Consider the following 72,089-nt stretch of genomic DNA (forward strand, 5'->3'; position numbering starts at 1 on the left):
GTTAGAGGGGACTGTCCTGCAGAGCCACTGGGCTGTGGCTGATCCAGGCTACGTCAGGGGGAAGCTTGATTCAGCTCCTGGTCACAAGGCTATGTCTCATCCTTCTCCTCTTCCAGCCTGAAACTGGAAACGAGCCACTGCTCCTTCAGTATTTGGCTGCAGGTTTATTTCTAGCTTCCTCCCATGAGGGTGGAGGATGAGAAATGAATACCACCCTAGCCCTGGGCATTAGTCAGTGAGCCTGCCTCTGCTTCCCCTTCTCACAGGGAATGCTCTTGACTCATTTACCACCCCTAACTGCCTCTGCATTCAAAACCCGCAAGTCCACCCACCCCTTCAGTCCTGATCACAGTTTGTGCTTCTGTGACAGCTTGGATCTTCAAAAATGCTTGTCTGCTATTTAAGGCCTTCTTCAGTTTTCCTTTTTTGTTTGTTTGTTTTATCCAGCACTTGCTATGTTTGTGGAGCAGAGGGGATTCTTAAAGCCTGAACTCCATCTTGATCTAGCTGTCAGTAGATATTCTTAAAGTAAGATATTTGGGGCTTCCCTGGTGGCGCAGTGGTTGGGAACCCGCCTGCCAGTGCAGGGGACAAGGGTTCGAGCCCTGGTCGGGGAAGATCCCACATGCCACGGAGCAACTAAGCCTGTGCGCCACAGCTGCTGAGCCTGCGCTCTACAGTCTGCGAGCCACGGCTGCTGGGCCCGTGCACCATGGCTACGGAGGCCCACGCACCTAGAGCCAATGCTCCACAATGGGAGAGGCCACTGCAGTGAGAAGCCCGCGCAACGCAGCGAAAAGTAGCCCCCACTCGCCGCAACTAGAGAAAGCCCACGCACAGCAACGAAGACCCAATGCAACCAAAAGTGAATAATACATAAATTAATTAACTTAAAAGAAAAAAAGGAGAGAAGCCATTAAAAAAAAAAAGTTAGATATTTGGATTGTATAAATCTTCAGTGTGGTCAAACTTCTGATGTCCAAGATGGCCAGACCAGGTCAGTTGTGGTACCGAATGTCACCTTAGCCAGGCTTAATTTTGTCTCCATCTGTGGCATATTACTAAGGCACCAGACATGTAAGAGGCTGTCAAGACTAAATATGAACTGAATCTATTCTGAGTCTTCAGAATTCAAACAGTAATAAAGTTAAATGAAATTGAAGTAAAGATTTGAAGTCACTCATTTTTTTAAAATCTATTCCTACGATACACAACTATAGAGCCCCACAGGGTTGTAGGGAGGATGAAATGAGTGGTCTGTGTAGGGCACTTAGTACACTGTCTAGCATGTCTTAAGTCTACTAGGATACACCTGGTGTTAGAATGCACTGCAAAGGCGCCAGAGGATCCAGTGTGTATCGAGGTCTTTAGAGGATCAGCAGGAAGAGAGAAACAAAAGGGAACAGGAAATAACACTCCAGCCAACAGGGGAAAGGATTAAAAACAGAAAAAGATGATTATCACCAATGAAATGAAGTTTTCCTCCCTTCTAGTAACCCTTACCCTGTACACAATAAATAAGAAATTATTAACATAAATACACAGGTTTTATCAATCCAGAGGAACCACAGGAAGACAACGTAGCTCCTAGGACCTCTGGAATGTATTAGTACATTCTGTGAGGGCTGGGATTTATCTGTGTTGTTCATAGCTTTCCACCTAGGACATAGTGAGCACTTAATAACTGTGGAATGAATGAACAGATGAAAGGTGCTCAGAAATGGTTTGCTATAGCAGGTCCCAATGCAAGTATGTGTGAGAATGAATTTATATTACGGAGACAGAGAGGGAGCAGATCAGTCAAGGGTATAATTCTCTCAGCCTCCAAGATTCAGTGCAACTTGAGTGCAAATGGAGAATCAAACCAGATAAATGTGTGTCCAACATTGGCCATGGGGAGGATAAGAGTAGGAGCATTCAAAGACATCCCTTCCCAGCAGGAAAATGGTGAAGTCTCAGTCACAAAGTAGCCCACCCCACAGGAATTCACACGTCAGTAACGTATCACTGATTAAATATTTGGGGTGTTCGTGTGTGTGTGTGTGTGTGTGTGTGTGTGTGTGTGTGTGTGTATTCCTAGAAGTCCTAGGAAAGGAGAATATGACCCAGACACCCTTTAATAACAATTATGAAGGGATTCAAAAATAAACTGCATTGATTACAGGGTTATTTGCATAATCCCCATGTACTCAGGATATAGCTGGTGTCCCAGTTCCAAGGTTCTTTAGAGGTGAGTGGCTGAGAGGATGAATGCCACTTACCACACATGTGTCATTGGTGACATCACTTCCCCTTCTCTGGTCCTCAGGTTCTTTATCTATAAAATGAGACCATGTCTATCCGGAATATGTTGGTTGCAAATAACAGAAAAACCAACTCAAGCTCTCTTAATCAAGAATTCCAATTTATAAATCAGACAGAGAAAGACAAATACTGTATGATATCACTTATATATGGAATCTAAAAAATACAACAAACTAGTGAATATACCCAAAAAAAAGAAGCAGATTCACAGATATAGAAAACAAACCAGTGGGGAGAGGGAAGCGGGGAGAGGCAATATGGGAGTGGGGGATTAAGAGGTACAAACTATTGTGTATAAAATAAGCTACAAGGATACATTGTACAACACAGGGAATACCGTCAATATTTTACAATAACTATAAATGGAGTATAACATTTAAAAACTGTGAATCACTATGTTGTACACCTGTAACTTATATAACATTGTACATTAACTACACTTCAATTTAAAAAAAGAATAACAATTTATGGGCTTGTATAACTGAAGAGTGGCCAGGGTCAACTTTCTCCGTCTCCCTGTTCTATCCACTTCTGCGCTGGCTTCACTCTCAACAAGCCCTCTCCACTTGGTGGCAGAGGGATTGCCAGCAGCTCCCGATTTATCACCTCACGTACAAGTCCAGTGGAAAAGAGAGCTCACCTCTCCCACAATCTAAGTGGAAGTCATGAAATAGCACCTCACTGACTCCAAAGGGGTCAGGTCACCACCGTGGGCCAGAGAGATGTGATATTCTTATTGCCCTCATCTGAACATGCCTGCTCACCCCAGCTCTCCCCACCAAGATGCTACCAAACTGTCCCACCCATAATCCCACATGGCATTATGTGTTAGAGCAAAGCCTTGGGGTTCAAAAGCTTCTAACAGAAATTTGTGACAGATCAGAGGGGAAGCGGAGAGAATTCCCAGGCTGCGTCTTAGAAAAGTTGTTGTAATTGAATAGCAATGCCTGCTAAAGAGCTCAAGCCCAGGCAGTGATTCACAAGTAACATACATTTGCCATCCCTAGAAGAGGCCATCCAGACCTTCATTCCCAGGACCGGAAGACAGGACGCCAACTGAGCTTTTATAACCCGAGAGACTTGCAGGACTTTAATGCTCATTAACAGTATGTAGAATAAATGTTAGTAAGTGGATGATCCTGAGCATATTACTACATCTTTTCCGCGCTTCAGTTTTCTTATGTGTAAGAGACTTAATAGCATTTCCTCACAGAGTTGTTATGTGGAGTCCATGGGATTATGTATGTACAGTGGTCAGCATATAGTGGAAACTCATGAAGGTACACTAACACCTCCATCAGAGCTGCTGCTCTAAGACATTAATCAAGAAGAATATTTCCGGGCTTCCCTAGTGGCGCAGTGGTTGAGAGTCCACCTGCCGACGCAGGGGACGAGGGTTCGTGCCCCGGTCCCGGAAGATCCCACGTGCCGCAGAGCGGCTGGGCCCGTGAGCCATGGCCGCTAAGCCTGCACGTCCGGAGCCTGTGCTCCGCAACAGGAGAGGCCACAACAGTGAGAAGCCCGCGTACCACCAAAAAAAAAAAAAGAAGAATATTTCCTAGTGCCTACTACATACTCAGCGTCTGGAAATCAGGGGGGATGGGGGTGTGAAATATGAAGAAGAGGGGATACAGGTTGTAACCTTAGAGACTGCCAGATCATGGGCCCTCTCCGCAGCAGCAACTTCTCACTTCAACATGACTGTGGAAGTCAGGAGAGGGCAGCAAAGAGCTATAGAACTAGAAGGAACCCACACATCATGGGAAGATGACCCTTCATCTCTGATAGGGTCTACCCGCCAGGAACACAGGATGAGGTCCGAAACAAAGCCAGGAATCAGGCATCCTGGTTCAGCCACTTACTTGCTGTGTGACCTTAGACAAGGCACATACCTCTCCAGTCTTCACTTCCCAGTCTCTAAAATAAGGATAATTAAGGGTTCAGGCTGTTGTAAAGATTAAAAGAATTGGAAGAGTTGCTGAATTTTACAGTAGAGTTGTCTCAGGGCCAAAGTGGAGACCACACACACCCTAAATCAGAAGCAGGAGACAAGAAGAGACCTCACTTTGGGAACTACATTTTAAAACTTTTTAATAATAAAGTGTATGTCATAACCACTTATAAATACAATTCCATGATGGTACATATACTCCCTTTGACCCTCACACACATGCATCCTGAAAAGTGACTGAGTCAGGGTCATGCTTTTTGTTCACCAAATCCCATCTGTTTTCCTCCTTCCTTGGGCACATGGAAGATTAGTTCTGGCCAATAATATGTGAGAAAAAGAGATGTCTGTCACTCCCAGGCTGAAGCAGTGCAAAGCCCTTAAGTGACCCTCCAGTTTTTCTCCTCTTCTGTCATGGAACCAGAAACATCAATTAGCCTCAGCCCTCCTTCTGAGTGAAAAAGTGCCTCAGGGAATCCAATACTGTCAACTGTGTCAAACACTGCCAACAGTAAGATGAAAACTGAATTCACCATTGGATTTAGTAACACAGGGGCCATTAAAGAGCTTGAAATGAGCTGTTTTAAGTGAATGCCGACTGGAATGGGTTCAAGGGAGAATGGGAGAAAAATTAAAGACAATGAGTAAGGATAACTATCTAGAGAAATGTGACTGTAAACTGATATAAAAAAACAGGGAAATAGCTGGAGGGGGAAGTGAGGTCAAAAGAGAGTTGGGCGTATCCTAATGCATATATATGGAATCTAGAAAAATGATACTGATGAACCTAGTGGCAAGGCAGGAATAAAGACACAGACCTAGAGAATGGACTTGAGGACACAGTGGGGGAAGGGGAGGCTGGGACGAAGTGAGAGAGTGGCACTGACATATATACACTACCAAATGTAAAATAGACAGCTAGTGGGAAGCAGCTGCATAGCACAGGGAGATCAGCTCAGTGCTTTGTGACCACCTAGAGGGGTGGGATAGGGAGGGTGGGAGGGAGGCTCAAGAGGTAGGGGATATGGGGATATATATATACATATAGCTGATTCACTTTGTTATACAGCAGAAATTAACAAAACACTATAAAGTAATTATACTCCAATAAAGATGTAAAAATTAATTAATTAATTAATTAATTAAAAATAGGACACTAAGCAGAGAACATGTTCAAAAGAAAAACAAAGGCAGTGAACACGATTCCTTCCACCCCTTAAATGAGTTGGTTTAGGGCTTCCCTGGTGGCGCAGTCGTTGAGAGTCCGCCTGCCGATGAAGGGGACACGGGTTCGTGCCCCGGTCCGGGAAGATCCCACATGCCGCGGAGCGGCTGGGCCCGTGAGCCATGGCCGCTGAGCCTGCGCGTCCGGAGCCTGTGCTCCGCAACGGGAGAGGCCACAGCAGCGAGAGGCCCGCGTACCGCAAAAAAAAAAAAAAAAAAAAAAAAAAAAGACTCAGTTTACAAGTAACTCATAAGTTCCCATCAAAATGGGATTTAAAATTTTCCAACGCTACTAATAAAGTGAGCAACATAATGCAGAACTCTTGAAAAAAAGAGGGTTGGGGTTTTTTTTCAGTTACAAGGAATAACCAAATATTTGTATGCTATTTGCGTGTTTGTTTATCCTTAAATCTATAGTGAAAAACTCGATGTCCATTTCCAACCCTTGGTTCCCAGACCTTCTATTCCCTCAGAGAGGAAAAGAACATGATAAGCTCGTGATGGCTTCAAAGAAGATACCACTCCACATGACTGAGCAGCAAGGATGCAGCTGTCTCCCAGCCCTCACTGTGAACCACACCAAGAGACCAATAGATTACAGATGAGGTGGTATGCAGTGCATCACCCCGTTAGCATACTGCTTTCAATTATTTTTTATTATCAGAGGACTTCATTGTGCAGTTTAAAGAGTCAATCGGTACCATGACGCTTATAACAGAAAAGGCTTCCCTGCTCTAAATCCTCCCTATGACCAGTCTCCACACCCCAAAGCAATCGCTTTCAACTCCATTTGTTTCTTATCCTGTTTACTGTCATATTTCTAGATCACATGCCTATGGGGTTTTTTTAATATTTTCATTTCAAGACTTAACTTTTGACTTCATAAGATGGAATACAAGGATTTCATTCTTTTAACCCACACACCCCACCCATATCCCTATATCCCTTCTACATTATTCTCTCAATAAAGTAATGTCAAGATTTTTTGTTAAATTAATATTTAAGGCTTACATTGTTGATTATAAAAATGTAACTCTTAGCTGGGTCATTTGACATGTTATGATCACGTACCCTTTCTTATATGACTTTTTGTTTTTCCTGAGTTAATATTGCCTTAGTTTTTCATTTGTTTAGTTTTTTATATACCTGCAATTGACACAAACTATCCCCAAACTATTTCCAAACCGAACTAAAACTCTATCTCCATACAAATACATAAGGTAAACCATGAGTTCAGTGTATTTCTCAGAGACACATCTGTTGGGGCCCTGCACACTCCCGCTCCTCTCTGGACTGGTTGTCCTTTCGATCTGATGAATAGCTGTCATCCTAAGATTACCTTCAGAATGGGTGTTTCTCCCCCTCCTCTCTGGATTCTCTGTTTGCTATATCTGGGATCTTCATCTCTCTTGGTTTATTTCTTAATTTTGCCACTTTCTCTGTAGCTTCCTGAGACAGGTTGCATGAGAGGTATATTTTTATGACCTGGCATATCTGAGCAATTCTTTATTTTACCACCACTTTAGTTTAATACTTGTCTAAGTGTAGAAGTGGAGGTTGGAGATCACCTTCTCTTAGTCTTTGAACGTGTTACCCCACTGTCTTCTGGTTTCCAGTTTTGCTGTTGAGAAGTCCAATGCCATTCTGATACTCATTTTTTATTTGTGGCTTCTTTTACTCTCTGGAAACTTTCTAAGATCTTATTATTATCCCTGCAATATGAAATTTCAAGATTGTGTGCCTTGAGACTACCCTGCTGCATTTACTTTCCTGGACTCAGTGAACTTGAATTCTAAAAACATCTTCTGGTTCTGGCAAATTTTTCTATATCATTTTTGTGCCACCCTTCCAATCTTTCTGTTCTTTCTTTTTGGAATTTCTATCAGTCAGATGTTAAAACTCTTTGCCTCATCTTCCAGTTTTACTCTGGTTTTTTAATTATTTTTCATTGGTTTATTCTATATTGGAGAATATGTTCTCCATCTTATTTTTCAAATCTCCTATTGAACTTTTAAATTTTCTTATCATGCTATTAATATTCCAGTATCTTTTTTGCTCTTCGCTGCTCCTTTTCTTACAGTATCCTGTTCTTGTTTATGAATACAGTTTTTATCCATTCAATCAATGGTATTGGTTGAGCACCAACCTTGTGCGGGTCATGAGCACTGATGATAGACAAATGAACAAGACAGAGTTCCTGCTCTCATAGAGCTTACTATTCAACTAGGAGTAACAGAGAGTAAATGACTAATAGATATATGATATCAGGAGGTACTGGAGCTATTTTTTTAAAAGATTTAAACGAGAAATGGAAATAGAAAGTGGTGGGGAGTAGCATCTTCTTGCATCTCTCATATGATATTAATTATAATGTTTTGAAACTGACGTCTAACCTCTGTATTCTGTTTCCCCCAGGTTCCTTTTCTGTTTGTTGACTTTTGTCTTTTATTCTAGCGTCTTTTTCCCAAAATCTTTGGCTGTCCACTCATATTTAACAGTGAGGCACAGCTCGGCATCCTTGGGCTTCTTGGTTTATAGGCGTTAGCAAAGGGCAGTTTAGAGGGGTGCTGGCCTTTGGGGTTGGGGGATCGAGGTAGCCCTCTTCCCCTAGTTGGTGGTCTCCCCAGAGAGGACTCTCCTGTGTCCCTGCTGAGCCTGGCCTCCAGCATTCTGGGAGCCAAATGGGTGTGGGCAAGCTAGGAAACCCTCTTGTAGATTTTCATTAATCCGCATTTGCAATCTGGTCCTCGACTACTGCCCTCAATTCTACATAGTATCCCCAGATCCAAAAGCTCTGTGGTTCAACATCTACAGAGAAAATACTTGCTCCCCATCTTTTGGGGGCAAGGTAAGGAATCTGGGGTGCAATCCCTCTTCTTTCAGACTTTCCATTGTCTTCCGGTTTTTAGTCCCAGCCTACCCCTGCCTCTAGAAATACCTAGGCCCCCAGCTCCTGGGTCTTTAAGGACTTCTGCAGTGAGACTCAACTAATGTCTTGTTAGCTTCTCCCTGACCCTTTGTAGGGGCTTAAGAATTAGCTTTCTTGGGCTCCCCTGGTGGTGCAGTGGTTGAGAGTCCGCCTGCCGATGCAGGGGACGCGGGTTTGTGCCCCGGTCCGGGAGTATCCCACATGCCGCGGAGCGGCTGGGCACGTGAGCCATGGTCGCTGAGCCTGCGCGTCCGGAGCCTGTGCTCCGCAACGGGAGAGGCCACAGCAGTGAGAGGCCCGAGTACAGCAAAAAAAAAAAAAAGAATTAGCTTTCTTTATCTCTCAACTGCTCTGCTCACCTCCCGTGCCCTCTTTATCCTTATGGATTCATACTTTTTATTTTTCTTTTGCTGACATTTTAGGGGAGTCATGGAAGGAAACATACATAAAATTGTATTCTCAATCCCCCATTTTTAATTAGAATAATTCCTTTGTGGCAACCACTCCAAAACTACTGCTGATAAAATAAAAAATAACAATTTCTGATTTATTGTGAGTGTGTGTGAGTCTGAGCTCACTGCCAGGCAAAGCAGGGAAAATCTGATCCAACCCGGAGGGATTCGACCCTGTGGGATGGGGTCTTCTGATTAACTGTCAAAAATAACTCAGAGGGAGTTCCCTGGTGGCACAGTGGTTGAGAGTCCGCCTGCCGATGCAGGGGACGCGGGTTCGTGCCCTGGTCCGGGAAGATCCCACATGCTGCGGAGCGGCTGGGCACGTGAGCCATGGCCACTGAGCCTGCGCGTCCGGAGCCTGTGCTCCGCAACGGGAGAGGCCACAACAGTGAGAGGCCCGCGTACCGCAAAAAATAATAATAACTCAGAGACGACTGGCCTAAGCCTTGAGTGTTTCATCATATGTAAATATCCAGCAAAGCAGCTTCATTAGCATGTGCTACCACATTCTGAACTGATAAGCCAGGACCCCGTGCTCAGAGCACGCCATGCTTGGTTTAAAATTCCACGGTCATCATCTTGAAACCCAAAAACAAGAGGCCCCGCATTTTCATCTTGCCTGGGCCCCACAAATCATGTAGCCAGTCCTGGATATGCTTGGGATATAGGAACCTCGTGAAGACAGTCTTACCGACCAAAGGCAGCAGCAAGATGTATGAAGGCAAAAGTCACAAAGTTCACAGGAAAGAAGAGTGTCTGATTTAAGCAATTCACAGTCTTGTCCGTTCAGGACTGAGCAGCAGTGGAGCTCAGCTCAGGCCAACTATCAAACCTGTAAGTCCATTTTTAGCGTTTTAGGAACTGGGTTAACTCACGAGTTCATTAGGTTGGACATAAATAAGACATCTGGGTCCCACACAGACAGAAAACAGTCACAAATTCACCGTCAAGGCTGTTTCTCTGCTGATTCCGATCAGTTTTCTGAGAAGCAGTTGCTCTGGTTTCTTTTTCTGTGGCCTGACCCCTTGTTATCTATCTGTCTAATGATTTCTCACACTCTCTAGACTCCAGGTCTCACAAGGACACGTCCATATGCACACGCCCAAGGCCCAGCAAAAATTTTCTCTATCGCTGCTCAATATTGCTTCCCCTCTTCCTTACTTACAGAAAACTAATAGGTGTGTGTGTGTGTGTGTGTGTGTGTGTGTGTGTGTGTGTGTGTGGCAGCAATATGCCCAACTCGAAACTTTGTGTCCCAGCCTCTCTATGGGTAGCCCTGAGCTCCAGCCAATGCATCTCAAGTAGATATATCTATGGATTTCAATCCCTTGGCTATGGATTTCCCAGGAACGCTTTATTTTCTTAGCATAAGGGTTATCCTTTCTTTTGCATCTTGTCCTCTTTTCTTCTGCCTGTAGCTCTTAACTGATAGTTGGAGCCACAATAAACCACTCCACACAGTATTTCTTTTTCTCTTTCTGACTTACTTCACTCTCTATGACAGTCTCTAGGTCCATCCACCTCACTACAAATAACTCAGTTTCGTTCCTTTTTACGGCTGAGTAATATTCCATTGTATATATGTGCCACATCTTCTTTATCCATTCATCTGTTGATGGACAGAAATACTGTATGCTAACACATATATATGGAATCTAAGAAAAAAAAAAGGTCATGAAGAACCTAGGGGCAAGACAGGAATAAAGATGCAGACCTGCTAGAGAATGGACTTGAGGATATGGGGAGGGGGAAGGGTAAGCTGTGACAAAGTGAGAGAGTGGCATGGACATATATACACTACCAAACGTGAACTAGATAGCTAGTGGGAAGCTGCTACATAGCACAGGGAGATCAGCTCGGTGCTTTGTGACCACCTAGAGGGGTGGTATAGGGAAGGTGGGAGGGAGGGAGACGCAAGAGGGAAGAGATATGGGAACATAAGTATATGTATAACTGATTCACTTTGTTATACAGCAGAAACTAACACACCGTTGTAAAGCAATTATACTCCAATAAAGATGTTAAAAAGAAAAAAAAACCACTCCACAAACATTTAGTTACTGAGTACTTGCTATGTGCCAGGCGCTCTTCCGAGCTGCAGAGAACCAGCAATAACAAAACAAATATCCCTGCCCTTGTGATGTATACACTCTAGTGGACCGTCCTGCAACTCAAAGGAAAGCAAAGAGACTCATGTGAGCCTCAGCTCTGACAGTCTAAGCAGCTGAACTAAAGACAGGAACTTACTGGAGAAAAATGAATTTTATTCAACCCCTTAGAGCAAGCTAGTTGGTAAAGGAATATTAGAGATAGCTTTGACCGGAAAAATTAGAGTTGTGATGTGTTTTGGAACCACAATTAAAAATTAACTTAAAATTTAAAATATATACATGCATATATGTTTATAATTTATACATGTATGTGTGCATATATGTGTGTATATATATGTGTGTGTGTGTGTCTGTGTGTGTTTTAGAAAGAGAGAAAGAAAAACAGACAAAGCAAATGTGGAAAAATGTTATCATAAATTGGAGTGAAAGGGAATTCCCTGGCGGTCCAGTGGTTAAGACTCCACGCTTTCATTGCCAAGGGCACAGGTTGGATTCCTGGTCAGGGAACTAAGATCCCACATGCTGCGCAGTGCGGCCAAAAAAAAAAAAATTTGAGTGAAGGATATGAGGGTGTTTGTTTTATTATTCTCTCAATTTTTCTACCTAAGAAGGGGAAGGGAGGTCTTCCCTGGTGGCGCGTTGTTTGGAGTCCGCCTGCCGATGCAGGGGACGCGGGTTCGTGCCCCGGTCCGGGAAGATCCCACATGCCGCGGAGCGGCTGGGCCCGTGAGCCATGGCCGCTGGGCCTGTGCGTCCGGAGCCTGTGCTCCGCAAAGGGAGGGGTCACAACAGTGAGAGGCCCGCGTACCACAAAAAAAAATAATAAAATTTTTAAAATGAGTAAATAAAAAAAAGAAGGGGAAGGGAATCTGTGATTTCCTTGGATCATGTAGGAAGGTTCCTGGCATTCCTATGAATAATGTTTGTTTGTTTTTTTAATGAAGGCAAGCCCGTCAGTCCACGTGGGAAGGGGCTGCTTGAACTCCCAGGCCCCTTGGGTCCATTTCTGTCCATTTTGTAGAGGAGTTTGCCAATCCTGTTGTGAGAAGTACCTGCTTCGGAGCAAGCCTTTCAAGCCAGTGTTGGCCAGTCTGCCTGACCAACAAGACAGAGCCCCCTTCCGAGCTCCAGACCAGCTGTCTGCGCCTGCTCACAGGGAAAGGGCTGTACAGCTGCTGGCATTTGGTCTGAGATGCTCGCAGCTCCATCCACCCAAAATAATTTGACGCTCACGTCACGTTTGCTGGCAACAACAAGCCACCGACTGTGGAATGTGTGCCTCTCAAATCCAAAGAGGCGTACCATGATGTAATGTAGGGTGAAAGAAGCAAGTTGTGGGACAGTATTTCAGGACGATCCCACATGTGCTAGAAAGAAAAGAGGGACGGACAGGGAGAGGGAAGGGGCGGAAAGAGAGGAGAGGAAAAGACAGGAAAGGAAAGGGAAGGGAAGGAAAGAGAAAAGAAAAAAAGCTAAAAGAAAAGCTTTTATCTGGATGTATATACTCATTATGTATATACACATACGTAGAAAAACCTGAAAATAAATACATTAACAGTGGTAATCCATAGAGTGTATTTGAGGGTAAAGGTTAAAACTAACTTTTTTTCCTAGTTTTTCTTGTCTATTGTATAAATTTTCTGAATTAATCTATCTTAATTTGTATTTTTTTTCTAATGAGAAAAAATTAAGGAAAGGACTATTTAATGGGGAGGGGCTCTCCCCTCGAAGAAAAAGGGCTGCTGCTGCCCTTTTTATTTGCTTTGAAGTAAATAAAAACAAAGTGCAGTTGAGAGCAAAGGTCAGCAAACTATTGGCCAAGGGGTGCCGCGGGGGAGGGCAGGCAGCTAAGGCCTGACTCCTGTTTTTGTAAGTAAAGTATCAGAACACAGCCTCCTCCATACATTTACATATTGTCAGGGCCGCCTTTGTGCTACAAACGCAAGAGCTGCATCCACAGAGATTCTACGGCCCACAAGGTCCAAAATATTTACTATCCGGACCTTTACAGAAGTTTGCCAATCCCTGGTCTAGATTCATATTTCCTCTGAAATGGCAGAATACATTAGAACACTGACCCAAAAATTCAGACTCTGAAAGGGAAGGGTAAATTGAAAATTATTTTGTGAACTTGAAGGTTTAAATCAGCAAGTGTCACCTCGTCGTAAAGGCCTTCCTCATTCACTCAATGTTGGTATCCCCTAACACAGCCCTGTCTGGCATTCATGTCCATTTTCTTCAAAGAATTTGTCACTGTCCGATATTTTTTTGTTTGTGTTTTCCTTTCTCATCATAATATAAGAGCCATGAGAACAGCAATCTTCTCAGCTTTGTTTGTCGCTATATCCCCAGTGCCTAGAACCTAGAACACTGCCTGGCACATAGTAAGTGCTCAATAAACATGGAGTGAGTGAATGAGTGAGTGAATCACAATTCAGTGGCAAAATTTTCATATCAGAATGAAGAGAGATAAAGCCACAGTCAGTGGCAACAAAAACTAGAGCCCAACAAATAAAAAGAAAGAGCAGTCAATCTTTGAACCATCCATGAACATATGTTAAAGATATGAACACTAATGCTTAGCAATGATGTATGTGTGACTCTTCTCTTTTTCAGTTGAATTCAAGACTAATATTGAGAAGAATGTCTGCCTGAGAGGAAAAACTGCAATGAAAGGCAACAGCGTCAGGGTGGAGCAGGGTTGCATTATTATGGTTTCTGTTTCTGAGACAAGGCCAAGGTGAAAAGGTAAGAAGATACGGGATAAACACCCAAGGATGCTCCCTTTGGGGTTTGGGAGCAGTCAGCGACTCGGAAGACAAAGGAAGTAGCAGAGGGTCCAAAATGGAATTTCCACACTTTCTATTATTTGTTTTGAACCATAAAGCTATCAGGTGGGACCCAGAAAATCCCCAAGCACAATCCTTTCCCCTAAATACACACAGTGCACAGAGGCGGGAGAACAAGAAAACAGTGTCCAAGAGGGGCCATGGAACCCCCAGTCCTGGGGAGGTAGGTGGCTCTCTTTTGCTTTATTCCATTTATCCCTCTGAGCCAAGTACATACTCAGATGCCCGGAGGTAGGTTACCAGTTAAACCCTTCCCCACACCTTATCTCCCTTCTAAGAGGAATGGACCCTAAAGAGGTTCCTCCGTTTGCCAGGCAGAGGAATAGATGGGAGGATGAGAGACTGGGGAGTTTGAAAGGGACTAGATTGTCTTGCTTAAGAACACGAAGAAAAGAGATGAAAGAAATGTGAAAACCTTTCCGCTTTGGAAGGAAAACATATATGACTAACGGGGATTGTTATTGAGTTTTGTCATAGATCAAAACTACTTCCCCAGAATTCACAGAGCTTTTCAGTCTCCTCAAGGCATTTTCAGTAGAATTGACATTATTCATTAATCCTTTGTCACATTGGATCTGCTTTCTGGGAAACAATAGCAAAGTTCCCGAGTCAAGGTGGATGTAGGGTCAAGAGCAGAGGCTACTGACTGGTGCCCAGCATAGTTACAAGAATAGCCTATTGTATTCTGCAGCCCTGGGGTTCTTATCTCTGCCTAGACAAAATGCAGGAAAATGTGCAACCTTGAAAGACAGAGGCTCATTCACTCTCCCAGGTGAAACCAAAAAACTTTGTACTGTTTTAGAAACAAATTAATTCCCAGTTGGCTTGCAGACATGGAAGGAAGACAATAATCCATTCAAAGGTAAATTACTCCTTTGTACAAATAACACAACTTGAATACCAAGACTAGTGTGGACCCACATACCCATTTAAAATTTCTCCAAACTTTGTACAACATGCCCCTATTCTCTCAGTTACAGTCTAATTATTTGTCTAAAACAACCTGCACCTCTAATCCCAGGATCCTGTATTTTTCATTAACCATTTCGGGACAGCTTCTTCCCCAGGCAGATACGCTTCACCTAATGAATTTCACCTTTAATCAGAAAACAGAAAAGTTATACACCCAAACTTACAGTTTACAATTTTAAAGGAATCTGATTCAGAAATTCTTATTTTTATCGTCTCTACATCTTTGGTTTTTCCTGCAGAACCGACATCTCTCATCTATAGCTTTTCCCGGTGGGTAATGTGATATTGTAGAACATCTCAGTTACTGATTTGAACCTCCTGGAAATTCACAAAATAAATGTACAGATTAACCTTTTCCCTCAGAACTTCCACCCCCTAATCTTTCTATTCCGATTCGGCAGCCTCCATTTCAGAGATTCATCTTGATCCTGACCAGACTTTGCCAATATTTGCAGCAAGTGTTCAGCAGTCACCTCCTTCTCCCTCACTGAAGTCAGCTGGTCTTTCGCCTTCCTTCCTATTTGTTGTTGGAATTGAGAGGAGTGGAGTAGATGGGGGCCAGTGTACATATATGAGAGCTGAAAAAAATTCAGACATACACAAGAGTATGAAGCGAAAGCCCCACCCCTGCCCTGGGATAACCATTTTAACATTTGGGCATATATCTTTTCAGACCTTTAGGTATGTATAGTTTATACATACACACACACACACACACACACACACACACACACACACACACACACACAGGAACATATTGGACATCTGGTTATGCGAGTTGTTTTTTTCTTTTTTTACTTGCTCTATATATTCATTCATTCCTCACACATTTAATGAGCATCTATTCCGTGCCATCTAGGCTGTGGGAACACATCAGTGAACAAAACAGACAACAGTTCCTGTCCTTGTGGAGAATGCAGACCAGAAAAAAAAGTAAGCATGTGCTATTGCAGATGGTAATAAATGCTATAAAAAGAGAAAGAGAGAGAGAGAGAGAGAGAGAGGGAAGGAGGATAGGGAATTGGGTATTGCTATTTAAACAAGATCAGAAAGGGTCTCTCTAATAAGATGACATTTGAGCAATAACCTGGGATTCGAGTCAAACAAGGAAACTGGGGTGGCTGGAGAAGAATGGGCAAGAGGAAGATACAAGAAACCACATGGGGTGGGTGTCAGGAAGTTATCAAACAAGGCCTGTAGACCACAGCAGGGGCCTTGACCTTCATTCTGAATGAGATGGGGGCCCAAGTGTAGGTTCTAAGCAAAGGAACACTCCTTTTTTGTCAGTGGCCCTTCCTACCCATTTCCTTCCCCTACCACCCACATCCCACCTTAAAAATTAAGAAAAATACTCACATGTTACCACTACACCATCCACCAGCCCTCCCGTGACTGTCAGCCGCAGCCCCAGGCCTCTCCCCTCATTCTGCAAAGACCGTTAGCTCTTGGCTCAAGATAACTGTTTTGGTGACGCAGAGGGTCTCAGTCCTGGCTGCACATTTGAACCACCTAAGTAGCTTTAAAATAATAAAAGTTAAAAATACCTGTAATAGGGCTTCCCCAGTGGCTCAGTGGTTAAGAATCCGCCAGCCAATGCACGGCACACGGGTTCGAGCCCTGGTCCAGGAAGATCCCACATGCCGCGGAGCAACTAAACCCACGGGCCACAACTACTGAGCCTGCGCTCTAGAGCCCGCGAGCCGCAACTACTGAGCCCACGTGCCACAACTACTGAAGCCCGCGCGCCTAGAGCCCGTGCTCTGCAACAAGAGAAACCATCGCAATGAGAAGCCCGTGCACCGCAACGAAGAGTAGCCCCCACTCACCTCAGTTAGAGACAGCCCACGCGCAGCAACAAAGACCCAACACAGCCAAAAAATAAATTAATTAAATTAATTAATTTTTTAAAAAAATACCTGTAATAGGATCTAACCCACAGAGATACTGCTTAAGTTGGTCCAGGGAGGCCAAGGCTTCAATTTTTTTTAATTCCCTAGATGATTATAATATGCAGCAAATGTTGAGAACAGCATCATAACTGATCCTTCTAGTACCCTGACCATCCAGCTCCTGACCTCCTTCTTCTATCGCGTTATTCTTAGCTGTTCGTTGCCATGATCATGCCATAGACTTTGACACTACCAGTAAAAACCCCTCCGTAATCTCAGTTTTAAGCCTTCCAACACTTCCCATCTTTTTAGCCTATACTTCCAGTACTCCAATTCTAATAACCCCTAAGACCTAGAGTTCACTGTCCTATCACATTTACAAGGTCTCTCGACCTCCATATGGCCTCACTTCCCTCCTCACCCAGTTTAGATTCTATGGCCAGTTATTACCATTACCCTTTGCATATACCCTTAACTATCTGCCCCATTGTCACTCCTTCTGTCCCTCCATAGAAATTATTAAAACTGATTAATAAGCCAGTCTCCCCTGATTATCCACCAATTTCCAAGGGGTGGGAATTCTTCATCCTTACCTTCATGGCTTCTTCAATCAGTTGTAGGAAATTCAAAAAATTATAAGATGAATTCCTTTGCTCTATATTCATAATATTTTTACTCAGACCTCCAGGTCACAGACTTTCTCTATTCAATGGCATATGGCCATTCAGCTAAATCTCCAGTGGGGCTTTACTTGCTGATTCAAGAAATTATCCTAATAGAGACCTGGACTTAGTGACTTTCAAAAGAATCTCTAATTTTCTATATGGTCTAATTGATATGGGCTTATGCCATCACTGAAAACCAAGGGAATTTTTAAAGCATTGTTTAAAACATCAGGTTGTTTGTGTCCATCTCCCAGTCCCATTGTGGCTCCAAACATGTAGAATAAAGCTGAATCCTTAGGGTTATTGTTTCCTAACCTTATCAGAGACACGGAGCAATTTCAGATGCATAATTTAATCCTAATACACAGTTGTATACCCTTGCCCCTCTCCCACCCATTATAATTACCTGCAAACCGCCAACAAAACACTGCTCTGAGACCTTTAGTCACAACTGGGATTCCTCACCCACATCTAGGGTTCCTTCCACCTATAGATATAGGAACGAAGCCCATGTGAACTTTATATCGGCATCTCTGATGTCTACCAAACTTACGAAAACTGAACAGGAAGAGTAAGAACATATAAAGTCCTATAACTTATCAAGAAACTGAAAAACCTTCCCACAAAGAAGACTCCATACCCAGGATGGCTTCACAAGTGAAAATTTCCAAACATTTAAGGAAACAATGAGAGAGACCCTCTCCCAACTCTTTTACAAGGCAGCAAAACCGGAATCCATCATGTCACAAAAACATAGAAGAAAGGAAAATTATAGATAATAGATACACAAATCAAATTAAATCCAGTGATGTATAAAAGGGTTATACATCTCAATTTTGTGTTCCTGGATTAATTCCTGTATTTATTCTGGGAATATAAAAAGATTCCTTTAATATTAGAATATCAATCAAAGTAATTGACCCCTTTTTCAGAATATATAAAGGAAAATTATATGATCAACTCAGTAAATGTAGAACAATGTACTTGATAAAATGTAATGCTTATTTGTGAGTTTTTTCTTAAACTGTAACAAGCTAGTAATAAAAAGGCATTTCCTTAATCTGATAAAGCATATCTACCAGAACAAAAAACAAACCACAGCAAACATCATACTTAATGATAAAATATTGAAGGCATTCCTCCTGAGACGGGGAACGAGATAAGGATGCCCACCCACAGCATTATATTCCACATTGTATTGGAGATCCAAGACACTGTAATAATATTAAAATACACAGTCATTATTTGTGGATGTGGTGGCGTACATTGAAATCCCAAAGGAATCTACAGGTAAACTACTGTGACTTGAGCAAGGTCACTGTATACAAGAACAGCATTCAAAGCTTAACTGAATTTCTATATATTAGCAGTAGAAACAATAAGAAGATGAAATTGTTAACCGTTGCAAATTAAAGACTTAAAATACCTAGAAATAAATCTAACCAAAAAATGTGTATGGGGCTTCCCTGGTGGCGCAGCGGTTGGGAGTCCGCCTGCTGATGCAGGGGACGCGGGTTCGTGCCCCGGTCCGGGAAGATCCCACATGCCGCGGAGCGGCTGGGCCCGTGAGCCATGGCCGCTGTGCCTGCATGTCCAGAGCCTGTGCTCCGCAACAGGACAGGCCACAACAGTGAGAGGCCCGCGTACCGCAAAAAAAAAAAAATGTGTATGACCCCTAAGAGAAAACTACAACATATGACTTCGATATATTAAAGAAAACCTAAATACACTATGCTTATGGATACACTATGCTCACGTTCGATATATTCAGTATCGGAAGGATATCAGTTTTCCCCAAATTGATCTACTGAGTCAATATAATTCCAATCCAAATCCCAGCAGAATTTTGTGGAAAGAGACAAGCACATTTTAAATTTTATATAGACTTCATTAAAAATGAAGCACATCTGTTCTTCAAAAGACATCATTAAGAAAGCGAAAAAGTCAGAAGACCTAAATTGACATTTCTCCAAAGAAGACATACAGATGGTCAACAGGCACATGAGAAGACACTCAACATTGCTAATTATTATTAGAGAAATGCAAGTCAAAACTACATTAAGGTATCACCTCACACCAGTCAGAATGGCCATCATCAAAAAGTCTACAAATAAAAAATGCTGGAGAGGGTGTGGAGAAAAGGGAACCCTCCGGCACTGTTGGTGGGAATGTAAATTTGTGCAGCCACTATGGAGATCAGTATGGAGATTCCTTTAAAAAAACTAAAAATAGAGCTAGCTACCATATGATCCAGCAATCCCACTCCTGGACACATATCCAGACAAAACTATAATTTGAAAAAATACATGCACCCCAATGTTCCGAGTAGCACTATTTACAATAGCCAAGACATGGAAGCAACCTAAGTGTCCATCAACAGATGAATGGATAAAGAAGATGTGATATGTATAATGGAATATTACTCAGCCATAAAAAAGAATGAAATAATTCCATCTGTGGCAACACGGATGGACCTAGAGATTATCATACTAAATGAAGTTAGACAGAGAAAAACAAATATCATATGATATCACTTATATGTGGAATCTAAAAAAAAATGATACAAATGAACTTATTTACACAACAGAAATAGACTCACAGACATAGAAAACAAACTTGTAGTTACCAATGGGGAAAGGGTGCAGGGGGAGGGGGAGGGATAAATTAGGAATTTGGGATTAACAGACAACACACTACTATATATAAAATAGATAAACAGGGCTTCCCTGGTGGCACAGTGGTTGAGAGTCCGCCTGCCGATGCAGGGGTCGCGGGTTCGTGCCCCGGTCCGGGAGGACCCCACATGCCGCGGAGCGGCTGCTCTCCTGAGCCATGGCCGCTGAGCCTGCACGTCCGGAGCCTGTGCTCCGCAACAGGAGAGGCCACAACAGTGAGAGGCCCGCGTAACGCAAAAAAAAAAAAAAAAAAAAACAACAAGGACCTACGGGATAGCACAGGGAATTTTATTCAATATCTTGTAATAATCTGTAATGGAAAGAATAGATAGCTAGATAATAAATATGCAGGTAGATAGATAATAAATATGTATAACTGAATCACTTTGCTGGAACTAACATAATATTGTAAATCAACTATATTTTTTTTTTAAATCTCCAATAAAATTTCTGGGCATCAAAACCCACGTGAGCTTCTCTGTTTGGCAACACTTTTGTCACCCATCAATGTCCGGAGAGTAACGTGTCCTGAGGACTACAGATGCTTTGCATTTGGAGCCCTCTCAGACTCTGCCCTCTGTATCCCTTCCCTTGGCCAATTTTAATTTGCATCCTTTCACTGTAATACACCATAACCCTGAGTATAAGTTTTCAGTGTGTTCTGTGAGTTCTGTAAAGAATGATCTAATCTGAGGGTAGATTTGGGAACCCTTCGAATCTGCAGTTGGTACAGAAGTGAGGGTGCTTCGTACGGACCCTTCTCTCTAACTTTGTAGCTGGACCCTAAGCCCTTGAGGTTGGTGTCAGAACTCTTGGACAGTCTTGTGTGAAAACTGTGTCCCCTTCCTGTGTAGTTGACTAAACTCCTGCAGTTGTCCTAAATTCCTCAGAGAAAGGAGCATGGACACAGAAAGAGGTGAGGAATTGGGGAGAATAATTAATCTACTTTGAGCCTTTGCTTTTATGCTTGAAAGCGATTATACATGGCCAAGATATCATCTAGGGGTAGGAAGAAAATTCTATCAGAGTAGGTTGAAGGTCATGATTAGAAGAAAAATAAAACCATTCTGTTTTTCAGCCTGTTCAGGTTAGTCAGTAAAACTTCAGAGGGCCATTGTATGTCCCCATGCAGTATGATGCAACAATGAATGAGATGTTTGAGAAAGATGGGGATGATATCCGATAGTAGGCCAGGGAGTCAGGATCCACAGGACACACGAGACTCCAGCCCTGCAGATGGGATTTGTTGGATTTCTCCAGAGTGCATCCCATGCCTTCTCTCTCTTTTTTTTTTTTTTTCCTTTTTTTTTTTTGGAGGTGCCTTGCGGCTTGCGGGGTCTTAGTTCCCCAACCAGGGATCGAACCTGGGCCCGTAGCAGTGAAAACATGGAGTCCTAACCACTGGACCACCAGGGTATTCCCTCCCATGCCTTCTCCACACCCTCCACAAAGTTGTCTATTCCAGGGCTCCATCCCAGCTTCAGGAGTCCAGAGACTGGATTTCCGTCACACAAACAAGCTATCTGCCAAAAAACTCTGTTTTGCATAATAATTTCCCAGTGGAGCAGGAGACTAAGGGTCTCCAATTGCTTAGCAGGGGGGCCAACCCCTTATATCTTCACCTTGGAGCAGCATCCCCACATAACCCATTCTTATTGGCTCTTCCAAGTCCTCAGTCTCTTCCTCAGGAAACCCAAATGTAGAGAAAGAAGCAGGCTTCTCAGACTCAGAACAAAGAATTCAGTAGAATGAGAAGAAGCTAAGATTCTGAGCACCAGGCTAGAGTTGGATGGAAAAATTGAGAGTCAACAGAGAGACCTGCCGGCCACGGCAAAACTGTCCCCCAAACAACCTTGGGGCAGAGAGCCCAGGGTTCACTTCTGATCTCTCTCTCTCTCTCAACTCCGTGCCATTTTCTTCATGGGCCTCATGTGCAAAGCTGCCTCATCCCCCGCCTTACATAAAACTACTGGTGAGACACAACCTGCTATGGCTTATAGGATGGAATTAAAGTGGACCTGCTCTGTGGGAAGTTACCTGATGCAACGGCAGCCTCCTAGGGCACAACCAGGGAGGTTACAGAGCAGAAAGGCTCATGGACCAAATCAAGATACTCAAATCAAATGGTTTATTAAATCAGTAACAGAAATACAGGGAGAATCAAGAGGAAAGAGACAAATTTAGGAAATGATTCAAGCAGGGTGAAAGAGCTACACTCCCTGAATCCCGTGGTACACAGTGTGTGTGCGTGTGTCTCCATCTCTCGCCCTGTCTCTGTCTCTCTCTCTCTCTCTGCCACATCAGTTTTTCTGCTGACATATGGTCATGAGAACATTGAGTTGAGGGTAAACAAAGGGTGTCAGAGGACAGAAGGTGCCTGGAGCCAACAGGTGTCCCATCAGAAAAACACAGGGGCAAGTAAGCCTTGCCCATAGCTCTAGCTCCCCAGTGACTTGCTAAGCGACGGTGCCTTTATCTCCATGCCCTGGGCAGAAAACAAGTGGGACCAAAAATGGGCATCACCCAACAGTGCCAGTTTAAAAGCTCATGCATATTGAGTGTTTTGTGAAACGGCCTCATTGCTTCATAAATATGTACTGCTTCTTGGTCCCTTCACGCCTTCCTATAAATATTCATCACACACATTCTCTACTTCCTTTCTTGCAAGCTCCTTTGCTCCATCCTTACTTTCTCTTACTCCCTGTGGTAGAATTATTCTTAAATAATACAAACATGCATTGCAAGTCCCTCTGTCAGAAGGATGTTCAACCTGAGCCTCAAGATGGAGAAAGTCAAGAGCTGTCGCATCTCAGGGCCACTCGGGCATGACTCAGATACCTAGGGCTAAATAGAAAGAAACAGGAACTGAAGCCACAGAAATTCACAGGGAGAAACAGGTGGGATATCTCAAGTGACAGGAGACAGATTAAGGGGCAGCAGCTGCAAGAACAAAAGGCTGGCCACCCAGGAAAGCCCCAGGCCTGCGACAATGACACGGCTAAGTTGGAACAAGCAGTCAGTATCACTGGAGCGCCCCAGGAGGGGACAGTCACAAAGAAGTACATGTGACCAAGGTGTCCCGAAGCTGTGAGATGTGGTACTGAGCCAGAGGTGGAAGAAAAATGCAGGGAAGTGCAGGCAGAGAGAACCCAGGACTACGAGCGACACTGGGGGGTCCAGGGTGCAGACACCCGTTTGGGATTCAGCAACAGGCTGCAGGTTCTATGATGAAGAGAATCCCAGTCCTGCAGGACACAGTTCTGGAGGGAAAAGAGTAGGGATCCTGTTTTCAGAATCTGCTGTCAGGTCATTTACTAAGTTAACCTTAAAAATGCATTCCAATATACATTAGGTGCAGACAAATACTGTTTGATTCCACTTATACGAGGTACCTAGAATAGTCAAATTCATAGAGTCAGAGAGTACATTGGTAGATGCCAGGGGCCAGGGGGTGGGGAGGGGAGTGGGGAGGGGGAATGGGGAGTTAGTGTTTAATGGGGACAGAGTCTCAGTTTAGGAAGGTGAAAAATTCAGGAGATGGATGATGGTGAGACTGTATGTGACTGTACTTAGTGCCACTGAACTGTACAGTTAAACATGGTTAAAATAGTATGGTTTATATTATGTGACTTCTATTACCACAATAAAAAAATTTTAATAAAAATTAAAAAATAAAGCAGAGTCCTCTCCATACCTTGGCCTATGGTCCATTGAATGACAGGTGGGTGACAGGTGCATCCTCCAGGTACCAGGGCCACCTGAAGTTGCAGAATAACCTCGTGGGTTAGAGGCCTGGGGAAAGAGGGAAATAAGTATTCATTGAGTGTTGACTCTGGGCTAAGCTGTCGTGAGCCTTTTATCTAACAGAGCTCATTTATATGTCGCAGAAATTCTACCAGGGAAATGCTGCTGCTCTCCCCACTTGTGGCTGGGGAAACTGAGGCACTGAGAAGCTGAGTGATTCTTGAGCCAATAGGAAAGGATGATTCCAAACGCGAAAGGTCAGAGGCAGTGAGTAAAGGATGAGAGGATGGGTCTTGTCACTGATGATTCCATCCTGAAGGTCTTTCTAACCCTCCATGGATTGTATGCTGAGGCCTCTGGACTTTTGACAGATTCATTGTTGCTGTGGTTAACAGCAGTGGCTGGCAAACTTTTTCTGTAAAGGTCCAGATAGTAAATATTTTAGGCTTTGTGGGCTGTGTGATGTCTGTTGCAACTCTGTCATTGTAACAGGAAAGCAGCCATGGACAATATGTAAATGAATGGGTTTAGCTGTGTTGGCTGTGTTCCAATAAAACTTTATTTACAAAAAAAAAAGAATCTGCTGCTAACTAGCTGGACAGGAACGTTATCAAGGACAGTGGGGCTGTGGCACAGAGTATGACGTTGAATTTGCTTATGCCTCTCCTGAAAAACATTTTGGATTATTTCTCTAAACTAGACCAGTAATATCAAGTCATTCCAAGATGACTGAACTCCTAGAGGCTGGGAGCTGTGAAGGAAGCAAAGATCAAATTCTAGAAGAGCCTGGCTTTGGTCCTGACTATGCCACTTACCAGCTATCACCTTGAGCTAGTCATATCACTTCCCTGAGCCTCTGCTTTTCCCTTCCACAATATGTGGACAATAATGTTTGCTTTTCAGACCTCTGAGGATTTGTATGGAGACAAAATGAAGTGACATACATGCAAGCTATTGCTAAATTATACCAATGGTAGTTATTAATATTACCAGTGATTTGCTGTGGGGTCAGAAAAAAAATTAGTGAGCCTTATTGGGTCTCAGATTTTTCTTATGAGAAAGAGGAAAAGATCACTAACAACCTCTCTGCTGTTTGTGAGACAAAAAAAAATAATTGCCTCAAACCCCTAGGAAGGTGGTGTTGTTTGAGCACTCTCTGATGAATTTCTGGGCACTGCTCATGGGCTACCTGTCTCTCTGGAGCCTCACGCTCGTTAAACTTAAGGTAGAGGCCCTCAGGGAATAGACTTGGTAAACGAAGAGGGCCAACCCTGTGCCAGGAGCCCCACCAGACCTCATGCACCAAAAGGATCTCCATCTCCAGGTATCATTCTCTGTGCGTCCTCGACTACCAATCATTGGTTTCCTGTTCAGCCCCTGGGACAATCTAAAATGAGGCAGTTCTCGTAAACTGATACAGCCAGTATGGAGAACACATGAAGGTTCCTCAAAAAAACAAAACTAGAACGACCATGTGACCCAGCAATCCCACTGCTGGGCATATACCCTGAGAAAAACATAATTCAAAAAGAGTCATGTACCACAATGTTCACTGCAGCACTGTTTACAATAGCCGGGTCATGGAAGCAACAGACCTGGTAAAAGCTCATCCAGAAGGTTTCAGAGGAAGGAGATATCCAAAGGTCCAACAGGACGGTCTGAGAACACCCACCCCTCGAGCTGGTTGGATGCAGCCAACAGGGAAGGAAAGTCACTCCCGGGGGTCTCTGGAAGCTGGATTCAGGGGGAGATTGTCCCTGCTTCTCCACAGGTCACTGTGCTCACAGATGACCCCCACCTCTTCTCCTGTGCTTCCCTTCTCCCAAGTTACCCTCAAGCCCCCATTTAGAATTAATAACAAGCACTGAATGTAGGTGTTCCTTGATTAACAATAAGGTTAGTCCCAATGAACCCAGCGTAAGTTGAAAATATCATTAGTTGAAAATGTATTTAATACGCCCATCCTAGGGCTTCCCTGGTGACGCAGTGGTTGAGAGTCCGCCTGCCGATGCAGGGGACACGGGTTCGTGCCCCGGTCCGGGAAGATCCCACATGCCGCGGAGCAGCTGGGCCCGTGAGCCATGGCCGCTGAGCCTGCGCGTCCGGAGCCTGTGCTCCGCAACGGGAGAGGCCACAACAGTGAGAGGCCTGCGTACCGCAAAAAAAGAAAACAAAAAAAATACACCCATCCTACTGAACATCATAGCTTAGCCCCGCCTTCCTTAAATGTGCTCAGAACATTAGCCTACATTTGGGCAAAATCATCTAACACAAATGCTATTTTATAATAAAGTGTTGAATACCTAATGTGATGTATTGAACACTGTACTTGCAAGCGAAAAACGGAATGGTTGTCTGGGTACAGAATTGTTTTAAGTGTATCGGTTGTTTTGTGATTGCTGCCACTGCCCAGAATCAGGAGAAAGTACCTTACAGCACATTACTAGCCTGGGAAAAGATCAAAATTCAGAACTCAAAGTATGGTTTCTGCTGAATGTGTATGGCTCTTGCACCACCATAAAGTTCAAAAATCTTAAGTCAAATCATCGTAAGTCAGGGACCGTCAGTATTACTCTCTGCCAAACGCTGACAAGAGCTTCAAAGGCATCATCTTATTTAATCCTCACGGCAACCCTAAGGGTAGGTACTATTATCGCCACTTTGCAGAAGACAAAACAATGAGGTTAAATCACTTGCCCAGGGTCACAAAACGAGTAAGGGCTGGCACTGGGATTCAAATCCAGATCTGGCCAATCCCAAGGCCCATGTTCTTAACTGCTAGGCAATAATGCTTCCCAGAAACACGCCACCAGCCCCAGGCTCCAGCAGTGGACTAAAGAAACCCTTCTGAAAGGCAATGAAAGGTTTGCCATTTGGGAGTGCATTTGCAATAGTTGGGGGTGGGTGAGGGAAGAACGGTGTAGAATCTCTCTGTCCCCCAGCTCTTGTAGGCCACTTAGATGTCCGCCATTACTCCGTGGAACTTGATTCTTGAGGCCCGACATTCAAAGTCTGCATGTCCTCCTGGGCTCTAGGCCTCTGCACCCATATGTTGTCCTCTGACATCCCATCAGTGAGGCAACCCCTAGGCTTGGTTTTTAAGTTCAATACTTCTCTTCCACTCACTTATATAAAAATGTATTTTAAAAAAAAAAGCTAGTTCAATCAACTGCTAATTGCTGTTCTTTGGACACATACACAAACCAGGAAAATCCCATAAGGAAGACAGCGAATTTTCCTCCTGTGCAAGGTGGGAGACCCTCCCATGGCCAGGGTTCTCTCTGACATCTTTTCATCCAGGCTAGAAGGAGAACGTCTAGTTCTCAGGGGCTTTCCCCTTCAGCAAATCCTCTGCTTCCATGACAATCCCCTCATCAGCCCTCCCAAGTCACTTTCAGATGTTCCCACCAAATGTGTGGTCACTTTCTGAATCAGCCTCAACACAGAATCTTACAAATGGGGACCAGGACCCCCCTCACCTCTGTCGTTCTCCGCCAGCATCCAATTCACGCAAGAGCTGGATCCATTCGGGTTGCTAGTCAGAGTGTCTCAAACTCTAACCAGAATAGGAATCAACTGTGAATCTTGTTAAAATGCAGATCTGATTCAGTAGGAGGGCTGGGAGGAACCAGATTCTGCGTTTCTAAGGAGCACCCTGTGATGCTACAGGTGTGCCATCTCTCTTTGGTAACCAGGTGCTAAAGATCAGTGACCACAGCTTGCGAATATCTGTGCCATCTGGCCGGGAGGGAAAAAAAAATGAAGCAAGAGAAAACCAGGCAGGGTCCCTTTGAGAACCACAAATTTTCTTCTCCCCCAAAAAGGAAATGTAGGAAAGTCCAGCAAGGCTGCGAGTTCTCTGCATGAAAACCAAGTCAGAGACTGCACACTAATTTTTATTGGAGGTTTCATGGCTCCGGATTCCAGATTGTTTTAACCCAAAGTTGCTTTAAGATAGGCGCTGTTGGTGACTGTAAAGGAGAAGCAATAACTTAAATATCCCTCATTAGGGGACTTCTTAAAAGAGACGTTCATGAAATATCTTTTGGGGGGGAAAATGGGCAGCATTTAATCACTGACATTGAAAGATCTCCAAAATAGGTTGTTTAAAAAGAAAAACAAGATGCAGGACAATGTTTATAGTTTGCTACCATTCGTATCTTTTAAAAGAGAAAGGAGGGTATATACGTACACGTATTGCTCATGTAAGCAATGACTAACAACAGAAAAATACACAGGAAACTGGTAGCTTCTGAGGAAGAGAGGTGAGTGACTGGGGAATCAGAAGGGGCAGGATGGGAGGACTTATTTTCACTGTAGTCCCTTCTGAATTTTGTGCCATAGAAACACAGTTCCACTCAAAAACAAAAACTAAAATTGAAAGACAATCCCCTTGTTCTTATTTCTGTACCTCCATCCACCCAAAAATTCAATGAAATTGATTCACTCGACATTTTCATGTACCCTCTTGGTGAGTCCCCAGCTGAGTTAGTTCTCAGAACAAGGATCAGAGTAGCATTGCCTTGTGTCATTGCTGGGGAGACTGCGAAAGGTGTGTGCTCAGGGTCTGGATGCTCCGGGGGTCCTGATTTCCCTTCTGGAAACCAAGAGACCTGCCACTGAGGTCAAGAACTGACAGTCTGAGTCAGCTCTGCAGGTGGCAGAAATTCTGCCCGCCTGGATCACCCTCGGAGGCTGGGTGAACGGTGAGAGTTTAGGATCCTCCTATAATTGGATGGCTTAGCTAGAATCTGTGACTGGAAACCAGGTGGGAGAACAATTACTTCCTTTAAAAAGTCTTCTTGTACGGACCTCATACTATACTTAGGACATGTTCTGCTCTCCCCAGTTATTTCTGGTTTAGACATCTGATTTAGGCTGGCTGAACTATTGGGTCTCACTGTTCTTCTCTGGTTACCCTATATGATCTCTTGATTCTCATTAAGTAATTTCCCTAGCTCGTGTTATTTACCTTCTTTCCTGAGGCTATGATTCCCTCCGATGAAGAGGGGGTTATGCCAGTTGTTCTCCCTAGAGCCATCCAGCTTCCAATATCAGTTCATCCATTTGGGACCTCAGGCAGGTTACTCACCTCTCAAATGAGGTCGGGATGGAGGGGAACACCTAGCCCGGAGAATAGCACAGAGCAGAGGCTCAACAAATATTTGTTTTGTCCATCATAATATTTCTTCCTCCCTCCACCATCACCCAGGATTATTATAAGCACCTCATTCTTTTCAAAGCACCTCTGTTTTTACCATCTCTGAATCCCAAAAGCCCAGCCAAGACTTGTCCTTTGCACTTTGCAGATGAGTACGTAGGACCCAGCTTTCTCCAAGTGACTTGCCAGTGTCACATCACCAAGTGTGGAACTGGAACCATACCCCCATCGAGGAGCTCCCAGGAGAACTCCCTGAGCGCCACTCCTCAGGGAATTAGGTTCTCCGTCCTGCGGCTCCTTCCTGTTTCTCCCCGTCGGTACATTCAAATCCACAAGTATTTCAGCTCCCACAATGTGCTGGGTTACAGGCAACTTTTTTTTAATGTCCAGATCTTTGTACATGGAAAGGATTATCTAAAACCGTTTATTAATTGATTATATCTTAATCTGTAAATTTATTTTTTGTGGATTTGTGATCTTTACTGGTTGATAAGTCTAAAAAGTTGACCACCAACTGGAGTCACACAGTCTCCAAACACTGTGTGACTAAAGTAAGCTGATACCTAAACTCTTTGGTGGATTAACATCATAATAATAATAAAATTGAATGAGCATCTACATTGTCCTATGGTGAGAAATTGGCCTCACGGAATTGGGACCCTGAGATTCTCACTTTTTTTCCACTCTTTATTTTTCAAGTATTTTTCTACTGAGTTGTAAATTTGGAACTTAGTTTTTCTTAGGTCATTAAATGCAATTTCTAGTTTTTCTTAGGCTGTTAAATGCAATTTCTAAATATAATAAATTTAATTATATATCTAGTAATGTTTGTTAAAATTTAAAACAATCGGGGCTTCCCTGGTGGCACAGTGGTTAAGAATTCTCCTGCCACTGCAGGGGACACAGGTTCGAGCCCTGGTCCGGGAAGATCCCACATGCCGCGGAGCAACTAAGCCCGTGCGCCACAACTACTGAGCCCGTGAGCCACAACTACTGAGACCACACACCACAACTACCGAAGCCCGTGTGCCTAGAGCCTGTGCTCCACAACAAGAGAAGCCACCACAAGGAGAAGCCCACGCACCGCAATGAAGAGTAGGACCCGCTCGCCGCAACTAGAGAAAACCTGTGCTCAGCAACAAAGACCCAACACTGCCGACGGTAAATAAATTATTTAATTAAAAAAAAATTTTAAACAATCACACTTGATCTTTGGTTAATGCTTCCTTTGCCCAAAAATCTAACAGATTAAATTCCCCCAAATAACTTAAGTGCTGTTTAAAATCAAATTCTCTTAAATAATTCAAAGTAAAGTCACAAAAAAAAAACCCTATAGGAGCAAATTCTCCTAAACATTTAAACACTATTTATAAAACATGATTGATTAAATGCTCTTAAACTTTTTAAACTACAATCACAAATTTAATGTACCTGATTTCCAAGCCCTTCAAGTGCCTTCATAAACATTTAAACAACTCCTGAAAATTACTAAATCAAAGTGTTTATTTTTGGTAAATCAAACGTTCTGCATTTTAGCAGAGTCTAATGGAACATAGATTTAGTTAATTCCGTTTAGCTAATCATTCTCCATATTTCAAGTCTAATTAACTAGACTCTCTTAATTGTTTCAAGCACCTTCAACAGTAGGCAGATACAATATGTATATATTCAAATATGTATTCAAGTTCATATCAAATAGTATAATTGTCACATAAACTTGTCATCTTACAAATGGATCCTACACACAATTATCAACGCAGGGTGCAAAGCATACACCCATCTGAAAAGACTCATCCTGAGACTCCACAGCAACTGGAGTTACAAACGATCGTCCAAGATTCAAGATGAGCATTGTGGACTCAGTGATTTGGGCTACGACTTCAAGACTGGGAGAGGGGAACATGGGTCTTCCTCCCTCGAGTGTTCAGCGCATCCTTCATGTTAACCAGCTCCTGTCGTCAGGTTCTGCTGCTATGACCAGGTACCCCAGGCCCCAGCTTCCAGTGGTATTGAGTTTCACAACCCAGTGCATCATCTTTCAATTCTACTCTTACCTAATTCTTTTTTTTTTTTTGAACATTTTAGTTTAAAAGAATTTAGACTTACAGAGGAGATATAAACATAGTACAGAGAGTTTCTGTCTACCCTTCGTCCATCTTTCTCTACATGACCACAGTACAACTGTTGAAAATCAGAAATTAAGATTGGTGCAATAGGGTTAACTAAACTATAGGTTTTATTTAGATTTCGTCAGTTTTTCCACTAATGTCCCTTTTCGTTGTTGTCCCAGTCTCTAAATCCAGGATACCACATTGTATTGAGCTGTTAAATTTTCTTAGTCTCCTCCAATCTGTGACAGTTTCTCGGTCATTCTTGTCATTCTTGCTGTTGACAGTTTGGAGTTATACTGGTCAAGCATTTTGTGGAATGCTTCCCGATTTGGGTTTGTCTGATGTTTTCTCATGATTAGGTTGAAGCTATGGATTTCTTACCCAATTCTTATAAACATTCTCCAATGTTTGTCACCTGATTTGGGCAAGTGGAATTCCAAACTCACCCACCTGGGTAGTAACTACCCTTTTTGCAGCCTGATTTGCCTTGATAAGACTCTGTATGTTCTTTTTTTTTTTTTTTCTGGTCATGCCACGTGGCATGCGGGATCTCAGTTCCCCTAACGAGGGATCAAACCCATACCCCCAGCAGTGGAAGCGCAGAGTCTTAACCATTGGACCACCAGGGAAGTCTATTGAGGGCCAACATTGTGCCAGTCCCTGGAGATACAGCAATGAACAGAATTGACAAAAATGCCTGGCTTCACGGTTCGTTCATCCTAATGTCAGGGCAGAGATCATAAACTAATCAGTCACGTGTACATAGCATGTTAGGAGAGAATCAGTCCTACGAGGAAAAAAAGATCAAACCGAGAAGAGGAATAGTGAGTGCTGGAGTAGGAGAGAGTTTCCTTTAAATAGGGTGCTTAGCGAGGGCTGCACAAGCAGGTGACATTTGAGCCACAGCTTAAAGGAGTAGAGAGAAGGAGCCACGTGGCAGCTAACTGAAGCAAAGCGAGGGTAGGGGCCAGTGAGCACAGAGGTCCTGACTCATGCCTGGCGTGTCCTAAGAGGAGTAAGGAGAGACGTGTAGCTAGAGCGGGGTTAGGGAGAGTGGGGAGAGGAGGAGAAGAGGCCAGAGAGGTGAAGAGGGTGTCAGAGTAGTGGTGAGCCTAGCAGAGTGGGCTTTGAGGGCCACCGCGAGGGTTCTGACTTTCAGGTGTTAACAGAATCACCCTGGCTGCTCCTCATGAGAAAGAAACAAGACACCAGCTAAGACCAGTTGCAAAATAACCCAAGCAAGATAGGATGGTGCCTCTCAGAAAAGGGGGGGAAGTCAGTATACCTTTTGAAGGTAGAGCCAAAATGATTTGCTGAGGGATTCGATGAGGGGTCGTGGGGGAAAAAGGTCCAAAATGGCTAGAAGGTTTTGGCCAAAACAACTGAAAGGATTGAGTTGACATTACCTGAGTGGGAAGACTTTCTTATCTAATTATAGTTAATTTATATTCATTCATTGACATGAGGCACTGTGATAGATATCAGGGTACAAATTATTGAGATATTAAGTAACTCTCCTCCTACTAGGAGTAAAAAAATGCAATAGGAAAGATGGATGGGCATTTTTTTAAATTTTTATTGGAATATAGTTGATTTACAATATTGTGTTAGTTTCTGATGTACAACAAAGTGAATCAGTTATATATATATGTGTATATATATATATATATCCCCCACTCTTTTTTAGATTCTTTCCCATATAGGTCATTGCAGAGTATTGAATAGAGTTCCCTGTGCTATACAGTAGGTCCTTATTAGTTATCTATTTTATATATAGTAGTGTGTATAGGTCAATCCCAATCTTGCAATTTATCCCTCCCTTTCCCTTTCCCCCCGGTAACCATAAGTTTGTTCTCTACATCTATGACTCTATTTCTGTTTTGTAAGTAAGTTCATTTGTATCATTTTCTTTTAGATTCCACATATAAGCGATATCATATAGTATTTGTCCTTCTCTGACTTACTTCACTTGGTATGATAATCTCTAGGTCCATCCATGTTGCTACAAAAGGCATTATTTCATTCTTTTTTATGGCTGAGTAATATTGGATGGGCTTTATGTTAAAATATGGTGCTATTAATTCAACTAAAGGAGTATTTGTGAAATTCAGGGGAGAGAGGAAGGGAACAGACCTCTAAGCTGGATTTGGAGAGACCCAAGGACATTCCAAGAAGAAAATGTTGAATTTGTGAAGACACAGACATTTGCAATAACATTGTATGTTTGTAGAAGTAAGTTTTTCAGAATTGCTAGAGGGTAAACTGAGAGCAGGGGAGCATGGAGGTGTTTCAAAGAGAACATCTAGCAGATTAAAGAATTTAGACATTATCCTAAGAGAGACAGGGAACACTTAGCACGCAAGCATGATTGTGACATCATGGGATTGCTGTGGGATCTGGAGAACAATCTACCACTCAGATACACGTGACTTTTCACTTGTAGTAGATGTTAAAGGCTACCTCTTCGATGAGAATGTTATTATTTCTCCATTCTTGTTTCTCCTCCTCTTCTTCGCTGTCATGCGAGAAACACACCAGTTCAATGGCCTGGGGTCAGAAGCACACCACAGTGAAGGGATTCATCCTGCTGGACCTCACAAACAGCGCAGACCAAAAACAACTCAACTCCTCTTTGCCATCTTCCTGCTGATCTACTCTGTGACTCTGGTGGGCAACCTGGGCCTGATAGATGTGATCCACACCAGCGCCACCCTCCACACCCCCATGTACTTCCTCCTGGGTGTGCTTTCCTTCCTTGACATCTGCAGTGCCTCCGTGTTCACTCCCAGGCTGCTGATCAACTTCGTCACCACTGACCAGTCCATCTCCTTCGTGGGCTGTGTGGTCCAGACGGCCGTCATGATCCTCCGTGGCACAAGGGAGTGTCTGCTTCTGGCCATGATGGCCTATGACCGATTCGTGGCCATCTGCCCCCCTCTCCTCTACCACACCATCATGTCCAAGCATTTGTGTGTCCGGCTGGTGGTGGTCACCTATGCTGCTGGGGTGTTCATTTCAGCTGTTCAGACAGGGAATGCCTTCATCTTGCCCTACTGTGGTCCCAACATCATTGATCACTACTTCTGTGACATCCCCCTGCCATGCTCCAACCGGCCTGCTCAGAGACAACCATGGCCAATGTCATCTTGCTCATCTTTTCTGCCTTGGTCACTGTCCCCACAATCTCAGTCATCTCGGTCTCGAATGCGTACATCCCGGTCACAATCTGTAGGATGAGGTCCTTGGAGGCCCAGCGCAAGGCCCTCTCCACCTGTGCCTCCCACCTCACTGCCCCCTCCCTTTTCTATGGGTCTGTATTCCTTGTATATGTCCAACCCAGCCCTGAAACTGCCTCAGCCTGTAACAAGATCCTCTCTGTGTTCTACACCATTGTGTTCCCCATGCTGAACCCACTGGTCTGCAGCTTAAAGAATAAAGATGTCAAGGCCTCTGCACAAGTTAGGGTTCTTAAGCTAAGCAGAAAAGTAATTTGTTAGAAAAGTATCTGGTAGCCATAAGATAGAAGAGGAGCCTAGAGAACCCCGCCAGGACGAGAAGCAAGGCACAGCTAAGAGCCTGCCACAAGAGTAGTCTGTGCAGGATAGCACCATAGGAAGCATCACCTCTGGGCACTCTCCATGGCTGCAGCTAGCACTGCTGCCCCAAGCTTTCAACACAACTCAGCTGCTGGACACAGCCACCTGCACTAGCCACCACACCTCCCTCTATAGCATCCAACTGTGTATCATCTCTAACTGATCCTAGACCTTCCCATCATTCCCTGAAGCTCAAGTCCTAAGCAGGAGCTTTTAACTGTCTGGCAACGTAGCTATTCTACATCTCTTGATATATTAACGACATCTAGCATGGATATCTTACATCCACTGAGCTCCTACATCCACATTTCTGCTGTACAAAGCCCTGGGAGGTGGAAATAGGACCTTCTTTCACTTCAGAAGTGGGAGCTAGATTCTATATTCTTCCTGTCTTGAGAGTTCCCACATAGAGCGAGGATCATTGAATGCCAAACAGTGAAAATGACATATTTCAACAGGAGAAACCTTCCCTACAAGGCTCTACAGGGAATGTTGCCCTTCTGAATACATGATATTGGAGAAATAAAGCATGTGGTGTTTGAGTATAGGAAGGAGACAGTAGTCACTCGACTTTGTGGGAGAGAGTGGAGGCTCCAATTCGCCAGGGCCCAAAAGGTGCTCTAAAGCAGTAATGAGCTATTATCTCTATGTAAATGGCCAATTAAACAAAATTAAAGGCTGAAAGACCATACAACTTTCTTCAATCAAAATCAAATTACCTTTATGTTTTTAGACAAAACCCTACTTGTATTGTAACAGAAATCAGTCTTACTAATTTAAGAGTGGGGGAAAGGAGGTGGAATTTATTGTGAAACCCAGATGTCAACTGATGTTCAGTATCTTTTGGGGATTCAAATAAAATTGCTTGAACCCTGTTCCATGTATGGTAGTATCCCCACATTCCTGCCAACCCAGGAATCCTAGGTAACAGGAGATGGGTTGTAAATGTGTTTTATGCTTTGCCTGGTTACCTCTAACTCTGAGTTCCTTAATCCACTGAATTACTTCAGTTTATGAATCAGCCAGGGAGGGCGAAAAGGCATGGCATTAAGAATGTGGATGGGGCTTCCCTGGTGGCGCAGTGGTTGAGAGTCCGCCTGCCGATGCAGGGGACACGGGTTCGTGCCCCGGTCCGGGAGGATCCCACATGCCGCGGAGCCGCTGAGCCTGCGCGCACGGAGCCTGTGCTCCACAACGGGAGAGGCTACAACGAGAGGCCCGCGTACCGGAAAAAAATAAATAAATAAATAAAGAATGTGGATGATATAAATGGGGAAGAGGGAAAAACAAAACCTGACCATCTTAGATCCTGATGGGGAAGAAAAAAGGGGAGTATAGTCAGGTTGGGTTAAGGGCAATACAGCTGGGCTTGAGGCCTGTGAAGAAGACAAAGAAGCAGTTGCATCTCCGTCAGATAAATCATTCACCTGTAACTTCACAGATGTCAAAGTGAAACTTTTTCCTAGAAAACTAATTAATCCATGGCTGAACCTGTTGATCAATTCTTAGTGACGATATTGGAATCACCTCCCGGCTTTATGTACAGGTTTGAGGTCATTTCTCTTAACATACTGTACTAGGCTTCTCCAGAGAAGCAGAACCAATGGGATATATATGGATAGATAGATATAAGAGGAGATTTATTATAGGAATTGGCTCGTGCAGTTATGGAGGCTGAGATCCGCAATCTGCCGTCTGCAAGCTGGAGGACTAGAAAAGACAGTGCTGTAATTCAGTCTGAACAAAAGCCTAAAAACCAGGGGGCTATCGATGTAAGTTGTGGTGAGATTCTGAAGCCTCGGGAACCAAGATCAGCAATATCTGAGGGCAGGAGAAGATGGAGGTCCCACAGTTCAAATAAAAACAGCAAAGTCACCCTTCCTTGGCTTTCTTGTTTAATTCAGGCGCTCTACCGACTGGATGATGCCCACCCACATTGGTGAGGACCATCTTCTTTACTCAGCCTACCGATTCAAATGCTAATCTCTTCTGGAAACCCCTCACAGACACACTGAGAAGTGTTTTACAACTATCTGTGCATCCTTTTGTCCAGCCAAGCTGACACATAAAATTAACCATCACACATGCTAAGGCTAGAGCAGGCTCCAGCCGGTCCCCTACCACCTCCGCAATACTCCATCTCAGACTCAGGAAGTTAGGAACTGCAGTCTTTTCATGAAAAGAAGCCATTTGCTTAATGAGAAAGTTTTCTTTAAATAATAATTTCCCTTAGGGCCAAGGAGACGCTGAGGACCAGGAAATGGAGAAGGGGAGGTGCCAACCCCTCCTTCACTGCCCTGGTAGACTCAGACTCTGCTTCCTAACTTCACCAGTTCCTGAGCACATGTTGCCAACAGCCCTAGGCAACCTAGTCACAGACTAAGAAATGAACAGGTTCCCCAAAACTTGACAGGTGAGTAGCCTAAGAGGGACGGAGGGAAGACAAGGCAGAGGTGTGAGCGCAGACGCAGCTGGTGACATGGCCAAGTTTCTCCAGAGAGACAACGCATCCCATTCCTTCAGCCCCCCCACATACTGCCCTCTCCAAATGGAACCCAGCCCTCTCCTCCCCTCTCCCTTCACCTAAAACCATCTGGCATAGAACCCAATAGGAGTCATTGGAAGGTTTGTTGGAAATTAAGTCAAAGTGTTACCTCTCTCAAGAGCATTTGAATTAGATTTTTATTTACACATCTTTAGAGCACCCAGAGCCCAGCCAGTACCTGAAGATCTAGAACTTTCCATTGGGTGGAAGTGAAGCCAAAGGTAGGGGCAGATCAAGCCACAGGCGCTAAAAGGAAGACCAGTCTGTGGTCCCAGAGAGGCAGCCAAAGCACTGGGCTACAATGGATCACAGTCCAAGCGAACAGGCAGTGTTGAATGAGTGTTTACCGTTACCAATGACTGGCTCCAGCACCTGAGAAAAATTGGTCAGCCTTGCTGGGCCTCAGGGTCTGTCCTATGTAGAATAGAGATGATCCCTAAAATCTCCTGTTTACAGATGGAAAGGGGGGATAAATCGCTTTGAATCTCCTGGATGTTCATCTTGTTCTCAAGGCTCTCAAACTCATTTAAACTAACCCTAAAAGTCTTTGGGGGAGGGACATTGTAATGAAGTGGGGAGTCGGCCCTGGCACTGGGATCTTCGGTGGAAAACTCAAGCTCTCCGGCAGCTGATAACTTCACTCACCAAGCATAATGTCTCTCCAGACATCACTTCCAGGGACAACTTGGGGCAGGATGGAAGGAGCCAAAATTAGATAAGACAGGGGCCTTCCCTTGGAGAAAGAATCCAAGACAGTCTAAGAGCATCTCCAACTGGAGCTGGCCAGAGGAAACTAGTATCTCAAGGAGAGGGAGATGGACAGATATCCTTCAGAAGATTCATGGATCCCGCTAGGGTGTGGCCACCCTGCCTTCTCCACAGGATCCTGAATACTGTCCACACTCCCCACCAGTGTCATAGACCCCGTTTCATCCTTACCCTCTCCGGGACCTCAGAGAAACTGGCCAGTCCCAAGAAGCTGAGTTAGATGGGAAGCAAGCCTGGCTCATAGGCAGTGTGTGGATAAGCTCTATAAAGATGAATTTGCTCCATGGAGGGGTACCAGTCAATCTCAGACCCCATTCTTCTACTCTAAGATGCTCATAAAGTATGATGTTTGATAACTTGAGAGACTGAAGTTTCAAGGCCAGCCCTCCAGAGTCATTATCACCCAGAAAACTCTATGCCCAGGAAACACTGTGTCTGTATCTGAAGCAGGACCTCAGGGTCCGAACAGGGCAGCTTCCCTTGGGTGTTACTATTGCACCCAACAGACAGTTTGCTGTTCTACTCACACGCTCTTTGAAGCTCAAAACTGCAATTCTTTATAAAAATGACCCAATCACTCAATTTACAAAGTTGTCAGTAAACAAGTGATGTGAGCAAAATTGGCAGGCTCTCAAACTGTGCCTTAGAAGACCAAAGCAAGAAGGAAGACCAGAGACAGACTTGAGGACTTATGGGCAGGATGGGATGTTTAAAATTTCTTAGTGGTTCCTATCTGACATCGCTGTCTTCATGCCTCTCCCCCTTCTGACTTCCACAGTCACAAGACTTGGGCTCAGACATTCAGCCCAAATGTGGGTCGCTGCCCTGGCAGCCCCAGCACTGAGTCTCCACAGTGGAGCTCCTGGGGGAAGCCAGAGTTTTCACTCAGTGTGATCACCACAACCCATGGTTAAAGCCAACTCACTTGCCGTGCTCACCCCTCATTTCCTCTTCCCCAGGCTTAGCTGTCACTGAGAAATCACATGTTCCTAAATACAACCCAGAGCTATTGGGTAATTAATCTACCTCCTTAGCCACCCAATCACTCTCCCAAATTTCCTTCTTTCTCTTTCCCAATGAACCAGAAATCCTGAGACAGAAGACTGTAGATTCATGAGAGCATAAGGTGAAACAGAAGCTACATGGGTCATGGAATCAGACAGGACTGGTGTCTGAATCTGGTTTTGCCATGTACAATCTAGCTTAATCTGTAAACAAGAAAGTTGTGTAAAGATTAAATACTTATATGGCAAGAGGCTTAGCATATAGCATGGTTTAGAGTAGATGACCACTTGATACCAGCTCCCCCACTTCTTCTAGGATTATTCATTCTGGGCATTAAAAGGGCATTGGCTGCTGGTATCAGTGATGTGGTCATGCAAAATCGCATCTTCATCTTGCTCTTCTGTGGCTCCAGCATCGTTCATCAGTACTTCTGCGACCTCTGCCTCTCTGCCTAACCTCCAACTTACCTGTGCTGACCTTGCCAAGGCTGAGGCCATCCTCTTCCATTGTTCTGCTTACCCTCTCCATTGTCACTGTCATCCTAGTCATGACCAGAAGGATGCATCCCCTGAAAGCCCAAAGCAAAGCTCCCTCCATCCGTGACTTTCATCTTACTGTCATCTCCCTCTTCACTGGCACCATCGTGTTCATTATAGGCTCAGCCAAGCTCTCGAAGTCTCAAAACGATGGGCTAAACCCTGAGGTCCTGTAGCAGGACAGAGCCAAGACAAGTACTCAGATCTTGCAGAGCACAGTAACTCTAAACCAAGGATGAGTCAAAGGCCAAATACCAGGAGAAGAACGATAAGATTTCAAAACCCAGGTCAAGATAAGAAAGACAGCATCAGGAGTGAAATCAGGGTCAGACACAAAGTTAGACCAATAGGTGGTACCCTTGGAATACTCAAGGTATTCCTTGTCCTTAAGGCCATTGGAAGTCAAACCTAACTTGTGAGGAGCCAGACTCAGAAAGGGGTATTTCAGATCCCTCCAGACTCCTGCTTATGTACAAAATATGTTTGGAGTTAAGCTTCTTTTAAAGACCCATCGTCTCCTATTCTGGCACCTGACCTTGACCTCTCCTCCACAGCTCTATTGCCCCTGATAAGAGACAGTGGCCAAAGACAGCACTTCAGAGGCTGCAGTGAAGCGTACTCTGTTCCAGCACCTGTTTCCTCACCAGCCTCTTTTTTTCACGAGCTCTCCACTCCCAGGACAGCGTACAAACACAAGCACATTTGTCACTGGGACGGTGCTGAATTATTCCCACCGTTGCTATCTGGCTGTGTATCTCGCTTCCCCAACTGAACTGCAGGCTCTCTGAAGCAGGAACAAAAGCTCCTATTTCATTTCATCCCCCACTGAGCCTAGCACGGTGCTGGGTAGTTAATCAGGGCATATTAATTAAGGCGTATGTATTTATATATATTTCACCTCTTCCTCTTTGGATTTTAGGCTTTTAGACAGCAGAAGATAAAAAGAATACCAGTTGTTATTCTATAAGGCTCGGGACTTTATGAAACACTCTGCTCCCTGAAGGAGGCATTTGCCCAATAACGATCATTAATAGCTAATATTTACTGAACATATATTACGTGCCAAGAATTCTGGGAGGCACCACATACACACTATTTCATTTAACCCTCATAACAATTCTATGAGTAGATTATGCCTATTTCACATATGAGAAAATTGAGAGTCCAAGAAATCTAGGGTCAAATATAGTTCAATGGCAGATCCAGGTCCAGCTGATTCCAAAGCCTATGCTCTACTCAAATGTCTAAAACCCCTTGGGTTTTTGCAGAAAAGTATACAAGTTTACATTTCTACTGCTTCCAAAAAATCCGGAGAACTTCTCCCTATTTCCCACCAAGGCCCAGCTTTTCTGTTAATCCCATAGAGTCTTGACTCCTACCAGGAGTTTTCAGTTCCTACAGAGCACCTGAAGAGCCACTTGGAAGAGGAAAAAAGAAATGGGACAGAAGGGGCAGGAAAAATTAGGAAATGAAAGGGCCCTTGGTGCCACTGCTCTGGCCCCACTCCTTTTGCCACAAAAGAAAGCCCCAATTTCCTAAGCCAGTTACCTCTCCGTCATCCCCTTCCTGAGTTACATCTTAATGCTAGTGTAGAGTTTCTTTGTGAGTCACAACAAATAATGAAGCCACTTTTTCTTCCAAGGCAAGTCCACGCTGGTTTCAAGAGTGGACAAGCAGTGATTCACTGATTGAATCATAAATGGGGAGCTTGGAGAAGGAGTGACGTTGCTTAAAGTAGCATCTCTCCCCCAAATCAGAGAAGGGTCTATTGAACCAGGACCTCAATTTTTCTTTGTGCAAAAGGAAGTATTTAGAAAATATGATCTAAGGAAGGTCACTTCCAGTCCTGATATCCACATGAAATCTGAACCCACTTGGCAGTACCAATGAACCTTTGTATTGATAAAACATATACTGATGGGGTAACCTGCCTTACAGGTAATGTAACTCTGCTTTTCTTCTCAATTATCAGGTGGCCAAAACAGAAAGCAAAATGGCTCCCCCAAAAACAGGAAGCAAAATGCTCCCAAGTCACCCTGGATAAAGAATGGATTGTCAATTGATAACTCTTTGAAACACCACCAGAAAACCTGTTTCTTGACCAAAGCTAAGTTTATTAGACTTACTATAATAAGAGAGAATACAGAATCTTAGTGGTTCTCAAAAGGAGGAAATCAATGGAAAATATTTATAGATTTGGGGAGGTCTGGATTCAAGTGGTTTAAGGCGGATCTTCCACATCAAGGAGCAGATCAGGACGCTGGACAAAGTCTGTGACATTATAGTTTAGGATTGACAGAAGGGGGAAGGGCCTGAAAGCAAATCTTGGTAAGTAAACTACTGTTTGTTGAGAAAATTCTTTACCCAAGTGAGTGATCTATAGTCTTAATAGGAGAGATGTTTGCCTAGAGAAGCAAACTATTTGTTCAGATAAATTGGCCTGCAGGAACTTCATGAAGCAAACAGTGAAGTTATTTATTGGTTTACAATCACATCTTCCTAGGCCTGAATTTCTGGGAGCAATCAGCTAAGTCATGTTGCCAAATAGGAAGTCTCAGCTCTCGGTCCCAAGAGATAAACTATGTGGATATAGATGATCTCCAAGCTCAAGTTCAATTTATTTTGTTTAAACTACCATGAGACTCTATTCTGTTCCCATGGAAACTGAACTTCATCACCTCACTTCCTCCCACCAGTGACATTAAGCCTGGGCTCTAATGCTGTGTGTTTCTCCCATCTCACCCCACAAAGTGAGCAGAGATAGTTAATCGAGAAATAGTTTCAGCTGAAGAAGTGCTCATATCACTTGTCAATCAGGCTTGAAAGAAGGGGCTTGTATAGAACCTGCTACTAACAACTAGAACCTCCTCATGTTAAAAAAATGAATTGTCGTAAATGAGTCATGGGGACGTCGTAATGCACAGCATGGTGACTATAGTTAATGATACTGTCTTGCATATTTGAAAGTTGCTAAGAGAGTAGATCTTAAACATTCTCATCACAAGAAAAAAATTGTAACTACGTACGGTGACAGATGTTAACTAGACTTATTGTGATCATTTCTCAGTATATACAAATATTAAATCATCGTGTTGTACACCTAAAACGAATAGAATGTTGTATGTCAATTATATCTCAATAAAAAATGTTTTTAACTGAAAGTCAAAACAGTTTTAGAAAATTGCCTTAGGTCAATTAGCTAGATGCTGGCTCAGTAAGTGTGAAGAAAGGACTTCTCAGAGGAAACAGGAAGGAGCCTGGACCGAGAAGCATGGACCATCTGAATTAGGAGAGATGAGGTAGAACTGGGGTTACAACCAAGAGAAGAAGTTTGCCCTGGAAGAAGATATCAAGCAGCTGAGGCTGCTGTATTAACAGACAACACCCAAATCTCATTGGCTCACAGCAGCAGAAAGTGTATTTCTCACTCGTGTTCACGTCTATCATGAGTCCGTAGTGAGTCTGCTCCCTTTCATTCCAAGATTCAGGCTCATGTAAGAGAAGTCCCTATATCCTGGACATGGCTGGTGTCACAGCAGAGGGAAGAGAGTGGATATGGGAGACCATGGGGTGGCTCCTGAGGCACGTATGCTCAGAGAGGGCACAAATCACGTCCATTCACACGCACGGGGCCACACCTAGTGATGCGGCCAAGCTTAATTTAAGTGAGGAAAGAGAATGGATAAGAATTCTTATCCGAGAGCCCCAGGGAGGAGCACTGACTCTTAGGCATCATAATAAAATCTAGCACAATGAAGGAGACACTGCATTCACGAGTAGAGGGCTGGCAGCATGAAGGGGGCGTTTGCGGGGTAGATGCATCAGACACCTTGTGCAGGTTGGGATGCAGCGCAAAGGTCAGAGGACTCAGCACTGTTTCACTGCGAGATTCAGCAGGTCTTCCCAAGTGAATAAACCCCCTCTTACCTGCAGGAAACATGGGCAATCCAATCGCTCACCTGCTGTGACTCTCTCCCAGATCTGTAGTCTAGGGACTGAATTTCTTTTACCCAAACAAGTCATTTGCTTAACAAGGCCTGTTGCTTTATGAGGTGATCTCCCCTGGGATTGTGGAAACCCAAGGTGCCAGAGTCCCCAAGGAGTGAGCCAGTGTCTTCCTTCCTGGCCTGGGAAAAGCAGTCTTTCTACACCCTGTTCTCACTGGACTTGCCCATACCTGAGGGTGTCTGCCAAAGTTATTTATAACAGTGAAAAGTTGGAAAATACCTTATTGTCAACCCAGGGGGACAAGTGAATGATACCACGCATACACAATAAAGAACATGCAGTGATTAAGTACAATTATGTAGACTATTACTTATTGATTGATATAGGGAAATGCCCATGGCATGAGTGAGAAAGTAAATGACGGAATAACTTATGTAGTATAACGCTGTTTGATTCTGTTTATGGAAAGTCATGGTCATGATTGCATTGAGAAATTTATAACATGAACACTCACCAATGTCCACTTTCTGTGGTGGCAGACGTTAGATGATGTTCTGCTCTCTTCTTGGTTCTTTTCTGTGTTGTTTAAATTTTTTTACAACTAACGTGTGTTATTTTTACAAAGACAATAGAGCTATTTTGTAGGTGGGAAGAATTGTGTTGTTTTTTTTTAGGTGGAGAGATGTAGTTTCAATACTGTTAAGTGAATAAAGCAAATATGATATAATCCCATTATTGTATATTTACAGCAAATATACATGCTTGTTTCCCAGGGACATTCTGAGGATCAAAGGAAATAACAGTTGGGGAAGCCACATCTAGACCATCAAAGAGGGCACATATGTTGATGTCATTATCACTTTCACTCACTTCTTGTGAGACCTGGGGATTATGTAGACTTGTGCCCCTGTGCACATCTCGGCCTTTTGAGTCTCAGTAACCCGAAGACAGGCCCACCAGGGATGGGCACTGTATGAACAGCATCTGTCCTGGCATTTGATGGAGAATCCCTGCTCCTCAGGGGTTCCCAGACAACCGTCCCCAAGACCTCTCCAGCATACCTTGGAGACAACCTGCAGTTCTAGGACTGCTCCTGGGAGGACCAGTCACGAATTCCCACTGGCACATTTCTTAACTCTAGGGGTCATGATGAAAAAAAACTAGACGAAACTTAAGACGGGAGTCTTCCCAGCTTTGTTACAACTGGTTGAGAAGTTCTCTTGAGAAAGCTGGTCAGGGGCAATTAATGAAAAGGGGAGAGGAACACCCCAAGAGGCCTGCAAAAACAAGGCTCATGGATGGATGGTCTCCGCTCAACCACAGGTAAGCAGGCTGAGAGGTGGAATCCTAATACCAGTAAGGGCTTAGATTCCTTTATCCTCCCTTTCTCATGAGCCATGCTCACACCATTCAAATCTGATCAGCCCCTTCACCGAGGTGACTGGGAAAAAATTGGAGCTCAGAAGCAGTGCACAGTAAGGTTGAAATTAATTTCCTTAGGGTTTTACCCAGGGACCTCTTGGCTTTTTTTAATTTTTTTTAATATTTGGCTGCGTCATGTCTTAATTGCGGCACACGGGATCTACGTTAAGACATGCGGGAATCTTTCCTTGTGGCGGGCAGGCTTCTCTCTAGTTGTGGCGCAAGGGTTCCAGAGCACGTGGGCTCCGTAGTTTGCAGCACGCAGGCTCTCTAGTTGAGACACGCAAGCTCAGTAGGTGTGGTGTGCCGGCTTAGTTGCCCTGCAGCATGTGGGATCTTAGTTCCCTGACCAGAGATGGAACCAGCGTCCCCCGCATTGGAAGGCAGATTCTTTACAACTGGACCACCAGGGAATTCCCAGGGGCCTCTTGGCTTTTACTGCTCACATTCTATCCTCACTTTTTTTTTTTTTTTTTTTGCGGTACGCGGGCCTCTCACTATTGTGGCCTCTCCCGTTGCGGAGCACAGGCTCCGGACGCGCAGGCTCAGCGGCCATGGCTCACGGGCCCAGCCGCTCCGCGGCATGTGGGATCTTCCCGGACCGGGGCACGAACCCATGTACCCTGCATCGGCAGGCGGACTCTCAACCACTGAGCCACCGGGAAAGCCCAAATGTTTATTTTTAAAAGGCAAGGAATAAATAGTACCTGGACTAACCCTGGGGGTCTGAAAACTCCAGTTTCTTCACCCATTCACTAAAGCTCTTTCTATCAAAAGAAATGTATTTATTGGGAATTCCCTGGTGGTCCAGTGGTTAGGACTCCTCGCTTTCACTGCTGAGGGCATGGGTTCAATCCCTGGTCAGGGAACTAAGATCCCACAAGCCGTGCAGCATGGCCAAAATTAAAAAAAAAAAAAAATTTATGAAATTAGTTGAGACTCCAAACTACTGATCACTGTACTTTACACACAAATATCAAGCAATTAAAGTTATAGCCAAAAGTGGCAAGTTCCTGTGCCCAAGGCAAGAGCAGAGGTGTCAGAGAGAGAAGCGGAACCCATCCTTGGCTCTGTAAGGTATCCATGGGAACAGGAGATCTTCAGAAACTCTCAGGGACTTTCTCATCTTGAGATGACCTCCACCTTCATGAGCCGCCCCTCTTCTGACCTTGATAAGTCTTCTCTTTTCTTTCATGTCAGGACACTTCATTCTCATTCATGTACTCTCATTGCCATGGCAGCCCCTCATCAACATCTTAGCAGAGGAACTGGAGGGGGCTGTCTTTCTGCTTTCTCATCCAGGAATTTATTATTGTGAATCCAGGTCCTCCAGGGTTCAATCACACCCATTGTTTCAGCCAACTCACCCCTTAACTCTATCAGTGTGCTAGAGATGAGTGAGCCCAGGTCATGGAATTATTGACGCGACAGGCCAAGCAAAGCACCCCTGCCAGCTTCCTTCTGGTTTTGTCTGTGCTGAGGTCTTTAAGGACCACAATAACTAACATCTCTCCTCTCTATGCTAATTCTGAACCAATTAAGAGAGATGAGGTAGAAGCAACGCAGACAGAGAGCAAAATACCACCTGCATCACTGATGCAACTTGGTACTGCAGGACATGACTCATCCTTGTAAGTGGTCTTCTTAAAAATTAGACAGACAATGACCTAGTTTTAAGGTCTACATTACGGAGAAATAGAGCAGAGCAGAACCTGTGCTTCCAATGAGCAAACAGAGCTCCACGCATTCAGTGCCTTATCCCAAACCCATTGATCACAAAAGGCATCCCTCCTCCAGGAGAAGAGGGGGTCAGGTGTATTACACAATGGATATCCCTCTTTAAGAAAGGAAACACCATGAGCAGAGAGGAAGCAACCCCACTGGTGCTCTCCATAGGTAAAATCTGTACATACATTTTTATATTTCAAGAGGCCGAGTTGCCAATAGATACTGATAACACAAAGCCCTATTACCAGCTTTGATCAGACGCCACTTATTTCTAGCTATCCTGAGATACTCTGAAGAGGCCCTGCCTTATTCCTCCTTTGTTCCCAGCCTCATCCAGATGATACAGAATTCCAAACATTTAACAACCAGAACGCCATGGGCACCAATCAGAACAGATGCTCCAACAATCAGAACCTACACTCAACCAATCAGAACTGATGTCCAACCAATGATGTCCAACCAACGACAGAAGGCCCTGGCCAGTATCCCATACAAGGGCTTCCCCTCAGAACAGCAGCCTTGGTTATCTGAAAACCCAAAAAGCGACGATGCTTAGAGGCAAATTCTTGGGAGCTGAGAAAACTTACATAAACATGTGGGCTCCTCTGGGGAGGTTAGGTGTGTGACCTGTACACTCTGACCTGTGCTCTCTGGTGAAAGAGCTCACCTCCGGTTCAGAACCATGCCCTGCACTGGACCCCAATACCACAAATCTGGCATGTCCTACTGCCTTCAGTTATTTATAGCTAAAACACAAGACTTTGGTTCTTTGGTCATGGTTTTGTCGAACTGGAGTTTTCATATTTAATGTAGCTGCCTATTCTCCCATACAAATATTTTTCTTAGTTAGGGGTAAATAATAAATGACTTTGTTTTAATTTATTGTGTTTAATTTTCTCCCCTTGGATTATTAGTTCTGTCAATAGAGAGAGATCTGAAAGCCCAGTCTCAGGGATTTCCCTTGCAGTCCAGTGGTTAAGACTCTGCACTTCCACAGCTCCCTGGTCAGGGAAATAAGATCTCACATGCCATGTGGCATGGCCAAAAAGAAAGCCCAGTCTCCTGACAACTGCTCAGGAGGCCTGTACCAATAGCCAGGAGTGTCCCCAGCTGGGTGTATTAGTGTCCTAGGGCTGCTGTAACAAAGTACCACAAATTGTGTGCCTTAAAACAAGAAAAATACACTCCCTCGTATTTCTGGAGGCTGCAAGTTCAAAATTAAGGTGTTGGCAGAGATGTGCTCCCTCAGAAGCTTCAAGGGCTGGATCTTTCCTTGTCTCTTCTGGCTCCCAGAAGCCCCAGACATCCTTGGCTTGTGGCAGCATCACTCCAACCTCTGCTTCTGTCTTCACATGGCCACCTTGCATCTGTATCCATGTCTTCACATGGCATTCTCCCATATCATCTCCTGTATCTCCATTTTCTTTTCTTATAAGAACACCAGTCATAGTGCATTGAGGGCTCACCCTAATCGAATATGATTCAACTTGATTACTTCTGCAAAGACCCTATTTACAAATAAGGTAACATTCACAGGTACCAGGGGTTAGGACTTCAACAAATCTTCCTGAGAGATACAATTCAACCTACAACACTGGGAGAAACCACTGCTCTACTGAGTCACCTTATATTAATGATGACATTAGGCCTGATTTCCGTGTCCCTGGCCTTGGGGACTAGTACTGTTGGAGCCTTTGCCCCCAAATAAATTACAAATTAACACTTTCATGTATTCCCTCTCTGGACCAACATACCGGCCTCCAACACTCACTAGTGATGCCATTTTTCCATGGAACAGGAAATTTGGAGAAGAGAAAATTATTATAACTATATAATATGATTGTTACTTGGACTGAGTTCTAATCCCACGTTCTTTATGTACTAGCTCTTTTACCTTGGACAAATTGATACTCTCAGTAAATATAAATGGACATAATGTTTTTTTATGTTCTATACATTTTTACAATTTATTTTATTGAAGTATTGTTGATTTACAATGTTGCGTTAATTTCTGCTATATAGCAAAGTGATTCAGTTATACATATATATACATTCTTTTTCATACTCTTTTCCATTATAGTTTATCACAGGATATTGAATATAGTTCTCTGTGCTATACAGTAGGACCTTGTTGATTATCCATAGTTTGCATCTGCTAATCCCAAACTCCCAATCCATCCCTCCCCTTGCCCTGTCTCCCTTGGCAACCATAAGTCTGTTCTCTATGTCTGTGAGTCTGTTTCTGTTTCATAGATAAGTTCATTTGTCATATTTTAGATTCCACATATAAGTGATATCATATATTATCTGTCTGTCTCTGATTTACTTCACTTAGTGTGATAATCTCTAGGTCCATCCACGTTGCTGCAAATGGCATTATTTTGTTCTTTTTTATGGCTAACATTCCATTGGATATATGTACCATATCTTCTTTATCCATTCCCCTGTCAATGGACATTTAGGTTGTTTCCATGTCTTGGCTATTGTGAATACTTAAATGGGCATAATATTTAAGTGAGAAAGTATTATGAAGTTTCAATAGCTGTTTAGGAAATGAGTTAGCACATGACTCACAGTAGGTGATCAATTCATGCCAGTGCCCCCTCCCCAGTTCCTCTAGCACTGCCCATACTGGGGGAATTAAAAGAGCTTCAGACACTGACCCCAGGGTCTGCCTCTAGGGTACAAGCATGTCTTACCTGGTGTCTCTGCAGTGACAGGGGCACCACAGCGAAGAACTGCACCCGCGTCACCTGGCTCCTCCTGCTGGGGCTCACACAGCAGGCAGGGCTCAGGGCACCCTCTTGGCACTCTTCCTGTTCATCTACTCAGTTACCCTCACAGGCAACCTGGCCACGATCACCCTGATCCACGCAGACCCGCAGCTCCGCACGCCCATGTACTTCTTGCTGAGTGTCCTCTCCTTCATAGACTCCTCCTTCTCCACGTTAAACACCCCCAGGCTGCTGCAGAGCTTCCTCACCTCAAGCCAGTCCACCTCCTTTGCAGGCTGCCTGGTCCGGATGACCCTCATGACTCTCCACGGTACTGCTGGGTGTCTGCTCCTGGCCATTATGGCATATGACCGATTTGCTGCCATCTAACACCCTCTCCTCTACCACACCAGCATGTCCCAACGTCTGCGTGTCCAACTGGTGGCAGCCGCCTATATGGCTTCTGTTGCCAATTCAGCTTTACTGACTGGGTACATCTTCAAGCCGCTCTTCTGTGGCCCCAGTATCATTAACCACTATGTCTGTGACATCCCCCTTGTGCTCCAGCTTGCCAGTGCAGACGTTGCCAAGGCTGAGGCCATTGTCTTCTGATCTTCTGCCTTGATTATCCTCTTTACCATCACCATTATCCTGGTCTCCTATGCCTACAGCCTGGTGACTATCTGCAGGATGCGTTCCCTCAAGGCTCAGAGCAAAGCACTCTCCACCTGTGCCTCTCACCTCGCAGTCCTCTGCCTCTTCTATGGCACCATCACCTTCATGTATGCTCAGCCAAGCTCTCACAGTTCCATGGAACAGAACGAGGTCATGTCTGTCTTCTAAACAGTGATCATCCCCATGCTGAACCCTCTGATCTACAGCCTGAGGGATAAAGATGTGAAGCCTGCTCTAAAGAGGGGATGCCTTGACATGCTGCCTTCCTAACAGAGAGTGGAACATTCTATCCTAAGCCATACCATGGTAGAGACAACATAAAACCTGAATAATATTAACACTTGGATAGAAGGAATTATGTGCCAGCACTATTTTAAATACCTTTCACATATCAATCCATTTAATCTTCACAACAAGAGGTTGAAATAAATACTATTATTGGCCCTAGGAATCTGAGGCACAGAGAGGCTGAGTAACTGGCCCAAGGTCACACAGCTAATAAGAAGCATAGTCAGAATTTGAATCTAGGCAGTCTGGCTCCAGAGACCATGTTCTCAACCAATACATTATATTGCCTTTTTCTGATAAGTGCACCTTACAAGCAGACAATGGGCACAGTTATTCCTAAATTCCATATGTCATAAGGAGGGGCTAGATAATGGAATTATAAGGTGGTATGGGCAGAATATGGACTTTGGCACACCTAAGTCATGCTGCCTCTGAGTGATTCTCTCTTTAGTTAACTGTATGATGTCAAGTCAAGGTACACAACCCCCTGACCCTCAGTTTTCCCAACTGAAATGGGGCACTAACACCCATCTCAACTGGTTATCGTAAGGTTCCCATTAAGATAAAATGGGTTTACGTGGGGTCTGGCACAAACAATTATTCAGACGATTGTGTTCTTTTCTTCCCTGGGGAAACCTCTCCATAAAACCAAATTCTTGTACATCAATGTCTTTTAAGTGTGAGACCGTATCAGATAAGCTAAAAGGTCCTACTGTATAGCACAGGGAACTATATTCAATATCTTATAATAAATCATAATGAAGAGGAATATGGAGAGGGCAGACAGCAGAAGCAAGAAGAACTACAATCCTGAAGCCTGCAGAATGAAAACCACAATCACAGAAAAATAGACAAAATGAAAAGGCAGAGGATAACGTCCCAGATGAAGGAACAAGACAAAATCCCAGAAAAACAACTAAATGAAGTGGAGATAGGTAACCTCCATGAAAAGAATTCAGCATAATGATAGTGAAGATGATCCAGGACCTCAGAAAAAGAATGGAGGCAAAGATCGAGAAGATGCAAGAAGTGTATAACAAAGACCTAGAAGAATTAAAGAACAAACAAACAGAGATGAACACAGATCATGAAGAAATAAAAGAGGAAATCAAAAAATACCTAAAGATAAATGACAATGAAAACATGACGATCCAAAACCTATGGGATGCAGGAAAAAGATTACTTAAGAGGGAAGTTTATAGCAATACAATCCTACCTCAAGAAACAAGAAAAATCTCAAGTAAACAATCTAACCTTACACCTAAAGGAACTAGAGAAAGAAGAACAAACAAAACCCAAAGTTAGGAGAAGGAAAGAAATCATAAAGATCAGAGCAGAAATAAATGAAGTAGAAACAAAGAAAACAATAGCAAAGATCAATAAAACTAAAAGCTGCTTCCTTGAGAAGATAAAGAAAATTGATAAACCTTTAGCCAGACTCATCAAAAAAAAGAGGGAGAGGACTCAAATCAATAAAATTAGAAATGAAAAAGGAGGAGTTACAACAGACACAGCATAAACAGAAAGCATCATAAGAGACCACTACAAGCAACTCTATGCCAATAAAATGGAAAACCTGAAAGAAATGGACAAATTCTTAGAAAGGTATAACCTTCCAAGACTGAACCAGGAAGATATAGAAATTATGAATAGATCAATCACAAGTAATGAAATTGAAACTGTGATTTAAAATCTTCCAACAAACAGAAGTCCAGGAGTGGATGGCTTCACAGGTGAATTCTATCAAACATTTAGAGAAGAGCTAACACCCACCCTTCTCAAACTCTTCAAAAAAATTGCAGGGGAAGGGGCACTCCCAAACTCGTTCTACAAGGCCACCATCACCCTGAAACCAAAACCAGACAAAGATACTACAAAAAAAGAAAATTATGGACCAACATCACTGATGAATATAGATGTAAAAATCCTCAGCAAAATACTAGCAAACAGAATCCAACAGCACATTAAAAGGATCATACACCATGATCAAGTGGTATTTATCCCAGGGATGCAAGGATTCTTCAATATACGCATATCAATCAATGTGATACACCATATTAACAAATTGAAGGAGAAAAACCATATGATCATCTCAATAGATGCAGAAAAAGCTTTTGACGAAATTCAACACTCATTTATGATAAAAGCTCTCCAGAAAGTGGGCATAGAGGGAACCTACTTCAACATAATAAAGGCCATATATGACAAACCCACAGCAAACTTCATTCTCAGTGGTGAAAAATTGGAAGTATTTCCTCTAAGATCAGGAACAAGACAAGGATGTCCACTCTCGCCACTATTATTCAACATAGTTTTGGAAGTCCTAGCCACAGCAGTCAGAGAAGAAAAAGATATAAAAGGAATACAGATTAGAAAGGAAGAAGTAAAACTGTCACTGTTTGCAGGTGACATGATACTATACATAGAGAATCCTAAAGATGCCACCAGAAAACTACTAGAGCTAATCAATGAATTTGGTAAAGTTTCAGGATACAAAATTAATGTACAGAAATCTCTTGCATTCCTATACACTAAAAATGAAAGATCAGAAAAAGAAATTAAGGAAACAATCCCATTCACCATTGCAACAAAAAGAATAAATTACCTAGGAATAAACCTACCTAAGGAGATATTACTCAGCCATACAAAGGAACGAAATTGAGTCATCTGTAGTTATGTGGATGGACCTAGAGACTGTCATACAGAATGAAGTTAGAAAGAGAAAAACAAATTTTGTATATTAACACATATATGTGAAATCTAGAAAAATGGTACAGATGAATCGGTTTGCAAGGCAGAAACAGAGACAAAGATATAGAAAACAAATGTATGGACTCCAAGGGGGAAAAGCAGGGCTGGGGGTGTGGGATGAATTGGGAGGTTGGGATTGACGTATATACACTAATATGTATAAAATAGATAACTAATAAGAACCTGCTGTATAGCACAGGGAACTCCACTTCGCTGTACAGTAGAAACTAACACAACATTGTAAAACAACTACACCCCAATTAAAAAAAGAAAGAAAGAAAGAAATTGAATATGAAAAGGAATACATATATACATATGTATAATTGAATCACTTTGCTATACACTAGAAACTAACACAACATGGTAAATCAACTATACTTCAATTACAAAAAAAGAGTGAGACCATATCATGTAGCTATGATATTAAATAGCAGTTAACCGAACCATGGAAAAGTTCTTCCTTTTCCAGTTTTCCTTTTTAACTCTTGTGATTATGTCAAAATTGAAGTCTCTACTTGGTACTAGTCTGACTTTAAACCTTCCTTAATCTAGTCTCCCTTTTTAAGAACAAGCCTTAGCACTTCACAGTAACTAGCTAGCATTTAATAATACTATGTTGCTTTTATTTTTACTTTTTATTATGATCCTGATAAAAAGTATTTTTAATAAAAAATTATTTAGAATAGTCCAATTTGTAGAAAAATCACAGTACAGGTGATACACAAGGCAAAATGTCACGAAGGAGGTAGACAAATGACTTTAGAAACACTGGTATAGGTCATACATACTTTTGAAAATATTTTCACATTCATTCTTCTGTTTGATCTTCACCAAATATTGTAAGATAAGTAAGGTATTATTACCCCCATTTTACAGATAATCAAAAAATAATAACAAATCTGAAAGGTTGAACTGACTAGCTCTGAGTCTCACTGGAAGACCATAAAATAGCTTAGAGCCCAGAACCCAGGCTACTTGAATTGTAATGGAATCCCCCAAACACACTTCTCAACTTCATTTCAGAAAACGTGAAAGTTCTTGATCTTTCTTGGCTTCAGGAGTTTTCCTCCTTTGGTGTTCCTGTTTAGTTTTTTCTGATAGGGTCTCCCTTGCCCTCAAATATCCCTCCTCTGCCTCAAACCTCTGGAAAACACACACTGGGCTAAATCCCCCCTCTTCCAGAAAGCCCCATGAATCTGCTAAGAATTGCCATCCACTGCTAGCAATAGAGATCTGACTATAACAGTTTAAACTTCTAAGGTTTCTTATGATGCATTCTACCTATAGGAGTCAGAGAAGCTTCCCAGAAGAGGTTAAGTTGAAGCCAGGACTAGATTGATAACAAAGAGATTTTTCAGGTTGATAAAGGGATCAGAGAGAACAAATCCCCATGTGTCCTGAATTGTGATGGAATCCCATTTTTTTAAAAAAAAAAAAAGGCTAGGACTTCCCTGTTGGGGCAGTGGTTAAGAATCCGCCTGCCAATGCAGGGGACACGGCTTCGAGCCGTGGTCCGGGAAGATCCCACATGCTGCAGAGCAACTAAGCCCATGTGCCACAACTACTGAGCCTGCGCTCTAGAACCCAGGAGCCACAAGTACTGAGCCCACGTGCCACAACTACTGAAGCCTGCACACCTAGAGCCCATGCTCCACAACAAGAGAAGCCACCACAATGAGAATCCCACGCACTGCAATGAAGAGTAGCCACCATTAACTGTAAATAGAGAAACCCTGCATGCAGCAACAAAGACCCAATGAAGCCAAAAATGAATTAATTAATTAATTTTTTAAAAAAAAGTTAGAAATTGTTCAGACTGATATGGACACTCCATGAAGATCCAGGTGCCAGCACCTTTCTGTCCCAGCATCTTTCATGCATAATTTCTGTTATGGGACGAATTATCTCCCCACCCCAAAATTGATATGTTGAAACGTTAACCCCTGGTACCTCAGAACATAACTGTATTTGGAGACAGGGCCCTTAATACAATCAGACTGATGTCTTTATAAGAAGAGGAAATTTGGACACACAAAGAGATACCTGGGATGTGCACACACAGAGAAAAGACCATGTGAGGACACAGCAAGAAGGTGGTCACCTTCAAAACAAGGGGAGAGGCCTCTGAAGAACCAAACCTTCCAACACCTTGATCTTGGACTCCTGGCCTCCATAACTCTGGAAAAAATTAGTATCTATTGTCTAAGTTACACAGTCTTTGGTATTTTGTCAAGCACTAATATGGCTTCTATATTCAAGGCTGCCCCTTAGCCTAGTATGACTGCTGAAGCTCCAGCCATCACTTTACTCTTTGAAGAAGAAAGCTGGAGGAATGGGGGACATTACCAGCTGTCTATCCCCTTTTTGTAGCCTTTTCAATAACGGCCAAGCACAACCGTTGGCCTCTCATTTGCCAGAACTTAGTCACATGGGAGTCATATGACTTGACTCAGCAAGGGAGGCTGGGAAATATGGTTATTAGCTGGGCACACGGCCACCTTGACAATCTTGGGATCCTGTTTTTAAAAAAGAAGGGGTGAATGAACACTGGGTAGGCATCCAGTCCTCTTGATGCCTATCCAGTATTCATTCCCTCACCGCCTGCTGCCTAGAGCAGAGGATGGTGGAGGACTGATGGTTCACCCATGACCCCAACACACCCTGCCAGCCGGTTGTGTGTGGGCAACATATAGTAAGTTAAAAGTTTTTAGCCAACATAAAAAATTTTGATACAATCACATTTTTTAAATCCCTATTGCCACTTTCTCTGGGAAGAAAAATTGGAGCATTCTACCAGTCTTATTCTCAGCAGTTATAATCACCTGGTGCTGAGCCAGAGATGCCCTTTTAAACAGGACACAGATTCCCCAGTTCTCCCCACCCCATTCTTCCCCATCACTCTTCTTGGGGTGTCTGTTGCCTTTTTATCATGCCCTGAGTTTTTTCATAATAGTAGAGAAAATGTATTATATTCACATCTCTAGCAAAAGTAGGAAAAGAAAATAAGGGCTTAGAGATGTACATGTTTCAAGACAAGTAGCCAGTGCCTAGGACGATGCCTGGTGCATGGAAGAAGCTCGGCCAATACTCCTTGAATGAAGGAAGATAATATCTATTTTTTGGATGTGAAGAATGTCCCCGCAGGTGTAAGATTAACAACCCCCCACCCCCAAAAAAAAGTGTGTCCATGTAGAAGAATACCTTTTTCATTCATTTAAGGTGTCTGAGTGGTCCTTGTAGGTATTTGAGTTTGCAACCCTTGGCCACGGGGAAAATTCTCAACTCTTTAGTATTATCTTACAAGCTTGTGCCACCCTAACTTTCCAGGGAGCACCTCACAGTTCCCACCAAGCACCTACCCTGCAGTCCCAACAAGTGACCTGGCCTGGCCTGAATAGGTCATACGTTTGCACACCTCTTTCTTTGCTCACGTCCTCCCAGCCCCTGGAATGTGCTTGCTCATCGCTTTGTCAGCCTGACGGATCTTTTTGTTATCATTCCAGTCCCAGCCTAAATGCAACCTCTTCTCCGAACTTTTCTGACTCCTACGCACAGAATTTATCACTCCTTCCTCTGTGCTCTGGTTTGCCTTTGTTAAAGAAAAATGTTTAAACTACCAGAAAGCAAAGATTGAGGGCTGAATGGAAAAAAAAAAAAAAAGGAAGATTTACTTTCAAGCAGGAAGCCCAATCTAGCACAGACTAGGAAAACTTCAGATCTGACAATGTGGGAGGAGAAAAGAGGTCATTTTCCAAAGCCGGGAGACTATGAACTGTCCCTTTCCCAGGTTAGGAAAGTAAAGTCCCTGGGTGTTCCTGAATGGTTGCTGACACCTGGGTTTTTATTTTTTATTTATTTACTTGTTTGTTTTATTTTTGGCTGTGCGCGAGCTTTCTCTAGTTGTGGCAAGCAGGGGCTACTCTTCATTGCGATGCGCAGGCTTCTCATTGCGGTGGCTTCTTTTGTTGCAGAGGATGGGCTCTAGGTGCGTGGGCTTCAGTAGTTGCGGCTCGCGGGCTCTAGAGCGCAGGCTCAGTAGTTTTGGCGCACGGGCTTAGTTGCTCCGCAGCATGTGGGATCTTCCCGGACCAGGGCTCGAACCCATGTCCCCTGCATTGGCAGGTGGACTCAACCACTGCTCCACCAGGGAAGCCCCTACACCTGGGTTTCTAATTAGAAACGATCTGGCTTAGTTGGAGGTGGTCTTCTGGGTACACATGTGGTGCCTGGTTCGGGTTGGGGTTGTGACATCCAGCTGCCTCTGCGTGTACGTGAGGTGCCTGAGTCAGGGGGGAATCACCCAGTTAGCAGCTTACCTCATCAGCAGCCAGGAGACCAAGTGAAGGCTCATGACTTACCTCCACACCAGCACTGAAAATGTCATGTTTTTCTCCCCTATTAGAATTTTGTCTTTTTTTTTTTTTTGGCCACACCTTGTGGCTTGTGGGATCTTAGTTCCCCGACCAGGGATTGAACACGGGCCCTCGGCAGTGAAAGTGCGGAGTCCTAACCACTGGACTGCCAGGGAATTCCCTATTTTGTCTTTTTTTTTTTTAACCTTATGTCCGAGTCACCCAGCCCCTGCCCCAGTGTTCAATACAGAGAGGATATTCAATTATTGCTTGACTTAAATAAGAGAATGCAGCAAAGTACCTACTTAGTGTCTGACACATAATAGATGCTCAGTAAATTATAGCTCCTGTGGGAAGGACACATGAGGCCAAATAACTGGCAGGAATCTTTCTCCCAAGAACAACGAGGAAAGGATGCCTCTACCTTAAGCCCAATACAACTGCTACAAATTACAAGGCTGCATCTTTCTGTAAGGAGCTGATACTCCAAATCAGCAAGCCATCTTCCACAGGGAGAGCAATCTGGAAACCCCCAGCACTGCTCCTTGGGACAGGCTCTACCCAGCTGTGTGTGGGGAATGGGGGCAGAAAGCAGAATCTCATTTATACCTAGATTTTATTGGTGCCTTCATTTCGTGAAGAGGGTCACGTAGCTGGGAAATTTTAGCATCAGGATATAGCTGAAGCCAGTGGGGTCCAGAGCACAGGTTCTTTCCATAGTTCTGGGCAACCCCATCATCACTCTGTACCCTGACTCTCTGCTCCTTTAAAGCCTCTGTTACCACTGAGTTCCATTTAATGCCATTTAAATCATCTTAAGTATGCAGGCTTTGTATCCCTGGCTAGACTGTAAAGTCCCTGAGGGCAGGGAGTGTGCCTTTCAGAGCTGGGGTTTGGAATTAGGGCTCCGTGAAAGCTGGTGGGAGAGTTACAGAATGGACCTATCCCAACACCAGCAGGCCTGCTCCCAGCTGCAGACCCTGGAGACCTGGGCTTCTGCAAGAAATCCGGAGGCAAATTCACAGTTTTTATTCTCTCTGAGAAAACCCTACCTGCTTCCATCAGCTTCCTTCTCAGCCCCACAACTCTGATAGCTATCTGCCCAACAATTCTGTAGAGTCAGATCTGACCAGGAGCTTCTTGTAAGCTCAGGGAAGTTGCAGAGGGAGTTGGAAACAGGAAACAAACAAACAAAAAAAAGACCAGCAAGGTAAGGGAACAAGAGTGGCAACTAACCACGTACCCTCTGTACCAATCCCTTCTCTAGCCCTCTGCCCCAGAGGGCTTATCTCCTGCAGGGAGAGGTCTCCACCTGAGACTTGGGGCATGTGAGTCACACTTGAGGAGAGCTTCTTCTCTCCACCAGGATGAGTTCAGGCAGAATCAGTGCAGGGCAAGGGCCATGAGTCACCGGTGATGAAGAAAGAGTCAGGGAATGGGAGAGGGTGGGGCAGGCCCCTCTACTGTGTCAGCGTCCACAGCCTCCCTTCCTGTCTTTGGCCACGGATATCAAAGGCATTTCCTAGGCAGGTCAGGGTCTCTCAACCTTGACGCTATGAACACCTGGGGCTGGATCATTCTTTGTTGTGGCAGTTGTCCTGTGTGTTGTAGAACGTTTCTCAGCATCCCTGGCCTCTACCCTAAGATGCCAGTAGCATCCCCACCTCACCCAGTGTGACAACCAAAGATGTCTCCAGATGTTTCCAAATGTCCCCAGTGGGTAGGAAGAAATGAGCCTGGTTTAGACCACTAGACTTAGAGGGCTTCCTGCCTCTCCTTCCCTTCCTTCTACAGAAGGTTGGGCTGGGGTCTCAGTCTGCCGTATCTCCTCTCCCGTGGCTGCCTCTTCCTAGCAATTCCTGAATATTATTCCCTTATCTCGTCAAAGGGCTTACGGCTGCTTCTTTCAGGGTTGTGGATGAAAAGGAGTAAGTAGTGGTCATGGAGAAGTAATCAAGCTCCCTGAGCTTAAAGAAGGAAGGAAGAACCAGGACAGGACCCAGGAGTCCCCATCCTATGGTAACCAAAAGTCCTGATGGACTGAGGCAGCGTGGTCCAACAGAAGCCTAATGTAAGCTACAGATATGGGCCACATATGTAATTTAAATTTTCTAGTAGTTAGTTACATTTTTTTAATTAAAAGAAACAGGTGAAATTACTTTCAAAAATATGTTTTACTCGGGGCTTCCCTGGTGGCGCAGTGGTTGGGAGTCCGCCTGCTGATGCAGGGGACACGGGTTCGCGCCCCAGTCCGGGAAGATCCCACATGCCACAGAGCGGCTGGGCCCGTGAGCCATGGCCGCTGAGCCTGAGCGTCCGGAGCCTGTGCTCCGCAACGGGACAGGTCACAACAGTGAGAGGCCCACGTACTGCAAGAAAAAAAAAAAAATGTTTTACTTAACCCAATATGTTAAAAATATAGTTACTTCAGCATGTAATCAATATTTCAAAATTAGTAATGAGCTGTATTCCATTCTTTTTTTCGTAGTAAGTCTTCAACATCTGAAGTGTATCTTTCTCTTATGACACATCTCAGTTGGGACCAGCCACCTTTCGAGAGCTCAATAACCACATTGGCTAGAGGCTACCATCCTGGCTCTGGCAGGACTGAGTCTTCTTACAGAGGGTGAGGTTCACCCCTGCCCTTCTCCCAGCACCCGGGGGCTTCCAGAGGCCAAGATCTTAGGAACACAGTGAGGCAATCTAATCTCCAAGTAGATATTTGTAACTTAGGGGAAAAGATACCCATTTCAAGGGGCACCTACCCCACCCAAAACAATGCCCACTCCTGGACCCATAAACAAAGCAGCCTGCAGGTTGTCTGTTAGGTCCTTTCCAGAGACTTGGACCTCAAACATTCCACAACACACCCCATGTCAGAAGAAAGTTATAAATCCTCAGGGTGTATATTAACCTAACCCCACCCCACACATAGACTTTCTCCCAGCAGTCAGGTACTTCCACCCAGCCTTTACACACCCTGCTTCTTCCCCTGGTACTCAGCGTGCCTAATGCAAGACTGTAGACCCATGGGGCCCTCAGACCCTGCCCTGTGTGTCATGATCAGTTCACCAACCCTTCACCCACATCTGCTTCCTGGTAGACAGACATCCTGCTCCGTTGAGCCTACAGCCTCTGTTCGATTGATAAATTCCCAAGCCTGACGGACTCATTTCTAGTTAAGGTACCAGACCTAGGATTGGGGCCCCGATGGAGACTTATAACCTCTCATTATGGGTGGGATCCTCCCCTGTCCTTGTTCTGCCAGGATGTGCATCCTGAAATCCATTCATCCCAGCTCAAACAAAGATGGTGCAGGGGCTTGGATAGGAAAAGATGGAAAAATGCTGAGGCTAAGACCAGCTAAGGGGAAGAAATTCCAAAATTTTCCAAACATTTTTTCACTGGATATGTTCCCAGATAATCATTCAGCAGCTTTAAAGTTTGTTTGTTTAATCTTTATACTCCTAGTACATGAGACCTGGCGTACAGTAGGATCTCAATTAATACATGTATGAATTTGCTGTAGGTGGCAAATACAGCCCACACTCTGGGAGGGAAGGGGGGATCTCTGAGAGGTCTCCATGTTTGAAGCTTAGGAAGGAATGAGCCCTTATCTGCACAGTTTTCCAGTGTCCTGACACTTTATCCACAAAGGATTGGGTGGACAGCTAGATTTATGACTCATGAGGTCAGTTCCGGCATCCTACCTGTGCCAAGCCTGTGCTCCAGGCTCACCTCCCTGCGTGGTCATTCAAGCCCCAGCCCCAACTGTAAAGACTCTTATCCAGTCCCCTTCCCCTTGGGGCCACTGTTCAAGTTCCACTCACTTTTCTGGTTTTTAAGAGCCTCTTCAGTTCTGGCTCTTGGGGATTTCCTTTCCTTAGCTTTGAGCGCAATCATATCTTTCAAATTATTTTGTTAGTCGGGTTTTTTTTTCTGCATTTCTATGTTTGAGATAGAAAGGGCTTCCAGCTTTCTCTGTTAAAGTAACTGTGTTAGACCCAAGATGGGAGTCGTGCTAAGCCCCATGTCAGCAAACAAAAACTGAACTAAATTTCTTTGCTCTGACAGAAAAGGAAGCCCTAGGTCAACCCATCACTGCTTACCTGCTCAGCCCAAGTTACCTGACCAGAATCCAAGACTTCCCTTTTCTCCATATGAGGAAAGCAACCCTGCTTTACCCAATCAGCAAATGCCCAGTTTCACCTCCTTGTTCCTGCTCGTATGGGTCTGTAAAAATTTCTCACCTTGTACAGCTCTTCAGAGCTCCTTTCTGTCGGCTAGACTGGATGCTGTCTGACTCATGAATCGCTGAATTAAAGCCTACTAGATCACTAAATTGCCTGTGGAAATTTTTCTTTTAACACAGGTAAGTTTCCCATACTGACTGAAAATGCCAGGCTGATGTGCTAATGCAAATCTAATCATCTAAATCTTGGGCTGAAAACCCTTCATTGATTCCCATTTCCTTCAGCGCGGAGTCCAAAGAGCTTACGTAGCAAGGCCTCTCATAATCTGACCTGGGTTGATTTCCTGGGCTGCTTCTCAGGCAACCCCATCCTCACAACCACTGGAAGTGCCCCCCAAGTCAGCCATGGTCTCTTACACCTCCTCCCTTCACATATGCTACGTATCCGCCTGGGACATTCTACCCCCCTCACTCCCACTCACCCAAATGTCATTTTCCACAGGAAGCATTCCCTTGCATCGACTCCGCAAGCCTGAGTCAATCCCCCACTTTCACATTTGCGCTCTCTTAGTCCGCCCAATTTCTTCTCACAGTGTATTATAATTATCTATCCTCATGGAATTATTTTCATTTCCTCAGGAAACACCGGGTTAAGCCTCCAGCAACCATTTTGCTCTATAAGACTCTACCCAGAGGCAAATTACCCAGAAGGGTGACAAACCAAGGCTTCGGGGCTCCTTACCCGCCAGGACTCTTCCAAGGCCCTGGGAAGGCCATAGCTATGTGTTGACGTCATCAGGTGTTTTTTGTAAAGTTTTAGAAAGAAGGTACTTTAGCCACAATTGGTTAAAACCACTGTATCTGGGCTTCCCTGGTGGTGCAGTGGTTTAGAATCCACCTGCCAACGCAGGGGATATGGGTTCGAGCCCTGGTCCGGGAAGATCCCACACGTCGCGGAGCAGCTAAGCCCATGCACCACAACTACTGAGCCTGCGCTCTAGGACCCACAACTACTGGGCCCGCATGCTACAATTACTGAGGCCCACGCACCTTGAGCCCGTGCTTCGCAACGGGAGAGGCCACCGCAATGAGAGGCTCACGCACTGCAACGAAGAGCAGCCCCCACTCGCTGCAACTAGAGAAAGCCCGCAAGCAGTAACGAAGACACAACGCAGCCAAAAATAAACAAACAAACAAAAAACACTGTATCTTTCCACCTCGATTTCCCCTCCATCCTCCTACCCTCCTGCAGCTTTAGAGTGACTGCCGGTGTTATGAAGTCCAGCTAAGGGGTAGTTGAGGTGAGAATATACTATGCTTGGGTTTATTGAATATATTTATATGATTTGTAAATGGTTTGGAATTTAGTTCAGTTATCGGTAGTCATCCCAGGGGAGAATGGCTTCTAGCAACACTGATATCACCCGCTGTACCAACTCTCCCAGAATCATGCGTGAAAGTGCAGAGCCAGAGCTCAGATCCGTACACTCATGTGACCTACAGCACTCAGATGCATGTGGGTTTGAAATGGGCAGAGAAGATAGTCTCTGGAAACCTCTTTCAACCATGAGACTTAACTAATACAAATACCATGCAATTGTTTTATATTATAATATTTTGGTATGTGTCAGCTACAGAACATTTTTAATTTGTTGTGATTTATTTTCTCATCCAGTCCAAGGAATCATTTTTTGTATGTAATCTTGTATTCTTTTTCTTAATGATGCCCCTGTAAAGATAAAATCTCCAAGCCCAATGATACTTGGACTTGTCCCTACAGCTAACCCTCTGCCTCAGCTGACCCACATTCTCCCACTCAGAAATTTGGGATCTGGGGACTTCCAGCGGTTAGGACTCAGTGCTTTCACTGCAGCGGGCCTGGGTTCGATCCCTGGTCAGGGAACTAGGATCCTGTAAGCTGCAAGGCCAAAAAAACAAGAAGAAATCTGGAATTGGGATTTCTGTATCCCTGGAACCGTAACATGTAAACACAAAAGCCTTGGGCTTATCACGTTTCTCTCTATGGATGAAGTACTGGAGAAAGCTGGTAGGTAGAGTAGCCTGAGGCAAAGAGCTGTGTCTACTTTGCTGCCTACTGGTTCCTGCCTTTTCCCTTCCTGTAGGGTCTGTTTTAGTTTTCTACTGCAGAAATGAAAATTACCCCAAAAGTTAGTAGCTTAAAATAACAAACATTCCTTATCTCACAGTTTCTGCAAGTCAAATATTCCAGAGCCACTGAGCCAAGTGTTTCTGCTCAAGGTTTCTCATGAGACTGCAGTCAAGATGTCAGCCAGAAACCTTGTACAACCCTGGTGGGAATGGAAATTGGTTCAGCCATTCTGAAAGCAGTGTGCCAGTTCCTCAAAAAATTAAAAATAGAAATGCCTCCTGATCCAGCAATCCCACTTCTGGATATATATCCAAAGGAAATAATGTCAGGATCTAAAGAGATATCCATGATTATTGCAGCATTATTCACAATAGCCAAGATATGGAAACTCCCTAAATGTCAACAAATGAGTGGATAAAGAAAATGTTATGGGCTTCCCTGGTGGCGCAGTGGTTGAGAGTCCGCCTGCCGATGCAGGGGACACGGGTTCGTGCCCCGGTCCGGGAGGATCCCACATGCTGCGGAGCGGCTGGGCCCGTGAGCCATGGCCGCTGAGCCTGCGTGTTCGGAGCCTATGCTCCGCAACGGGAGAGGCCGCAAGATTGAGAGGCCTGCGTACCGCAAAAAAAAAAAAAAGTTGTGATTTTCTGTAGGTGAGATTTATTCAGTAGATAAGTAACTGACACCTGGCTTTTTTACCCTTATGTAAGTGTATAAAACATTTTATATAACTTCATGCATTCATGCATTCAACAAATATACATAGTCTGCTCTGTACCTGATGGTGGACTGAATCCTGGAGATAACGTGATGAATAAGAAAGTCCCTGTCCTCAAGGAATATATAGTCTTGCATTAAAATCCTTGTCAGACTGTGTGTCCCAACTACCCCTGGGTGGCTCTGCCTGTAACCATCAGCCTCTGCAACCTGCTCTCACTTACTGAGCATCCCCCATTTCTGGGTACTGGATGGAATATTGAGGCCAAGAGCCCCTGTCTTTGAGAAGTGGCTGTTTTAGAAGGGACCAGATGGTCAGAGAAACACAGTTGTCTGAAGTTTAATTTTAATGTTCTGTGAATACTTTTTCCCCTTGAATGCTGCAGGGGATCTGGACCAAAGACTGTGAGTGGGTGAAAGGAATAGAGAAATGAAAAACTAAAAATGACAAAAAAGGGAAGCGATGATACATTCTCACTTGAGAAGTAACCGAGAAGAGATTGCAGGGGTTGACGTGGGTGTATGCAAGTGATATGTAAATGTGACATCCAGACAGCTCAAATTGTTACAGTCCTTTTGTTTTACATAGTTGAATGTTGGTCGTTGGGAATATTCTCCTGGGACCTATCGTGCAAATTTATTGACCACTAATCTCACTCACCCTCACTACCTATTTAATCAAGTGATTAAGGTGAGACATTTTTCCAATCTGACCCTTAGCATCTTTTTTTGCATGACAGAGTTAGATACATAATCTTCAAATTTCTTCCATATTATACATGTTCTTAGAACAGAGAGTGATCGATTTCTTTGCCCTCAGTATTTCCAAAGAAACTACCCCAGGATTTTAACATTTCTGGAAAGGCTAAATCATGGTGAATAGGTAGGAGGAAGAAAAGGAGAGGATAGGAAAAGAAAGTTGTGGGAAAGAATTAAACATAAAAGGAAGCATAAGAGAAGATAGAAAAATAGAGATGAACTTGACAAAAGGTTGTATAAAACTTCCCCACAACTCCCTAGGATCCACATAAATGCAGAGTCATAGGTCATCTGTTCCTTCCCAGCAGGAGCATCAGCCACAATGCTAGGTATATATTGAGTTCTCAAATATTTTAAGTTGTTGAACTGAGCCAGATTGAATGCCATTTCATTGAATTTATTGTCTCTATGGCTAGCAAAGTCCCCAGTACTAGAGGGGTCAGAGCAGAGGTATAATGCCCACCTGGTGGAGATGTCGACAAGGTGAATCACACAACAGCCAACGCCTTTTGGAGTGACCCCTGATGTCCCTTCCAGCTCTGTGAGTCTATATCTCTATGACAATTTAGTCAGATTAGATTGAATTGAATTCCCTGAAACTCAAATTTTAAGCTCAGAAACACCTGAGTCTGTATTTGCAAATCCTGTTGTAGCCTGCTCTGCCCCAGATCTAATCAATTATTCCCATGTCCAATACCCAATGATCCTTTTGGGCTTAATTGTTGGGGAAAGTAACAACCTATCAGATTCTCTGGTCCTGCTGCCCTTCCTGAGATGCCATTAGTCAATTTTCAGTTCACTTTTCTGTTCCTTTCATTTCCCCCAAGTCATTTTTTTCTATTATTCAACCAATAAGGTGTTTATTGAGGACCACTGCATACCCTGCCTATGTGCTTGGAACTATATAGAATACAGAACATGCAAACATCTTGATCCCTGCCCTCCAAGGTGCCTAGAGTTTGGCTGGAGAGGCAAAACTGCCACATGTTTAGTAATTTTCAAAATGAGCTTAAGGCAGTTTGTAACCAAGGACTAAGTGCACGTCCATGGTGGAAATGCTGTAGGATTTCAGAAAAAAGGAATATAGCTTTCAATTTGGGTGGTCTGGAGAGGGGGGGAATTTTAAAAATATTTTTTATTTGTTATACAAATTTTAAAAGTTACTTTCCATTTACAGTTATTACAAAGTATTGGCTATATTCACCATGGAGTAGGAGAATTTTAAATTGGACATTTAAATATGGGATAGATGCATCTTAACTGGAGAAGAAAGAAGGCTATCTTAAGCTTGAAGAACAAGAAGAAGACAGTAATTAGAGCAGGGCATTACATGTAAAGGCCTGAGTGGATGGAGGACAGGGGCAGCCCACACTGAGACACGTGGGAATTGAAGCTGAAGGGTTCAGCACAGAATAACAGGCAGCTATAGCAATGTTTCTAAAAGCTGTCTTCCTCAACATCTTCAGTCCCTGAGGCTGAAATCCAGCCACATTAACACTGGGGGCTATTTACGACTGAGGGAGAAAGCGTTTTGTGGTCATCGGCTCTCAAAGGCTCATTCCAGCTACTTCCCACACTCAGCACCATCCCAGGAATGAAGCATGTGCTGGCAGCAGTGAGCATTATTTGCAACAAGGTTGGCAATCAGCTGGCTAGAAGAGAAGGTGGGGTGAGATGTGGAGGTTTGAGTGAGAAAGGTAGATGGAGGAGGAAGGTTGAAGTGACAGACTGTAAGAAAGGTGAAGAAGAGGAGGCGTGCCTGAGAGATGATCATTAGTAAGCAGAGACACGTTCAGACAAAATTCCTCGCCACTTGCTGTGTGCGGCCCTGGGTCATTTCAGCACCCTTGTGGCTGGACAGCACTCCCTCCAGGTTTGCTCTTCCTATTGGCCACTCAGAGTCTGTATGCGGTATCGTTCCACTTCTACCTCAGATTCACCTTTTTCTTCTTCATTCTAATCACAATTTACCAATCACAGCCATTTAACAACCTTCAGCTGGCTGCTTCATGGATTTCTGACACCTCCTTGGAGATGCCGGCATTTACTACCCCAAGGAAAATCTAGTCCACCACGATGGAATCAAATAGGTTACCCTTTTTGTCTTTGTTTCCAGGCAGACAAAACTATATTTGGAAATTACTGAATCTAAATTGCAATCCATAGTCAATTAAGTTATCATTAACCAGAAGCGCACTTTGTGCCAGGCACTACACCGATCTACACATTTTATGTGCTGCATTTCACTTGGTTCTCCCAGCATTCCTTGTGAGCAGGGATTTTCAACCTCTCTTTACAGATGAGGAACCTGGAAGTCGTAGAGACTATGTAATTTATACAAGGCTATACAACTAATAAATATCAGAACCAGGATTTAAGTCTGATTTAAGTGATTTCCAAGGCCACACTAGTGTGGACCACAGAATTTTAGGTGAAACACAAGTTAACAAATTTATCTTAGTTTTTATTTTAGTTTGCATATGTTAATTTGGTGAGTTCCTAGAGTCCTTTGTATTCAGCTCCTACCAGGTACCTATTCCTGCTTCCTTTAGATATTGAAGACAAGGACTTACCTAAGACAAAGAAACAACTTGCAGTTTCTTGTAAACGGTAGGTATTCGACTCATAGCTATTAAATGAATTAATAAATGAATTCCTACACACATGCATGAGTGAGTTAACAGTAGGCATTTATAAATAAGGATTTGAATGTGTAATAAAGAGAGAAGACAGTCAAAGTGGGATAAGAGGAAGTTTCCATTTTTCCTTCATAGAGAAAACAGTTCAAATATAGACACCAAATCCATCCAGGTCACACTTTTTGACTCTCCATTGATACGGTGGATTAAGTAGTCATTCTTGGCTCTCCTGCCAACCTAAGCCCAGTGTCACAGACCCAATAACCATTCCTACTCCTTCACCCTTGCCTGCCTCAATGTATAGAGGTTTCATAAGCCAGACACTCTCCTTCCCTCACCGTTGTGGTTAGAGATGAACATGTGATCTACTTCTGGCCAATGAGCTTCCAGGAGAAGTTAGCTAGCTGGCTTCTGGGGAAGATACTTGTTCATTGATTAAAAGAAGCCTACCACCAACTTTATTATTAAATAAAGAATAAATATCCTTATCACTTAAGGTACCTTGCTTGAGTTTTCTGTTACTTATAACTGGGCAGATGTAATACAGTTGACCCTTGAACAACATGGCTTTGAATTGTGCAGATCCACTTATACTCGGATTCTTTTTCAATAAATACATATTACTGTAATACATGATCTGCAGTTGGTTCAATGCATGGATGAAGAACCACAGATATGGAAGACTGACTATAAAGCTACACTGGAATTTTCAGCTGTGTAGAGGGCAGCCACCCCAACCCCTGCATTGTTCAAAAGTAAACTATATATTCACCTAATAATTCCATTTAATTCAGTAGATTATGTTTTTAAGCCCCTACTAAGAACTAAGCCCTGGGCTTCCCTGGTGGCGCAGTGGTTGAGAGTCCGCCTGCCGATGCAGGGGACGCGGGTTCGTGCCCCGGTCTGGGAAGATCCCACATGCCGCGGAGCGGCTGGGCCCGTGAGCCATGGCCGCTGGGCCTGCGCGTCCGGAGCCTGTGCTCCACAACGGGAGAGGCCACAGCAGTGAGAGCCCGGCATAACAAAAAAAAAAAAAAAGAACTAAGCCCTGTTCTCTTCAAACTTTCCACTAAATCTACCATCCTCTGACATGTCCTTACTCTTCCTTCTGTCTTTACTTCCTGGGAAATAGTTGGTCTTTCCTCTCCTCTATTTTACATTCTATAGGTCTATAAGAAAACATCTGCTTGGTTGATTCTATTTCAAAATAGAGAAGGAAGGAGATTAGAGTTTATCCATGTTTTGCGAGCATTGTCTCATGTGAATCTTTACCATCACACTTTGGGGTAAGTATTTTACCCCTATTTTGCAAAGGGAAAAACTCAGGGTAACTGACTCAAGGTTATACAATTTGTAAAAGTGATGAAGCCAGGTTGTCTTAGCCTGTTTAATTGCAAAAGCCATACTCTTTATACCTCATTCTTTCCCACCTACTCTCACTTCCGCATAAATTGGTTCCTTCGGGCTCATGCTGTTTGAACAATCTAAACTACCCACACATGCACTTCCATTTCTCTACCTGTATTTGTATAATTTACAGTCAACACTTGGTTATCAACATCTGTGGGGAGAGAGCAGTTACACAGATATTCCAAACATAACTCACGTTTGTCTCAGAAACCCACAAGGTAATTTGTTTTTATAGCAGATTTTCCTTCTAATCATGTTTTCTTCGAGCTAGCGCTAAGATAAATTTGAACTTTCTAAATACCCAGTGATGGCAGAGTAAAACAGCTCAAGCTGAGGAAGGCAACAACCTGGTAGGATTACAATACCTATAGTATTGTTATAGCAGCCCTAGCAAATAAACACACCCTACTTTCAAATCTTTTAGGTAAATAGCTAGACATGGAATTACCACATGATCTGATTAATCATATGGTAATTCTATGTTTAACTTTTTGAGGAACCACCATACTGTTTTCCACAGCTGCTGCACCATTTTACATCCCCACCAGCAATGCACCAGGGTTCCAAGTTCTCTACATCCTCACCAACACTTGTTATTTTCTGGGGTCTTTTTATTTGTTTTTTTGTTTTTAATATTTATTTATGTATTTGGCTGTACCTGCAGCACACGGGATCTTCCTTGCAGCATGCAAACTCTTTGTTGCAGGGTGTGGGATCTAGTTCCCTGACCAGAGATCGAACCCGAGCCCCCTGAATTGGGAGCACGGAGTCTTAGCCACGGGACCACCAGAGAAGTCTTCTGGGGTCCTTTTTTTTTGGGTCTTCATTGCTGTGCGCAGCCTTCTCATTGTGGTGGCTTCTCTTGTTGTGGAACACGGGCTCTAGGCGCATGGGCTTTCGTTGCAGCACACGGGCTCAGTAGGTGTGGGTGCAGGCTCTTTAGTGCAGGCTCCGTAGTTGTGGCGCACGGGCTTAGTTGCTCTGCGGCATGTGGGATCTTCTCAGACCAGGGATTGAACCCATGTCCCCTGCACTGGCAGGCGGATTTTTAACCACTGCACCACCAGGGAAGTCCCTAGATAAACTGTTTGATGTGTGTTTCTTTTATATATATATATATGGGTCACAGTTTGTTTTGTTGTGGTTTTTGTTTGTTTTTGTTTTGTTTTTTGTTTGTTTTGACCGCTCTGAGCAGCTTGCAGGATCTTAGTTCCCTGACCAGGGATTGAACCTGGGCCACAGCAGTGAAAGGACCAAGTCCTAATCGTGGGACCACCAGGGAATTTCCCACAGTTTTTTGTTTTTTTTAATTATGCTTTCATAGACTAAAAGATACAAGCCAAATTTATGATAATGGTTGTCTCTAAGAAGGGAGAGGCTTGGGACTGGGGTAGAACACATGGGGATTTCAGTGACCATTAATAATGTTGTTTCTCTGATTAAAAAAAGATCTGAAGTATATATAGCAAAAACATTTACAGTTATTAACTCAAAGTGGTGGACATATGGTATTACATTTGTCTCTATTTTCAACTGAAAAACTTTTTTCCCAAAAAGTAGAGCAGTAAAGTACCAAACCATCTTTTGGGGGCAAGATAGAAAGTTCTATGCACTCATTAATCCCAAATTATTGACCATACACCATTTAAGAGGATGAAAGCCTTGTCTAAAGATTTGTACACTGGGACCCAGGAGACATGAGTTGAAGTTTTGAGCCCAAAACTAATTAGATGCATGACCCTGGGTAGGAAATTTCCTTTCTTTGAATATCACTTTGGTTTCCTCCAAGATAAATACTGAAAAATTATGGTGCATACCACTCTACTTATGAATTTTGAACTATAAACGAAGTGAAAAGAATTGCAAGAAAGTTTGATTTTTCCGTGATGCTTCAGTGCTTTTAAAACACTCTCATGTTTATTGCAGCACCATTCACAATAGCCGAGGTATAGAAACAACCTCAATGCCCATCACCAGATGAATGCATAAAGAAGATATGGTGTGTGTGTGTAGTATATACCATATATACATGGTATATGGTAAATATAATGGACTGTTCTTCAGCCATGAGAAAGAAGGACATCCTTCCATTTGCAACAATATGGATGGACCTTGAAGACATTATGAAAATGAGATAAGTCAGACAGAGAGAGACAAATACCATGTGACATCACTTATATGTGGAACCTAAAAAAGTCAAATTCATAAAAACAGAGTAAAATGGTGGTTATGGGGGGCTGGAGAACAGGAGGATAGGAGAGTTGTTAAGGGTACAAACTTGCATGAAATAGTAACTAAGTCCTAGAGATCTACTAATGCACAGTGCAATGAATACAGACAACAGTACTGTTTTATAACCATCAACCTTGCTAAGAGACTAGATCTTAATTATTCCAACCACTAAAAAGAAATGATAGGGCTTCCCTGGTGGCGCAGTGGTTGAGAGTCCGCCTGCCGATGCAGGGGACGTGGGTTCGGGCCCCAGTCCGGGAAGATCCCACATGTCGCGGAGCGGCTAGGCCCGTGAGCCATGGCCGCTGGGCCTGCGCGTCCGGAGCCTGTGCTCCACAACGAGAGAAGCCACAACAGTGAGAGGCCTGCATACCGCAAAAAAAAAAGAAATGATAATTACATGACATGATAGAGTGCTAATTATCACTACAATGGCAATCATATTACCATATATAAATGTATCAAATTAACGTCATACACCTTAAATTTACCAAATGTTATATGTCAAATATATTTCAATTTAAAAAATAAAAATATTCTTAAAAGGTTCAAACATGTACAAAGCAGAGAGTATGATAAATTAACACCCGTTTACCTATCATTCACCTTCAACAATTAACAGTTCATAACATCTCTAACATCACTACTCCTCCCACCCAGATTTT

At 43.7% G+C, this 72,089-nt stretch overlaps 1 protein-coding gene and 1 pseudogene across 1 annotated transcript; both read left to right on the forward strand.

Moving 5' to 3' along the window:
- Positions 1-33,401: 33,401 nt before the first annotated feature.
- LOC112402021 (olfactory receptor 1052-like) lies at positions 33,402-39,406 on the forward strand. The gene is given in 5 exon segments (XM_024748545.1): positions 33,402-34,130; positions 34,133-34,495; positions 36,538-36,572; positions 38,061-38,161; positions 39,267-39,406. Coding segments are annotated over 5 exon segments (1,368 nt in total).
- A 92-nt stretch (positions 39,407-39,498) lies between these two features.
- Positions 39,499-50,244, forward strand: LOC112402022 (olfactory receptor 476-like; annotated as a pseudogene).
- The last annotated feature ends 21,845 nt before the right edge of the window (positions 50,245-72,089 follow it).

This window comes from Neophocaena asiaeorientalis, unplaced genomic scaffold (assembly GCF_003031525.2).
Source record: "Neophocaena asiaeorientalis asiaeorientalis breed wild unplaced genomic scaffold, Neophocaena_asiaeorientalis_V1.1 scaffold43, whole genome shotgun sequence".
In the NCBI taxonomy this organism is placed as follows: Eukaryota; Metazoa; Chordata; class Mammalia; order Artiodactyla; family Phocoenidae; genus Neophocaena; species Neophocaena asiaeorientalis.